The sequence below is a fragment of the Rutidosis leptorrhynchoides genome, chromosome 6, assembly GCF_046630445.1.
Source record: "Rutidosis leptorrhynchoides isolate AG116_Rl617_1_P2 chromosome 6, CSIRO_AGI_Rlap_v1, whole genome shotgun sequence".
NCBI lineage: Eukaryota > Viridiplantae > Streptophyta > Magnoliopsida > Asterales > Asteraceae > Rutidosis > Rutidosis leptorrhynchoides.
In genome coordinates, this window is record NC_092338.1 from 113,584,933 (window position 1) to 113,657,021 (window position 72,089).

General features: G+C 35.3%; 5 protein-coding genes across 5 annotated transcripts; all 5 read right to left on the reverse strand.

The window, feature by feature from the left end:
• Positions 1 to 9,013: 9,013 nt before the first annotated feature.
• LOC139851860 (F-box protein At5g03100-like) lies at positions 9,014 to 10,832 on the reverse strand. The gene is made up of 2 exons (XM_071841041.1): positions 9,843 to 10,832; positions 9,014 to 9,335 (listed from the first exon to the last, which is right to left on the reverse strand). Exons 1-2 carry the CDS (start codon positions 10,788 to 10,790, stop codon positions 9,198 to 9,200), a joined length of 1,086 nt encoding a protein of 361 aa, XP_071697142.1. The 5' UTR covers positions 10,791 to 10,832; the 3' UTR covers positions 9,014 to 9,197.
• Positions 10,833 to 13,663: 2,831 nt separating this feature from the next.
• LOC139851859 (F-box protein At5g03100-like) lies at positions 13,664 to 16,665 on the reverse strand. The gene is made up of 2 exons (XM_071841040.1): positions 15,688 to 16,665; positions 13,664 to 13,937 (listed from the first exon to the last, which is right to left on the reverse strand). Exons 1-2 carry the CDS (start codon positions 16,642 to 16,644, stop codon positions 13,788 to 13,790), a joined length of 1,107 nt encoding a protein of 368 aa, XP_071697141.1. The 5' UTR covers positions 16,645 to 16,665; the 3' UTR covers positions 13,664 to 13,787.
• Positions 16,666 to 18,076: 1,411 nt separating this feature from the next.
• Positions 18,077 to 20,087, reverse strand: LOC139851861 (F-box protein At5g03100-like). Its single transcript, XM_071841042.1, has 2 exons — positions 19,160 to 20,087; positions 18,077 to 18,389 (listed from the first exon to the last, which is right to left on the reverse strand). The coding sequence occupies exons 1-2, from the start codon at positions 19,979 to 19,981 to the stop codon at positions 18,246 to 18,248; spliced, it is 966 nt and encodes a 321-aa protein (XP_071697143.1). The 5' UTR covers positions 19,982 to 20,087; the 3' UTR covers positions 18,077 to 18,245.
• Positions 20,088 to 29,462: 9,375 nt separating this feature from the next.
• On the reverse strand, positions 29,463 to 43,275 carry LOC139853989 (putative F-box/LRR-repeat protein At3g18150). The gene is given in 8 exon segments (XM_071843323.1): positions 29,463 to 29,674; positions 29,728 to 29,784; positions 29,951 to 30,042; positions 30,278 to 30,417; positions 31,390 to 31,786; positions 41,645 to 41,826; positions 41,940 to 42,117; positions 43,142 to 43,275. Coding segments are annotated over 8 exon segments (1,392 nt in total).
• On the reverse strand, positions 32,346 to 34,494 carry LOC139852076 (uncharacterized). The gene is made up of 5 exons (XM_071841297.1): positions 34,281 to 34,494; positions 33,972 to 34,060; positions 33,498 to 33,821; positions 33,275 to 33,388; positions 32,346 to 32,789 (listed from the first exon to the last, which is right to left on the reverse strand). The coding sequence occupies exons 1-5, from the start codon at positions 34,492 to 34,494 to the stop codon at positions 32,403 to 32,405; spliced, it is 1,128 nt and encodes a 375-aa protein (XP_071697398.1). The 3' UTR covers positions 32,346 to 32,402.
• Positions 43,276 to 72,089: the final 28,814 nt, after the last annotated feature.

The following is a 72,089-nucleotide window of genomic DNA, read 5'->3' on the forward strand; positions in this document are numbered from 1 at the left end:
TTCACCATTAACAGTTTGTACAAAAGAATTTTTTAATTACAATCTTTATGAAAACATATATACATATATATTTTCTTCAGATGCAATCATGGATTTAATGAGTTAATATGATATTAATCTCATTTGATTTATCGTTAGAACTAGAATACATAATCTCTAAAACATTAGAGATTACTTAATCGCCATGAAGAACGAAGATAATTGATGTAGAACGATACGTAGTACGATGATTATACTCGAGGTACAGAATGAGATGTTGAGGCGTGTGATGTTGAAACTTGGGTTGTTGGTGGTACTGGTATTGATGTTGGTGCTGGTGATGTTGCTGAAGCTGGTACGTTTTGCACCATATTTTCCAGGGCTACAACTCGGGCGCGAAGCTCGTTGATTTCTTATATTATTCCGGGATGATTGTTGGTCGGAACGAGCGAATGAATAAGGTTTAGAATTTTAGATAGAATATAATCTTGGCGAGATATTCGGGAAATGAGGGAGAAAATAGTATTACAAACAGGTTCGCCGGTAAGTGTTTCAGGTTCATCGCCAAGAGGTAAATTCGGTTGGTGGAAGGGATCGCCTTCTTCGCGTCTCCATTGATTAAGTCGACTACGAACTCATCAGATGAATTGGGGATGGATGATTGGTTGATTCATTCTAGTGACTCTGCTTTCGGAGCTCGAGTGAAACTCTATGTTGGAATAGCTGTCAGAATAACTATCGGAAAAGCTATAGGAACCTTAAAGGACTCGAACTGGTTGAGGGATTCATCTCGTACGATCAGATGAAGGATTTTCGATAAGAAATAGAATAGGATGTAGATTAGTACCCTGTAATACATAATTTACATATGCATATATAATACTAAAATCCCATAAGTTACGGAGAAATCTACGAAAGCTGTCAGGCAAAGTCTACAGTAACAGATACGCTAAGATATGAATTATCAGATACGCTAAGATATGAATTTTTGTCTATACACTATTAATGCACTAAATGCAGTAAGACGTGTCTAGACTAAGAATGATAAGCAAGTGATTCTCTAAGAATGATAAGCAGGTAATTTTCGACACGAAATGATAAGCAAAACTTTTGACATGCAGACACGGTCGAAGTCCAGACTCACTAATGTATCCTAACGACTTATCGCTAAGACCACCGCTCTGATACCAACTGTAGTGACCCGTCCTAATCCATCTGTACGAAGTCTTCAACAGTTGGTCCCATTGAGAGGTTCTGACCTCTATATGCCATGAACGACTCCATGTAGTATGAGCAAATGCACAGCGGAAGATTTCTTTCATACCTGAGAATAAACATGTTTTAAAGTGTCAACCAAAAGGTTGGTGAGTTCATAAGTTTATCATAAAACAATAAAATTCATCATTTTGATAGACCGCAAGATCTAAATGCTGCATGGTACAAATGGGCCCGAATCCTATACCCACATGTAATGTACATGCGATATCTTTTAAATACAGTACACCTTTCTCGTGTACGAAATCATCTTTCATAAATCTTAGTAACCGTACACATATCTCATGCACAAAAACTAATACACATAACATGTGTATAAAAATCATTCTCTCGATACATAACATTCACATCAATTGGTGGAAATTATCATGTCCACATAATTCAATGGTGGCAATTATCATGTCTACATAATTCAATGGTGGCAATTATCATGTCCACATAATTCAATAATAATCCGCAGAACTTCTGTCTGCATAATAATTCATTCGAGGAATGTTTTGCTTGTGTCTATCTCGTCAAACATTTATAAAAGCATTTCATGTATTCGCAGTTCAAAATATATATTTCAAGAGCATTTAATAAAGCAGTTGTAAAAACAGCGCATGTATTCTCAGTCCAGAAATCAACCAAGAAACGACCGAGAAAATCATCCAAATTCAACAACGATTGAAAACCGCTCAGAATCGGCAAAAGAGCTACGCGGACATCAGAAGAAAAGACTTGGAATTTGAAATCGGTGACATGGTCATGCTTAAGGTATCACCTTGGAAAGGTGTTGTCCATTTTGGAAAATGGAGAAAATTAAACCCGAGATATATTGGGCCATTCAAGATTATTGATCGTGTCGGACCGGTAGCTTATCGACTTGATTTACCGCAACAATTAGCCAACGTACATAATACCTTTCACGTCTTGAATCTGAAACAATGCTTATCCAAATAAGATCTCACTATTCCTTTAGATGAAATCCAAATCAATGAAAAACTTCAATTCATCGAAGAACCCATCGAAATAATGGATTGTGAGGTTAAAAGACTTAAGCAAAACAAGATACCAATTGTTAAGGTTCGATGGAATGCTCGTAGAGGACCCAAGTTTACCTGGGAGTGGGAAGATTAGATGAAGCTGAAATACCCTCACATATTTCCAGAAGATTCGTCAACACCTCCAACTGCTTAAAATTTCGGGACAAAATTTATTTAACGGGTAGGTACTGTAGTTACCCGAACTTTTTCATGTTTATATATTAAATGAAAACTATATTTGCATGATTAAATGTTTCCAACATGTTAAGCAATCAAACTTGTTAAGACTTGATTTATTGAAATGTGTTATGTAGTCAATTGGTCACCCAAATTGTCCCATTTAATAAAGCAATTGTAAAAACAGCGCATGTATTCTCAGTCCCAAAAATGTAAAGAGTAAAAGGGAGCAAATGAACTCACGCATATAAATATTGTAAAACAGTTAATAAAGCATTTGCATGTATTCTCAGCCCAAAAATGTAATGAGTAAAAAGGGAGCAAATGAACTCACAATACTGTATTTTGTAGTAAAAATACATATGACGACATTGAACAAGTATAGGGTTGGCCTCGGATTCACGAACCTATATCATTAATGTATATTAACACATATATTTGTAATCGAACAAATTTACATATATTATATCTTAGTTTATATGTTATATGTATTTAATTTGTATATATTTAAAATGATTAATATTTATACATGTAGATATCTTAATATGTATATTAGTATTTTATCAAAAATTTGTTATTTGTAATATTTATAAAATAATGTTAATATGTTTAGTATATAATTATATGTAATATATGTATAACATTTATTTGTTATAAAAATAATAATAAAAATAATAATGATAATTAAAATAGTAATGGTAATAATAATGATAGTTTTTAATAATAATGTAAATTACTAATCATAATATTAAAAATAGTAATGTTTTTATATAAAAATCATTTCAATAATAATAATAATAATAATAATAATAATAATAATAATAATAATAATAATAATAATAATAATAATAATAATAATAATAATAATAATAATAATAATAATAATAATAATAATAATAATAATGATAAATAAGTAAACTACCTCAAAAATAAGCTTTCTAAAACAAATCTGCCATAGCCTAGGCTCGAACCCGCAACCCCGCAACACCCCTTAACCATTCCACCAATTATGTTTTTCTGTTATACTTCGACATCCATCCATATTTAAGCCATTTTCATCTCTGTTTCTATTTTCTTCAACAGACAACATTAATTGGATCTTGGCCCAATCTACAAATTAAAGGACTTCGGCCCAATATATTTGAATCATAATAGCCCAACCGAAACCTCATAAGCCCAAAATCTTGATTAGCCTAACTACCTAAGATAAGCCCAAGTAACCCTTTACCAAATCAAATGTTGATTATTTAATCCACTTATGGGATTGTGGTACGGTTTACAAATGCAGGAAAATCATCACCAATCTAGTAGCAACCTTGACTAATCCCTAATCGTATCATCATCATTATTTTACCATCAACTCATCATCTGTATCATTATCTATCTAGTTATCTATATTATCATCTATATTACAATCATACCCTTATCTCTCCATTACCATCATCTGCTAACAACATTGTTTATATCATCATCTATAACCTCATAGTATCACTAATTTTTTATTATAATCTGTTATTTCATGTAACATTTAGCAATTTATCAATCGATTTCCATATTGGATCATCATGTTTTTTGACTCAATACAAAAGCTAGCCTCGGTCCATGATTGAAAAAAGAAAAAAAAAATGACAGCCCATATGGTATGTTAAAAGAAAACGACCCAATACCAAATAAAGGTATGATCGACCAGCTTTCTTAAAAGTATTTGGTTTATTATTAATAATTATCATCATATATCAACATTAACATTAACATTATTATGCTGTCATTTTTGTGAGATGACCCCTTCCCCACTTCTTTTTATTTGTAAAAGCAAATATTAATCATTCAACTACTTTGCCTTATTCCCATTTGTTTCTTTTCGGTGAACAATAAAAAAATATAGTAATGAAAACAGTAGAGAACTGCAGCATGGTTATAGGTGGTGAATCATGGTGAGTTGTGGTTGTTTGTGTTGGGTCTCTTGGCTGCAAAAACGATGGTAATGTGAATGTATTATCCGTTGCTCAAAACAGAAAAATGAAAGAGAAGAGTAAGAAAAAAAAATGATGATGGTGGTTTATGATGAGGAACAGAAACAAAGATAACAACGATAGTAGCTCAGTTTGTTCGGTTCATTCTTTCTGCTATACCATTATGTTGAGGGGTACGTGGGACCGTCTTCTCATGTCGGATGCCATATGATCTGCAATAGGCATCGAACTGCCTGGAAGAGTATTCACCGTCGTTGTCGGATCGAAGACACTTTAACTTCTTTCCTGTCTCACGTTCTACCGTGACATGGAACTGTTTGAAGTAATCGAACACCTGGTCCTTCGTCCGTAAGAAATATACCCACACCTTTCGAGAAGTATCATCGATAAACGTCATAAAGTATCGATTGCAGCCAATTGATTCAACCTCTAAGGGACCGCAAACATCAGAGTGTACCAGACTGAGTAACTCTGATTTTCTCGTTGAAGATGAATTAAACGAGACTCTATGCTGCTTACCAAACAGACAATGATTGCAAGGATCTAGTGCAGCGTCCTTGTCTACATTGATAAGCTTCTTCATTATTAGGGTAGACAACCCTTTCTCACTCATGTGACCGAGTCTCTGGTGCCATAAATTTTGTGAAGCCTCCTTTTCTGCAACATTAATACTGTCTGTGCAGATCTTCACATGAGTCTTGTACAATGTGCCACAAATGTGTCCTCGAGCGACTATCATAGCGCCTCTTGACAACTTCCATGTGCCTCTACTGAAATGACTATCATAGCCCTGTTTATCGAGAGCTGCCCCAGAAAGTAAATTCAGCAGAAGATCTGGTACATGACGGACATCCTTCAGAGTGATTGTGCTCCCGGAACTTGTCTTTATCTTGACATCACCAATTCCGACAATATCAGCGGAACTGAAATTTCCCATCTTCACAGCTCCAAAGTCACCAGCTTTGTATGTTGTGAAGTATTCCTTGTGTGGAGTCACGTGGTAGGAAGCTGCAGTATCTACCACCCATTCTGTTTCTTCTCGTGAGACGTGAAGGCATGTCTCATCATGGGTTGAACAATAAGTGACATCACCAGAGATAGTCACTAATGTTTCTCCACCCTTATTCTTCGGCTGTGAACTGTTTTGACCTTGTTCCTCTTTCAATCTATAGCAGTTCTTCTTCATATGTCCCTCTAATCCACAATGATGGCATTTATATGTTGGTTTTCTGCCATCAGCTGACCTGCCCCTGCTCTTGCTTCTGCCTCTCCATTTATTTTTGCTACTCATTCGCTGTCTCCCCCGATTCTCTGTGACAAAGGCATGGGTATGATATGTGCCCATGTCTTTTCTCCTTGCCTCTTCACTGAATAGGGCATCCTTGACCATTGACATGGTAAGTTTGCCATTCGGGGCTGAGTTGCTGAGTGTTACTACCAGCGTTTCCCAACTATCGGGAAGGGAACTAAGTAGCAGTAGCGCCTGAACTTCATCACCAAGCGGCATCTCTACAGACGATAACTGGTTGACCAAGCTCTGGAACTCACTGGTATGCTCGGCAACTGAAGTTCCACTTTTGAGCTTCATGTTGACTAAACGCCTCATCAGCAGGGCTTTATTCCGAGCAGTCTTGGCCTGGTACATGTCCTCCAACTTTTTCCAGAGGACATATGCGTCTGTCTCTTGTGCAACATGGTGGAAGACACTATGATCAATCCATTGACGGATCTGACCAATAGTTTTTCGGTTTGATTTCTTCCACTCTTTCTCTTTGGCAGAATCAGGGTTTATACCCTTCAATTCAATAGGAACGAACAAATCCTTACAGCTGATGAGATCTTCCATCCTAGGTTTTCACAGCGTGTAGTTTGTGGCTGTGAGCATAATCATACCTCCGGAAGATGATGTTGACTCTTCTGTGGACATTATCACCTTACAAATAAATTTTCAACACAAACGGGGTTGAATTGTAGAAAACAGAGATCACCGTTACGTCCGGAACGGTTGAAAATGGTGGAATAGACACTTCGCGGCTTAAATTCCACTTATGGGGCAAAATTATAATTTTCTAAACTTTCAGGGACCAAGAATGAATTTCTGAAAATTTCAGGGACCAAATTGTAAAATTTCAGAATTGCTACACTACTGCTACAGTACTGCTACAGGAAGTGCCGCCAGCTGCTACAGTGAATTGCTACATGACTGCTACAGTGAATTGCTACAGGACTGCTACAGTGATCGTCTTCTCCGGCGAAAATTCCGGCACCAGTCGTCTTCTCCGGCGAGATTCCGGCGAGTTGACCAAACTTTGACCGCGTTTTCTGGGCTCGTTATAACTCCGTTTAAGTCGCCGTTTTTTGCGATGGACTCGGTTCGACGAGACGAATCCAATGGTTCACTCAAAATTGAATTTTGAGAAAACTTCAGAAGACTCAAAAACTCAACTAACGTCTCTAACCAAGCTCTGATACCACTTGTTAGGAAGAGAGGGTCGCCTGGACGTTGGGAGATACAAATTTGAGAGAAAATTACTCTATTACTCACAAGAATAGATTACAGAGTATTACAAAACTCTTACAAAAAAAAACTCTTAAACTCACACACACTCTTTAGGTTGTGATTACACTTCTCTGAGTGATTTTTGGGATGATTTACAATGAAAGTTTGCATCTCTATTTATAGCAAAAATTCTATGACGGTGAATGGTGTGAACGAAGAAGGTTGGTAGAAGTTGGCGGCCGTCATCGTGTTCAAGTTTGCCACTTCCATACGCGTTGTCAACGTCGGCAGCTTTGAACATCTAGATGACGGCTGGAACAGAGCCATCTAGATGATGGCTGGAAACCACTGGAAACCATCACCCTTTCATTTTCATTTTCAAACCACACTATCAACTATAATAAATGACCAAATCATCCACAAACTCGCAATTTCAAACATTACTATCAACTACCATACTCCATTTTCAGTGAAATTTTCACACGCCATCTTCGGCGAATTTTTAACACGCCATCTTCGGTGAAGACCTTGACGTCTACAACCATATAACATCCCTCGATTTTAACAGCTTACCCATTGTTCTTTATACCTATCGACATCCACCAAATTCATGTACCATCTTTGAGCTTGTGGCCTCCGAGACATGAACTAGAACCGTGTAAAACTCTATATTTAATAAGTTTGGTGCGGCCTCACGAGAGTTGATAACTTGGTAACTTCTTGTCAACTCATTAGATGGTATACTATGTGTAGGTATTTGCGCCCCTCAATCACTTACTGAGTATCACATCTCCTCATGAGGGTTTTAGAGTTAAAATTTCACGATATAAATTCAAAAAATCACCATTTAAGTATCCAACCTAACAGTGACGGAGTGACAGAGCTGAGCTTGAATTTTGTAAGGGGGCAGGACATGACATGTTTAATCATGAGGACCAAATAATTTTCACATAAAATATAACTTTTTAGTACATTGGTGATATCCCGAACATAATAGGACTTCTCCCAGAAGGGAGGATCTATACTAAGGTAACTATAAAACAAAGATTTGTAGCTCTTTTGAGTTACAGGCGTTTGAGTTTTTAAATCAACTAAATCCAAATCTGTATGAAGAAGATATAACCAAAACGGAGACAGCTCGTAGAATCTGCGAGACTTCACCACTTTGATCATATCTCTTTCATACGGATTCCGATTTAGTTGATTAAAAAGCTCAAACGTTCGTAACTAAAATGACTACAAGTTTCATTTTTATTGCGGAGGCCACGACCACACCTTGCCTCTGAAAAGCTCCGTACATGCAACCTAACACACAACTACCACCTTCTATTTAGCCAACAGCTTCAGTAGCTTACCCAACACCACCATTTTCATCCTCACAACCACAAACACAAACATTTATTCTCCGTCCAACCATAACCAAACAATCGTTTCCAAACAGCCTGCAACAGCACCATAATCTTATGCAGCTGATCTAAAGTCAAACATTAAGGATCTACTAACTTAGTCAGCTCAGACCCCATATATAAATGTTGTGTAGCATGAATTCTGCAATCTTATTAAGTACAAAGCTGCTGTTACTGGCTTGATCACCATCAGTGATACATTATTTATGCCAAGCATCCTAATTTTGACGAAACGTCCCCATCATCAGTTCATCACGCTACGCAGCCTAATCAAGACCATTATGTATATTGGTCTGCTATTGCCACCACCAGCTACACCTAACACATAACTAGCAGGTTGAGCCATTTCAAGAGACGTCGTCATCATGGTAGCCATTTTATTTAACATAATGTTTGATAATTTCCCAATTAACAAATTTCCTTAATGTTGTAATGACTTAATAATAATAACAATATTGGTCACTATGGCAGCATCCACAACGCCTCTATATTCAAAAAGTTTAGCATGAAGCTCGAGTTGATAAAGTTAAAATGATTTGATCAACGCAGAAGAGGCACAGACATAAAAAGGTTATGGTAGTGGAATTCGATTACCAATAGGTAAAACAAAATAACTAATAAACTTATAGGGGCCCAGCAGATTTTTTATACTAACAATTAGAAATTTTGAAAGCCAAAACCACACATTTTCAGGTAAATCAAAATCACTTGAGAGTAGCAAATACATATGTATTAGAATATCGGAACACACCATAAAAACTGTGTAGCGAAACATGAATGTAAAATGTTAAGTGACCTCAATCAATTAACCTTGTTACCTTCAAGACAATGATCAGATAAAGCCTTCACCCAATTTCTACTTTCAACTAATCCTAACAAAGCGAGTAATTAACTTCAACTCAAGCTCCAGTATATCATCAATAGAGTATAAAGGTGAAGCAACATCAACGTTTAAGTTTGATGGAAAAATGAAACCTTTAGCTTCCAACCTTGAAAGTGCCTACAATTGAAAAAACAACGATTAACAAGAAGAAAGCGTCCACATATGTTAGAATGAATGATGCTGATGTGGGATTGTAGTTGCCTGTTCCCAATCATTACAATTAGAGTTGTAAGTTAAAAGGAGTGTCTGAATGTGCGATTAACACACAATTATGGCTAGATATTGAAATAATCAGAGTTTTAAATGTGTTTGGTAAACTAATTCTGGTTTTCATTTTCTAGTTAAGTGGGGTCAATAAATCATATTCATATTTAATAATGTATGTAAGTGATATCTAATTTTAATTCTTTAAAGCACAATAATCACATTCAAACAATTTTATTAAAATGTTAAACCTCAGTAGCAGCATATCTTGGGGTGGCCAAGGGAAAAGATTCGGAAAAGATTACAGAAAAGAAAAAATGTAATCCGCTTACCCTGTTTTTTTATATTTAAACTACGCTAAAGTTAATGATCAAAATCTTTAGAGTGACACAGATTACAATTGTTTTTTAAAAAATTTACCTTTAAACAGTCATCTCCAAATTGAAGCTCCTTGACATGACAAAGCTTGAGTATCAATTTTTTAAGCATCTCTTCTTCTTCTTCTGCTTCTTCACGTGCCCTCTCGTAACGCCCACCAAATCTATAAGATAAGTGAGCTTTGACTAAAGAAGACACATCTAGCAACCTAAGCTTCCAAAAGGACAAACCAGATTTAATTTTTAGTGACAAAATATACGGAGCATTGATTTCAATAACATCATCATCATCATCATCTTCAAAATGATCACATAGAGGAACCCAGTATCCAGCAAACACCAAGTTCTTAACACTCTTTGAACTAATATTGAGCCGCCTATAACCATAACAGTCATCCAACTTCAAAGTTTCCAATAACGGACTCCCACATAATATATTTTCAATCAAATCTTCATCTAACTTCACCTTTGAAATACAAAGACTCCTAAGTTGTTTCCAACTAATCGCAGCCGTTGGATTAAACTCGCATCCTGACACTCTCAGATCCCTAAAACACGAATTTATGAAAAATAACTCATGTAGCGGAAACTGAACATTAGACTGAGGTAATAATGCTATATCGAGTTGTTCAACTTTACAATCAATAGCGTAATGAATCCAATTGTTGATTTGCGAATAAAACTGAGCATCGTAAACGGTAAGGAGTTTGAATTTGTTGAGTTTCAAGCAGCGAAATTGAGTTAGGGTTTTGTCAATGGATGAAATGAATTTGGAATTTTCAATTTTGTTTCCATGAGGATCAAGACAACTGAAATTAAGATTATAAACACAAGTCCAAATATGTTTCCATCGTTTGGAGAGTGTACCTGTTCTTATGGCGTATTTTGTGTAAGGTATACGAGACAGGATTTCAACAAGAATGCAATCTGGTAACCCACTTATTATATCTTTTTCTTCTTGAAATTGTGCTTCTTTTTCGATCATTTCCATGGCTGCAAGCCTAACCCTACATTTACATTTGGGAGGTGTACTAATGAAACATATTATCGATTCGTGGTTATTAATGAAACATATTATTGATTTTAAATATTTGCTTATCCGCATAAAAAAGTAATAATATAAGAAAAGCTGTGCAAGACACTTTGGTTGAATATAATTTAATCGATAATTTTTTTTGCAATTTCACTAGATAATGCGTCTATTAATGAAAGTGCCATTGAGATGTTAAAATTACGAATTAAACCGGTTTTAAGTGATGCATTTATTCACACAAGTGTTGTTCATAATATAAACTTGGGAGTTCAAGATTGTTTAAGTTTGTGTGGTCCAATTAAAATTAAATTTAGAAGATTATTAGTAACGATTTAGCGTACGAGCAATAAACGGCACCACAAGTATAAAGCTTTGGTTAAAAATTGTAATGGCACTTGGTTATGTCCTTATTTTGATAATAATACTAGATGAATTCTACTTGTAAAATGTTCGAAAATAGTTTACGACAAAAATATACGTTAATCGGTTTAAATAGAAGACTACCTCGAAATGGATTTTCCGAACCAATTGAACCAGAAGAATGGGATGACTTGGAATCATTAACAAGTTTTTTACAAGTTTTTAAAGAGGCAACGACAATGTTATCTGGTGTTTATTACCCAACTAGTCCACTAGTTTTACAACAATTTTTTATAATGACATAAAAATATGTAAATTTGCGAACTCAAATAATATTATTTTTAGACAAGCCGTTTTTCGTATAAGAAAAAAACTAAAAAAATATTTTGGAGCGATTCCCGAGGTTTATTTATGTGTGGCCGCACTTGTCCCACGATTAAATATCAATGGGGTGGAACTTATCAGGACAACAATATACCAAAATTTTGATTGTACGTATGGTCCGAAGAATACGAACCCAACTATATAATTAACCAAATACACGAATTTAATGACGTTTTTGAGCAATTATTTGGTATTTATGCAACAAAATATGGTCGACAAGCAAACCCAATTGTTAAGCAATTTGTGGCCGGATCATCTTCTCGAAGGCCCCGAGACCTCAATATAAGTCCTTTTAACCTAGTACGTGAAGACGCTCCAAGAGTGCACGAACATCGGCACCTACAAGCAAGTTAAGAAATTATAAGAGTGCAAACTTTGCAATACACATGGGTGAAGAAGCATTTCACAACCTTGACGTTTTAGCTTGGTGGTAATCAAAAGAAGATACATATCCAATATTATCCGTTATGGCTCGCCATTTATTTGTCGTTCAAGCTTCAACCGTAGCTTCTGAATTGGCATTTTCTTTTAGTGGTCGAGTTATCTCGGATAGAAGGTCAAGGCTTACCCCCAAGCCGTGCGAGTATGTGTATGTTTAAAGGATTATTTTGGACGGGGTAGATAGGATATAAAATCAAACGTCATTAGAAGGTGCATTATGTAATGATATTGAAGAAGCTATAGAGAGAAGAAAATGAAGCCGGATTATCACCTACATTAACCGAAGACAATATCGAGATCGAATTGGATGAAAGTGAATATGAATCAATTGTGTCGTCCAAATATGAAACAAATTATCAACAAACTTTTTTTGCTCAAGTTAAAGATCCTGAATTTGAAGAATACGAACGAAGGCAAGACGCTTCTCGACATCAAAGCTCATTTGACGACTAAAGTATAACAGGTAATGGCAATGCCGAAACCGAGTGATAGATCATGCCGAAGCTCGAAATGTAATAATTTTTGTATTATAATTGTATCGTTCGAATAAAATTGTTATTATTTATATTATTTACAGTGGTAATTGTTATAAATAAAAATGTTGTTATTTATATTACTTAAGCGTTATAACTTTTCTTTATATTGATTATATTATAGTTGTTCAAACGTTAGAAAAATCGAACAGTTAATATAACCAGTAAAATAGAATCCAAATCCGAAAAATACCGGTCAAGAACCGGAAAAAATCCGTGAAAAAAACTGACGCCGAGAACCTGAACCGGATCCGAAAATCCGATTATTTTTTGTCCGTATCCAGTTTTTTATCCGAAATGTGCACCTCTAATCACCATTATCAAGACATTTTTCAGCCAAGAATCATAATTCTGAGGAAACATCCCCATCATCACACTACGCAGCCTTATAAAGACACTTTTATGCAAATTAGTTTGATATTGCCACCACAAACTACACCTAAGACATGACTAACTAGCAACTGGAGACATTTTAAGGTCACTCCCTATCGTGACTATACTATTTATCCTCTTAACCTTCCACATCAGCGTCACATCCTATAACTAACCCATAACTAAACACTTCTATCATGGCTAAAACAATACTCTTCTTTATATACAATGTACAAGTAATAAAGCATCAAATACAAACAATTAAAACCAATGGATCCCACTATATCTAAGAGCTCTCACCAAATTCATGGTGAAAGCGTGTAACTAATGCAGGTAACTAAGCCGTGCCTATGGTCCATTACGGGTAACTAGCAGGTAATGATGGATAATGGGACCATAGGGAGTGGTCTAAGGCACGTTGTAATAATGGTAACCATTTTATTGAACATAATAATGTCCGACAATTTGCCACTTCACTTATTTCCTTAATTTCAAATAGCTGTAATGGTTGAATAAAATAGTCACCATGGCAGCATCTGCATCTATATTCAAAAAGTTTGGCTAAAGCTCGAGCTGATAAAGTTAGAAGGATTTGATCAATGCAAAAGGCAATGACATAGTGAAGGTTATTGTAGTGGAATTAAATGACCGATACTTAAAACAAAATAATCGATAAGCTTTAAGATTAAGAATTTTTGCAGCTAAAACAAACTTTTTCAGCTAATTCAAAATCACTTAAAGTAGTAAACTCATATGCATTAGGATTATGGAACGCATAATAAAAATGTGTACAAAAACATGAATGTAAACTGTTAAGTGATCTCAATCAATTAACCTTGTTACTTTCAAGACCATCTCCCAATTTCTACTTATTATTATACCTTATATGATAATACCGAGTAATTAGCTTCAAATATTTCTCCAGAAAATCATCAACTGAGTATGCAGGTGAAGTAACATCAACCTTCAAGTTTGATGGTAAAATGAAACCTTTAGCTTCCAACCTAGAAAGTGCCTTCAAACGAAAAAAAAAAATACGATTAACAAATGTGTTACAATGCGATTAAACTTATAATTACTGCTAGATATTGAAATAACCAGCGTTTAAGTGTGTCGTAAAAAAGTTCTGATTTGTTGGAATAGTGGATTTTCTAATGCATTTTCCCAAACTTTGGACCTAAATATAATATTTACGAGTGATATTTTATACGGTTACGTATCTCTTGACCAGGACGTCTCAATGATATATAATTTGTCCAGAGTTAGTTGTATTGAATGAGATGTTGTGCTCTGACGGGAGGTGGTTAAGTAGTTAAATGGGTCTGTTTTGACCCATGACCCTTTATAATTAATAGGCTGCTGTAACATCAGGAAAGCTGGCTGTTCAAAACAGGCGACCCATCAATGGGTCCATTAAGACTACATGGGCTGTCTTAACATAACCAATGATCCATAACCTGTCAATTCCAGATCATTTACAGTGGGTGGGATCAATAGGTTTAACTGATGCATCATTGACTGTTTGGTTAATGATTTTATTTTAATCATACTTGATATGATAAATAGATCAGTTATTTCTTGATATATATATATATATATATATATATATATATATATATATATATATATATATATAGGATCAATGGGGAAGTAACCAATCGGGGGGAAGCGGGGGAAGCAAAATTTTTTTTTTTTTTTTCGTTTTTTTTGAATTTTTTTTTTTCCGGCATCAAGATCACACGAAAATATGAACATTTAGAAGAGAAACTTCGTGATGAATGTTATTATTTAGGCGGGAAAATGATCGACAAAAATAACATTCAAAATAATATTGTTCGTGAAGAATATGAACGTTTTTTTTTCATGTTTTGTGAAGTAAAATTTAGCCCGATTTAGAGAATAAACCCAAAACACCAAACCCTAAACCCTAAACCCTAAACTCTAAACCGTTCGTGTTAAAAACTCAATCTAAATCCTAAATCTAAACCCTAAATCTAAACCCTAAACCCTAAATTTCTAAACCCTAATATCTAAACCCTATAAACCCTAATATCTAAACCCTAATATCTAAACCCCAATAGCTAAAACCTCAAAATACGCTCGAAAAACACGATAATTGTTATATATTACTTCTTCGAGCGTTTTCCCGCCAAAATAAAAACATTTATCACAAAGTGTCTCTACTAAATGTTCATATTTTCATCTCATCTATAATGTTCGTGAACAAAGTTTTTTCAAAAAACGAAAAAAAAAAAAAAGTTTTGCTTCCCCCCGAATGGTTACTTCCCTCTTGATCCTACCACTATATATATATATATATATATATATATATATATATATATATATATATATATATATATATATATATATATAGGACCTAACACCTCCATCATTTGATATTAATCTAATCGAAGTTCTAATATATATAAAAGAAACAGATCATTAACTTCCAATCCATCATTCGTTTATGTCATCATAGTAACTGTATTCATGTTGCTGTTAATAAACATCAGTTCTGTTCATGTTTCTGTTCATTTTAATAAACATCAGTGTATAATGGAAGACTTATTCCTATATAGTTTTCATTTTTTCTAGTTACTTTGGGTCAATTAATCGTATTTAGTGACATATGTAACAATTAGTAATACCTAACTTTAGTTCTTCAATACAATCACATTTAAACAAGGTTATTTATTAATACTACTCTAAAGTTAATCATCAAAATCTTTACAGTGACACAGATTATAAATTCTTTAAACTTTTACCTTTAAACAGTAATCTCCAATTTGAAGCTCCTTGACATGAAAAAGCTTGAGTATCAATCCTTTAAGCATCTCTTCTTCCGCTTCTTCTACTTCTTCACGTTTCGTCACATGACCCCCATCAAATGTAGTAGTATAAAATAAGTGAGCTTTGACTAAAGAAGACACATCTAGCAACCTAAGCTTCCAAAAGGACAAATAAGATTCGATTTTTAGTGACAATATATATGGAGCATTGATTTCAATAACATCATCATCATCATCCTCAAAATCATCATCATATCGAGGAACTCTGAATCCATTAAACACCAAGTTCTTAACACTCTTTGAACTAATATTGACCTGCCTATAACCATAGCAGTCTTCCAACTTCAAAGTTTCCAATAAGGGACTCCCACATAATATATTTTCAATCAAACCTTCATCTAATTTCCCCTCTGAAATACAGAGACTCTTAAGTTGTTTCCAACTAATCGCAGCCGTTGGATTGAACACGCATCCTGCCACTTTCAGATCCCTAAAACATGAATATGTGAAAAAGAGCTGAGGTAGGGGAAACTGAACGTTACGCTGAGTCACTAGTGTTAAATCGACTTGTTCAACTTTACAATTAAGAATGTAATGAACCCAATTGTTGAATTGCGAGACAAACGAAGCATCGTAAACGGTAAGGAGTTTGAATTTGTTGATTTTCAAGCAGCGAAATTGAGTTAGGGTTTTGTCAATGGATGAAATGAATTTGGAATTTTCAATTGGGTTTCCATGAGAATCAAGACAACTGAAATTAAGATTATAAACACAAGTCCAAATACGTTCCCATCGTTTGGATAGTGTACCTGTTCTTATGGCGAGTTTTATGTCACATAAGCGAGTCAGGATTTCAACAAGAATGAAATCTGGTAAACCACTTATTATATCTTTTTCTTCTAGAATTTGCGCTTCTTTTTCGATCATTTCCATGGCTGCAAGCCTCCTGCAATAGAACCCTACATTTTTTGCTAAAATAAAGTAGTGAGATACGGAGGAAAGTTTTTTTATCTGGACCTTGAACTTTAGAAAAGTACATTTCAGTCCTTTAAAGATTAAAGTATTTTTTTAGTAGACTAAAAATTTACGTAAATCTGGTGCTACTACATGTTAGACTGCTAGCAACGAAAGCGTGGTTGGAGTTCCATTGCAGCTTCCTTCCAAGGCTTCGTTGCTAGCAAAAGTGGTTGGCGCACCGTTGAATGGCCGTCCTTTAAAATTTCGATGTTAAAAAACCCTCAATCACGGAGCTGTGAGCTTCTATTTGTTGTACATATTGCATCATAAGTGGTACACTGTATTAATTAATTAATTTAGGTGGGTCGTCCAATGTGGTTGTGAAGAGGTATGTCATGGATACTAGTGTAAGTGGTGAGTTAGTGATAGGAAGAAGTTGTTGAAGTGGCGTTGATGTGGCATCATGTGGTTGTAGGACATGTGTCATGAATAAGAGTAGTCGTACAAGATGGTTGGATAAATCTTGAGCAACTTAACTAAAAATGTTAGGGTTTAACATTATTTACAATTTCAGAACAGATTTGAAAACAGTTTGATATTGCCATCACCAACTACACCTAGGACATGACTAAGACCACTTTTAACCGTGGCGGTGATATCACAAGCAGCGGGTACATTTTTTGAATGATATGGCAAGGTCATGGAATGAATGAAAATAAAGGGACGTCACTTTGTTTTAGTGTTAAATTTGTGGTTGGTGATGTGGTAGAACGTCATTGGAAGTTGAGGTTAAAATAAATAAATATATAATATATAAAACTATTTGGTGGAATTTGATTGGTCCAAACAAAAACTGAAGCCTATTTTTTCCATTGGAATCGTGACTGACACACCCGTGAAAACTGACGCCCCATTTTTGTGTCGGTGGGTGTCACTTTGTGCCACTTCGTCTTACACCCTAAAAGTGACGCACTGACGCCCCGTTGGAAATGGTTTAACTAGCAAGTGGAGACATTTTAAGGCACATTGTAATAATGGTAACCATTTTATTTTATTGAACATAATGTCTGATAATTTGCCACTTCACATATTCTTATTCTATACAAGTTCAAAGAGAAAAGTGTGATGAACAGTAAAATCCAGTTGGATTTTAATTTCCTTAATTCCAAATACTTGTAATGTCTGAATAAAATAGTCAACATGGCAGCATCAGCTGCATCTATATTCAAGAAGTTTGGCTAAAGCTAGAGCTGATAAAGTTACAAGGATTTGATCAATGCAAAAGGCACGGGCATAGTGAAGGTTATTGTAGTGGAATTAAGTGACCAATACTTGAACAAAATAGTAATCGATAAGCTTATAGGGACCAAGAAGAATTTTTATACTTAAAAAAGAATATTGGCAGCTAAAACAAGCTAATTCAAAATCACTTAATGTAGTAAACTCATATACATAAGAAGTTTGGAAAGCATAATAAAAAGTGTGTAACAAAACTTGAATGTAAAATGTTAAGTGATCGTAATCAATTAACCCTGTTAGCTTCAAGACCATGATCAAGTAATAGCATCTCCCAATTTCTACGTATTATTAAACCTATCAATCCGGGTAATTAGCTTCAAATTTTTCTCCAGAAACTCATCATATGAGTATGCAGGTGAAGTAACATCAAACTTCAAGTTTGATGGGACTACGAAACCCTTAGGTTCCAACCTAGAAAGTGCCTTCAAACAAACAAAAGAATACGATTAACAAGATTCAAGCATAGACATGTGTTAGAATGCGGTTAAACTTATAATTACTGCTAGATATTGAAATAATTAGCGTCTAACTCAGTAAATTAACAGCAAACACGCACTTGCTGCAATTATCAGAAAAATTACAACTCCGGCTGTATTCAACTTTAGGCCGTCGAACAGGCTCGTATCTGTTTTACGTGTATTGAGATCAACGCAAGCTCCGCCCATCCGTACGTTAATGTTTGAATTAGAGTTTATTAGCATTCGTTTATGTCATCATAGTAATTATATTCATGTTGCTGTTAATAAACATCAGTTCTGTTCATGTTGCTAAACATCAGTGTATAAATAATGGAAGACTTATTCCTATATGCAGGGGCGGAACATTTAAGGGACAAAAGGGGGTATCCGCCCCCCTCGATTTCGGGGGGGAAAAAAAATTTACACTAAAAAAAAAAAATTTTACGAAAAAATAAGGTTTTTTTTAGTGTTTACCCCCCTTCGATTAGTTTCTTACTCCCTTCAATTAGTTTCGCCCCCTCTCGAGTCGGGTCAAGTTCCGCCACTGCCTATATGGTTTTCATTTTTCTAGTTACTGTGGGTCAATTAATCGTATTTAATGACATATGTAACAAGTAGTAATACCTGACTTTAGTTCATTACAATCACATTCAAACAAGTTTATTAAAACTACTCTAAAGTTAATTATCAAAATCTTTACAGTGACACAGATTATAAATTGTTTAAACTTTTACCTTTAAACAGTAATCTCCAATTTGAAGCTCCTTGACATGACAAAGCTTGAGCATCAATCCTTTAAGCGTCTCTTCTTCTTTTTCTTCTTTTTCTTCTTCCTCTTCTTCTTCTTCACGTGTCCTCACATAACCCCCACCAAATATATAAAATAAGTAAGCTTTGACTAAAGAAGACACATCTAGCAACCTAAGCTTCCACAAGGACAAAACAGATTCAATTTTTAGTGACAAAATATAAGGAGCATTGATTTCAATAACCTCATTATCTTCAAAATGATCATATCGAGGAACCAGGTATCCATCAAACACCAAGTTCTTAATACTCTTTGAACTAATATTGAGCCGCCTATAACCATAGCAGTCTTCCAACTTCAAAGTTTCCAATAACGGACTCCCACATAATATATTTTCAATCAAACCTTCATCTAACTTCACCTCTGAAATACAAAGAGTCCTAAGTTGTTTCCAACTAATCGCAGCCGTTGGATTAAACACACATCCTGCCACTTTCAGATCCCTAAAACATGAATTTGTGAAAAAGAGCTGAGGTAGTGGAAACTGAGCGTTACGCTGAGGAAATAGTGTTAAATCGAGTTGTTCAACTTTACAATTCATAGCGTAATGAATCCAATTGTTGATTTGCGAAACAAACGGAGCATCGTAAACGGTAAGGAGTTTAAATTTGTTGAGCTTCAACCGGCGGAATTGAGTTAGGGTTTTGTCAATGGATGAAATGAAATAGGAAATTTCAAATATATTTCCATGAAAACCAACACATTTGAAATTGATATTATAAACACACAAGTCCAAATATGTTTCCATCGTTTGGAGAGTGTACCTGTTCTTATGGCGTATTTTGTGTAAGGTATACGAGACAGGATTTCAACAAGAATGCAATCTGGTAACCCACTTATTATATCTTTTTCTTCATAAATTCGCGCTTGTTTTTCTACCATTTCCATGTTGGAGTATGATACAAATTCAAAGCGAGCGGAAACATTTTTAAAACTTTACAAAATCATACTCTTCCACGGATCATTGTACAAAACTTTAGTAAACAAAACAAATTAACGAAACTGAACAAGAGAAGATTAGAATACAACCTTTGTAGCCCTTTTGAAGATCGAATTTAAAAACCCAAAGAAGAGTTCCTCTAAACGGTAGACACCCAAAGTTCCAACCTTGCTTCGATCTATACCTTCTACTTAACGAATCTTTTCTTTTCCTTATTTCCACCAAAACCCGAACCCAATTATAAAGTATTTTGGTTACTTGAAAATGAGAAAGAGAAATAGCATTTTGTATGTGTGTTTTTGTATCTCAAGTTACATATATATTTTCAATACCAAGACTTGGTATTATATAGAATAAAATTGATACATATAATACAAATATAAAGATTTGGAAAGATTTTAAAAGATTTGCAAAATCAAATCTTTATATAAAATAAGATTTACAAATCAAATCAAATCTTATTTATATCAAATCAAATCTTATATATTATATAAAATATGATTATAGTACAAATCTTTATATAAAATAAGATTTACAAATCAAATCAAATCTTATTTATATCAAATCAAATCTTATATATTTAGATTTGTAAGTATATGTACACACATAAAAAAAACTTACTTAATTTATTAAACCATTAACTAATGATTAATAAATTAATTTCCGATTAGAAGGTATATCAAACAATTTACGATTGGCCTTTGTGTGTGACCGAATAGGATAAATGGACTTTTATTATTTAATGTCATGGGCATATCTTCGGAATATATGTACCACGGTCAAACCACGATCGAACCGTAGCCAACCCGAGAACATATTTCTAACAAACTCCCACTTGCACTGACATTAATAATATTGGCCTGTCTTAAAAGACACACCGTGTGTAACAACTAGTCTACTACGTTACACTCCTATATTTTGATTTATATCAGTCATCCTTTTGTTCAAGATATCTATATGAACGTGTGATATGGTTAAGTGTCAATCATCATCATTCAAGATTATGTTTCCCGATAGAGATTTGTGGTGATCAAATAGACTGCTATTGCATCAATTCAGTCGTAGCATGGCCATGCATTTAATGCAGCACAAATCAACGAGGGGCCCAGAGATATCGCTTCAACTTGCTATGAGAAGAAGGAACAAATTGCTTCAACTGTATAGACATCCACCACATCCCATATTGTACCTGATCTGCACCCTTATGACTGGCATTTACGCACAGCGTTAAATACAGGTCAAAGTAGAATATAGTTTGTGTCAGGATTCCTCATACATATCCACTCTAGGATAAATGATATTGCCATCTTAGAGCTTACTTGTGACTTAAAACCATGAAGTAGCATCTAAGTGTGGTCATTCCAGAACCTTGAATCAACTATCAAGTTCCTCATGAATGTAGTTTCATATAAGCCTATATTACTACACTTCATAGCAGCCTTAATTTAATTCTCTCTTCCTTAGAGAATGACCGACTGTGGAAGTTTATGAAATAGTATTCATTGGAAGTTAAAACATGCAAAATGAAACATGGCAATATACAATGAAATGATCGCATCGTGCGTATAATATAATCTCAATATATTAATCATCAGATCAATTGCAACATATATTATTGCCCAATGTTTAAAGTTTCAAACTTAACATAATAAATACAATCAAACTTTATCATCAATGACACGAATGCCAATAGACATGCTATGAGCATCATGCTTAGTCTGTGGCAAAGGCTTGGTGAAAGGATCAGCCAAGTTCTTAGTCGTGTCTACTCTACTTAATAATATGTCATTTTCTGCTACAAGTTGACGGATGTAATGGTACTTTCTGAGTATATGCCGTGTGCGCTTTTGTGACCTCGGTTCTTGATCCAAGACAACCGTACTCACATTGTCGCAGAAAATCTCAACAGGATCATGGATTGTAGGAACCACTCCTAGATCCCCGATGAATTTCTTTATCCACATGGCCTCTTTAGCAGCTTCATTTACCGCTATATACTCGGCTTCTGTCGTAGAATCAGCAATAGTACTTTGCTTGCCACTTCTCCATGTGACGGCTCCACCGTTCAACATAAATACAAATCCTGATTGTGAAGAGCAATCATCTCTATCTGATTGGAAACTAGCGTCTGAGTATCCTTTGACGCTCAGCTCGTCATTCCCACCATAGACCAAGAACATCTCTTTGGTCCTCCTAAGATACTTTAGAATGTTCTTGACTGCTATCCAATGAGCTTCACCAGGATTGGCCTGATAACGACTAGTCATGCTTAGTGCATACGACACGTCAGGCCTAGTGCATATCATCGCATACATGATCGATCCTATAGCTGAAGCATATGGAGTACGACTCATGGTAGCTGACTCCAAGTCAGAATTAGGACATTGAGACTTGCTCAATATCATTCCAGGGTTCATAGGAACGCACCCTTTCTTAGAGTTATGCATACCGAATTTCTTCAGTATCTTATCTATATATGCACTTTGGTTTAGCCCAATTAATCTCCTTGACCTATCTCGATAGATCTTTATTCCCAAAATATATGATGCATCTCCTATGTCTTTCATGGAGAAACATTTCCCTAGCCAAGCTTTGACATCTTTCAGTGTCGGGATATCGTTTCCCATGAGTAATATGTCATCGACATATAGTACAAGGAAGACTACAACACTCCCACTAGACCTAACATAGACACATGGCTCATCTTCGCCTCTAATAAAACCAAATTCTTTGATCTTCTCATTAAAGCAAAGATTCCAGGTACGAGAAGCTTGTTTAAGTCCATAAATGGACCTTTGAAGCTTGCACACACTATTAGGATACTTAGGATGTACATAACCCTCAGGTTGTGTCATAAACACATCCTCTGTTAGTTTACCATTAAGGAAAGCTGTTTTTACATCCATTTGCCATATCTCATAGTCATAAAATGCAGCTATGGCAAGAAGTATTCTAATAGATTTCAACATAGCTACTGGTGAAAAAGTTTCATCATAGTCTACACCATATTGTTGCGTGTAACCCTTAGCCACCAGTCTGGCTTTGAATGTGTGTACATTTCCATCCATATCGGTCTTCTTCTTGAAGACCCACTTACAACCAATAGTTTTAATACCTGGTATATGACCAATCAAGATCCAGACTTGATTATCATGCATGGATTGGATCTCGTTGTCCATAGCCTCCTTCCATTTGGCAGAATCGGGGCCTGTCATCGCTTCCTGATAGGTAATAGGTTCATCAGAATCTATATTTTCGTCATCACCCTCAAATATGTGTAAACTATATTTCTTTGGTGTTCGACGCACTCTATCAGATCTACGTATGGGTGGTGGCTGTAGGTCAGTTTCTCTTTCAATTGCAGGCTCGTCGACCTCTTGAGGAGAATCGGTTCTAATATCGGTTTCCATGTCGGTTGATTCTTGAATTTCTTCAAGGTCAATTTTGCTCCCACTGGTTCCTTTCGATATGAGATCCTTTTCAAGGAAGACTCCCCTTTGAGACACAAAGACTTTGTTCTCAGTAGGGTTGTAAAACAAATATCCAAAAGAATCAGTCGGGTAACCAACAAATAAACACTTTTCAGATCTGGGTTCAAGTTTATCTTGAGCTTCACGACGAACGTAAGCCTCACAACCCCAGATTCTTAGATATGAGAGAGACACAGTTTTACCATGCCATATCTCATAAGGTGTTTTGGAAACTTTCTTGGTTGGGATGAGGTTAAGGATCCTTGCGGCAGTTTGTAGGGCGTAACCCCAAAAACTGATTGGAAGCATTGTGCGGCTCATCATGGATCGAACCATATCAAGTAATGTTCGATTCCTCCTTTCAGCCACACCATTATGTTGTGGTGTTCTAGGAGGAGCTAATTGTGAGATTATCCCACAACCCCGTAGATGATCACGAAATTCATCATTAAGATATTCACCACCTATATCAGATCGGAGAATCTTAATTCTTTTGTTCAGTTGATTTTCTACTTCGTTTTGGTATGCCTTGAACACTCCAAAAGTTTCAGAATTTTGTTTAATTAAATAAACATAGCCATATCTACTGAAGTCATCAGTAAATGTAACGAAGTATCGTTCCTGGTGTCTAGTAGGCGATCTGAACGGACCGCACACATCAGTGTGTACCAACCCCAACAGATCCTTTGCCCGTTCACAGTTTCCTGTGAAAGGTGCCTTTGTCATTTTTCCTGATAAGCAAGATTCGCATTCATCATACGATATTATATCAAATGATTCTATAATTCCATCTGACTGGAGTTTGGCTATGCGTTTCTTGTTTATGTGACCTAAACGACAATGCCATAGATACGTTTTATCCAAAACATCTTTGGATGAATCAACATTGTAGATTGAACTATCATTTAGCTTTGCTGTGGTTTCTAAGATGCCTTTACAAGGACTAGCCTTGAAATAAAACATCCCATTTTTGTGAACAAGTATTGATCCATTATCAAAACTAAAATTAAAACCATCATTAAATAAAGCATCAAAAGATATAATGTTTCTTGCCATTTCGGCACTGTAGCAAACATTAGATAAAGCAATACATAAACCAGAATCAAAAGAAAGCTTGTATTCTCCAATCATGTCAATAGAGGCAACATTCTTATTCCCCATGATTAGATTAAGCTCCCCGGTCTTCAGCTTCCTACTTCTTGTGAGTCCCTGCACATTTGTACAAATGTGAGTACCACATCCCGTGTCCAATACCCAGGAATTAGAAATAGTAGTATTGTTTAGCTCAATCATGAACAAACCTGAAGGTACGGCGACTCCCTTAGCCCGTAGTTCATTAAGTTCCTTTAAGTACTTAGTACAATTGCGCCTCCAATGTCCTTTATCCCCACAATGAAAGCATATTGCTTCTTCAGGAGACTTGGTTTGCGGGATCTTTAAAGTAGAAGAGTTAGCAATGCCCTTAGGTTTAGGTTTGAAGTTGGACGTGCCAACCTTACCCTTGCCCTTGTTCTTGCCCTTTGCTTTGTTTTTCTTCTTCTTAATCCCACCTTCACGAATGGCTAGAACGGTAGTTGCGGGTTTAGCTTTGGCCATGTTAGCCTCAGCGGTTTTCAACATGCCATGGAGCTCCATGATTGTTTTCTCCATATTGTTCATATTATAGTTCATAATGAATCCTTCATATGCACTAGTCAGCGAGTTCAGGATAAAATCCGTTGCAAGCTCCTGACTTATGGAAAAACCAAGGCGCTCCAACCGGTCTATGTACCCTTTCATTTGTAGTACATGGACACTAACACTACTTCCCGTTGCCATTTTGCAAGATACGAGAGCTTTCACGGTGTCAAACCTTTCTTGCTTTGCTTGTTGTTGGAACATGTCCTTGAGTTGGTTAAGCATGTCATACGACCCTAAGCTCTCCATGCCCTTTTGGAGCTCTGGAGACATGGTCGCCAACATCAAGCATGCTACCTCATTAGACTCGGAACGCCGTTTTTCAAACTCGTCCCTAGCCGCTTGAGTAGCTCTCGATCCGGGTTCTGCCGGTAAGGGTTCCTCAATTGCCCTGATCTTTCCTTCCATCCTAAGAGCAATTCTTAGGTTGCAAAGCCAGTCCATGTAGTTCAAGCCCGTAAGCTTGTCCTTTTCGAGGAGCCCTTTAAGGCAGAAATTAGTGATTGATGACGGAGTAGGATTTGTGTTTGTTGCAGACATCTGTCATATTTTATTTTTAAAGTAAGTTGTATTAGTTAGTTTGATATGTTTAAACCTTGTTAAAATAATTACCTAAGTGTGTTTAATATTCAAACAATTATAATTAACAAGGCTAAGATCCATATTTCACTTATGTTAACGACGAGTTCGCCGCGGATCGCCAACCATAAGCTATTTAGGTAGGTAACTATATTACCAATTTCATCCATTATGAAATTCTTAGGTTCTGCGGGATTTAGTGATAATCAATTATTTCACTTGGCATGTTTAATCCCTTCTACGCTAATCCTTCCTCGTGGCGGGTTTGCCGCAAACCACGATTTCAGATTGTAAACCGTCTGTGATAGATACACGTGAAATCCGGCCCAAGACTCTCGGGTATTGCGAAATTCACCTCACCCTTCCCAACACCCAATTAAAGTCCGGCCCAAGACTCTCGGGTATCGTGAACTCTAACAGGTAGAAGGTTCGGATGTGTGTACTACTCATGGATAGCGTAAAGTTTACATTTAAAACGGGTTTTTGTTTTCTTTTAGCAAAAGTAGTTTACACCATTTTAAAACATTTGCTAATTATGTATTGCGTGTTGCGTTTGTTAAACTAATTTTAACCAAACCGTTTTATATGATTATTGTCCCTTTTGTTTTTTTTTTAAAACATTTTCTAGCTAGCATGGCATAGACAAATAATAAAACAATAATAATCATGACACGCAATTATCGGTAGTATGCCTCGAGTCCTATGCGTTTTTCCGGTGAGCCAACACACGGAAAAACATGGTCAACTAGGGACATAACCTTGTGTGAGAATTGGCTCCCACTAAAACCGCCATCTCCATTATATGCTCGGATGGGCCGCCTTGTGAACATCGTCTTCTTGATTTCAATCTTGGTTGCATTATCTTACAAAATAACTATTCTATTTTCTATACTATTACAAATACAATATAAATAGAAAGACGACATGCAAGTCGTTTAATAAATTATTACATTCATCCCGAATAAATAATAAATTAAATCATACAACCAAACATCCACACAAGGGTCTTATTGAGGCAAATACTACCGATTTCATACAACAATCGCATACATAACAAATGGAGTGCCAACCGTCCATTTTCATATAACATGTTTCGATAAGGATTGATTTAAACAACACTTAATGGCACTTATAATATTCAATCCTTGTTTACATAACATATGTATGTAAACCCACTTCATATTTTGTAAGTATGGTTTTCATGCCAAAACCATCCAAATAAACATATTAAGTGAATCAAAACATGTTGGAGATTTATTCACTTTACCAAAGCATAAAGTCTAAAATTAATAATTTTAATTTTCTCATTTCATGTAAAACATGAAAAGAATTCATGTACTTTATTTTCCTAAACATTGAATCTTTAATAGTCAACATGCAAGTTACCATTAAAATTTTCGGATTTTGGCAGATTCATACATGTAACTTTAAATGGTCATATCTTACTCATTTCTAATCCGTTTTCGATGAATTTTTTTTTCAAATTTAAGTTCTTTCAGTTAGCTTTCAAATGCAATTGGTCTCATACAATAATATTGAGTTTAAAGCCCCGAAACAGTCCATCAAATACGGACTGTCCAGGCTAAAAAATTTTCTTAAATGAAAAAAAAATGAATTTAACCCATTTTACATTTTGTCAAAATCCAAGATTCAAATTAGTATTTAGGAAACATAAAACATAAATCATGATACTTGTTTTGCATGTTTGTTATGCATGATCATCTCCAAGAATCATGCACAACGCATCCATCAAAACTAAATATCATAAGAAAAGTTTGCTAAAACTTGTACAAGATGGCTCGGATACCACTGTTGGAGTATGATACAAATTCAAAGCGAGCGGAAGCATTTTTAAAACTTTACAAAATCATACTCTTCCACGGATCATTGTACAAAACTTTAGTAAACAAAACAAATTAACGAAACTGAACAAGAGAAGATTAGAATACAACCTTTGTAGCCCTTTTGAAGATCGAATTTGAAAACCCAAAGAAGAGTTCCTCTAAACGGTAGACACCCAAAGTTCCAACCTTGCTTCGATCTATACCTTCTACTTAACGGATCTTTTCTTTTCCTTATTTCCACCAAAACCCGAACCCAATTATAAAGTATTTTGGTTACTTGAAAATGAGAAAGAGAAATAGCATTTTATATGTGTATTTTTGTATCTCAAGTTACATATATATTTTCATTCAATACCAAGACTTGGTATTATATAGAATAAAATTGATACATATAATACAAATATAAAGATTTGGAAAGATTTTAAAAGATTTGCAAAATCAAATCTTTATATAAAATAAGATTTACAAATCAAATCAAATCTTATTTATATCAAATCAAATCTTATATATTATATAAAATATGATTATAGTACAAATCTTTATATAAAATAAGATTTACAAATCAAATCAAATCTTATTTATATCAAATCAAATCTTATATATTTAGATTTGTAAGTATATGTACACACATAAAAAAAACTTACTTAATTTATTAAACCATTAACTAATGATTAATAAATTAATTTCCGATTAGAAGGTATATCAAACAATTTACGATTGGCCTTTGTGTGTGACCGAATAGGATAAATGAACTTTTATTATTTAATGTCATGAGCATATCTTCGGAATATATGTACCACGGTCAAACCACGATCGAACCGTAGCCAACCCGAGAACATATTTCTAACATGGCTGCAACCCTGCAACAGAACCCTCTTTTTCCCAAGAGGAAAGAAAGTAGTGAAATACGGAGTAAAGTTTCATTAGTCATATGATAGGAACCTAAGCCAATGGAAGAGCCTACCCCAAAAGACATGTCTAATGGTTAGGAGAACCCCTTAGGCTTAAGTACCCTCATGTAGTTTCCTACATGACCAATGTGGGATTGTATCATTGCACACCCCATCAAGTGCCGACGTCCTCGTTGGCCCACTCTAGGTAGCTCTCACTCGGGTTTTTTATTTCGCTAGGTCGCCCCTCCCACAGCGCACGTTGGGTGCTCGTTGGCCCACTCTAGATGGCTTTCACTCTAGACTTTTTTCGCTAGGTAGCCCTTTTCTAGGTCGCCTCTTCCGCTACGCGTGGTGCCCACTCTAGATATTCCCGGTAGCCCTCTCCTAGGTCGCCCCCTCCGAAAACGCGGCCTCTCAATGAAAGCACCAAATGATAGGAACCTAAGCCCAATGGAAGAGCCTAGCCCAAAAGACATGTCTAATGGTTAGGAGAACCCCTTAGGCTTAAGTACCCTCATGTAGTTTCCTACATGACCAATGTGGGATTGTATCATCATACGACTTTAGAAACTTACGTTTTTAGTCCCTATAAAATTAGAGTTAATTATAATCGACAATTGACTATCTAATTAAAAGTATTAAAGCTACTAAACAGCTTTATACTTTCACTTTTGTTCCATTTTAGGCTAATATACCCATAAAAATACTATTGTAGGTTCTGTACTTCAAAAAAAATGTATTAATGTAAATCAACTTAACTTGTTAACCTGATAAATAAGGTATTTGTTATATATGCTAACGTTGTTAATTTTTTCCGTTTAAACAGTCATCTGCAAAGCATGTGAGTGCATTTTTGTGTCATCTTCTTAATCATCTTAATTTCACCTTCATCTTCACGAATTAACCAAAATTTTAGCGATTGAAAAAAAGAAAACTGACCATTATCTTTTTTAAGATCTTCACGACGTCGTTTTCGATTTCGAGCCCAATCAGCTAAGCAGGTACAACCTTCACCATCAATTGTAGACTCTGGAAGTTCTGAAATAATTTTAATATGAAAAACACGATCAGAGAAATTGTTAATGTTAAACCCAAAACCAAAGTCTCCGTTCGTGACCGTTTTCCGTCAAGTATGTAGAGTCCATAACCTGATTAAATAAAATAAAAATAAAGTATGAAGAAGAAGGTTATATAGAAATATTGGTTGAAGTTTAACGTTTTTAAATTTATTAAATACTGCGGAGTATTAATGTACATGACTTATATTGGTTGAAGTTTAACGTTTTTAAGATTTCATCAACGCAGAAGAGGCACATGCATAGAGAAGGTTTGGCAGTGGAATTCGATGACCAATAGTTAAAACAAAATAATCGATAAACATTTTGGGGCCGAGAAGATTTTTTATACTAAAAAAAAAAAAAAAAAAAAAAAAAAAAAAAAAAAAAAAAATTTGAAAGCCAAAACACATTGTCAGGTAAATCAAAATCACTTGAGAGTAGCAAGTTCATATGCATTAGGATATTGGAAAGCATAATAAAAAGTGTGTAGCAAAACATGAATGTAAACTGTTAAGTGATCTCAATCAATTAAGCTTGTTGCCTTCAAGACCATGATCAAGTAATAGCATCTCCCAATTTCTACTTATTACTAATCAAATCAAGCCGAGTAATTAGCTTCAATTTTGTCTCCATTAAATCTTCTAAAGAGTATGCAGATGAAGTAACATCATCCTTCAAGTTTGATGGAAAAATGAAACCTTTAGCTTCCAACCTAGAAAGTGCCTTCAAACAAAAAAAAACAACGATTAACAAGAAGCAAGCATACACATGTGGGATCATACTTGCTTGCTCACAGTCAATACAATTAGTGTTGTAAGTTAAAAGGAGTATTTGAATGTGCCATTAAAGTTATAATTACAACTAGATATTGAAATAATCAGTGTTTAAGTGTGTGTGGTAAACTAGTTCTGATTTGTTGGAAAAAGTGGATATTCTAATGCATTTTCCCAAACTTTGGACCTAAATATGTATAAATAGATATAATACTTACGAGTAATCTTTTATATGGTTACGTAGCTCTTGACACGAGCGTCACAATGATATATAATTTTTCCGGAGATATGTTGTAGTGAATGAGATATTGTGCTCTAAAGAGAGATGGTTAAGTGGGTCTGTGTTGACTCATGACCCTTTATGATTAATGGGCTGCTGTAACATCAGGATAGCGGGCAGTTCAAAACAGGTGACCCATCTATGGGCTGTTTCGCAGACTTGTGATCCACAAGTTAAATGGGTCCATTTTGAACCATGACCCATTAAGACTAAATGGGCTGTCTTAACATGACCCATGATCCGTGACCTGTCAATTCCACTTCATTTACAGCAGGTGTGTATCTGTTTTACGGGATCAACACAAGCGCGTCCATCCATATGTTAATATTTAAATTACTATTTATTAGCATTTGTTTATGTCATGTTACTGTTGATAAACATCAGTTCTGTTCATGTTAATAATCATCAGTTTTGTATGACGGATGACTTATTCGTACATGGTTTTCATTTTTTAAGTTACTTTGGGTCAATTAATCAAATTTAATGAAGTAAATCGAATTTAATGAAGTATGTAACAAGTAGTAATATCTAACATTAATTCTTCAATATAATCACATTCAAACAATTTCATTAAAACTACCCTAAAGCTAATGATAAATTTTTTTTACAGTGACACAGATTGTAAATAGTTAAAAATTTTACCTCTAAACAGTCATCTCCAATTTGAAGCTCCTTGACATGACGAAGCTTGAGTATCATTCCTTGAAGCATCTCTTCTTCTTCTTCTTCTTTTTCTTCATCATCATATGCCGTCTCATAACGTCGCCCAACATATTTATAATATAAGTCAGCTTTGACTAAAGAAGACACATCTAGCAACCAAAGCTTCCACAAGCGCAAATAAAGATTGATTTTCAGTGATAAAATATATGGAGCATTGATTGCAATAATATCATCATCTTCAAAATGATCATATGCAGGAGGAACCCAGTATCCAGCAAACACCAAGTTCTTAACACTCTTTGAACTAATATCGAGTCGCCTATAACCATAGCAGTCTTCCAACTTCAAAGTTTCCAATCACTACTAGAAACGAGGTCTTCCCGGACGAAAAGTCCAGACGATAAGTCGTCCCCGAAAGTGATCCCGGACGACTTTTCGTCCCTGAATGGTCGTCTGGGAAAGTCCGTCCTTGAAAGTATTCCCGGACGAAGATTTTTTTCCCAGACGCGTACGTGGGCCCCACTTTGACTTTCAACACTGCATTCGTGGACGGTTTTCCCGGACGACTTTTCCCGGACGACTTTTCCCGGACGAGAAGTCGTTTCTCCCTTTTAATATTAAACTAATATTTATTTTATTCAATCATTAAACAATGCTGGAATAATGACGCATAATGCTTTTCCCGGACGACTAATCCCAGACGACTTATCGTCTGGGAAAGCCAGTATCTGCTGTTTTAGCAGATTTGGTTTCTGCATTTCCAGACTAATAAAACAGCACAAATTCTGCAGTTTCCAGCACATTTACAAATTAAAAACCTACTATATAATAACGATTACGAATTCACAAAATACCATAATAACACTAAACAAAAGTCTTGAAACATACACTTATCCAAACATGCATTACAATATCCGAAAAACTACAAAATAAAATATCGTTTACAAAACGTACCAACCATTTCATAATTGTCTTGACGCACACCAAACAAATTACAAACCGTCAAATCCATCATTATACAAATCGTTATCAAAGTCATCGTTCGAGCTCGGGTTACCGGAAGTGGAAGTACCGGTATTGGAAGTACCGGTAGTGGAAGTACCGGGAGGATAGCCAAATCTTGGTCGAACATCGTCCGGGATTTGCATATTATTAAAAGCAATTATTCGTTCAATGTCGGCCGCCGTGTAGTATGGTTGTGGTGGTATTTCGGGTTGACGACTCCGACCGGTAGACGATGAAGATTCAGAATTAGTTACCGACTTTGGCATCTTCGGGCCCAATCCGCGTTGGTGTCCCGGTCGTTCGCCCAAAACTTGTTCCATGATAACTTCCTCGTCGGTGCCGGGAAATTGTTTTAACAACGTCTTCATTCGTTTCTACAAAGTTAAAAAAATATAAATATTACTAACATATCATTATTTATATATACATACATACGTATAAAAATGTATCACTTACAAGACCATTATATATATATATATATATATATATATATATATATATATATATATATATATATATATATATATATTTATATTTACATACATACATACATATACATATATATATATATATATATATATATATATATATATATATATATATATATATCTACAAAGTTAAAAAAATATAAATATTACTAACATATCATTATTTATATATACATACATACGTATAAAAATGTATCACTTACAAGACCATTATATATATATATATATATATATATATATATATATATATATATATATATATATATATATATATATATATATATATATATATATATATCCGGAGTATACCAATTGACTTATACTTATATTTATAAGAAGTACACCATAATCTATAAAAATGTATCACTTACGTAATTAATTTTCGGTATGAACGAATCATTCCACTTGGTACGATCCTTGGGTTTGTGCAAGATCTTGTAATTTTTTATAGGACCGATTTCCGCATTCTTGGCTTGACGTTCGTTCTACAAACGCACAAATAAATAACTTAAATGTATAAAATCAAATAACCCATTTTCTTACATTTTATCATTTATATAAAACATTAAAAACAAGTAGGTGTAAGTAATTTACCAAATGTTTAACTATCGATTTGGCACCATGCAAACTGTTGTATTTGACTTCAGCCCGGTTTTTTTTATTTTGAGCACAACGCTTTCGATATGCTTCGTCAAGCATCATGTCAACAAAAGGCTCCCACTCTCGGGCTTCACAATCCTCGGGTGGGTTCGCACGAATGAAATTTATATCATCCGGATGTTCTTCTTCGAGGAATTCGTAATAACCAATATACTCACTTTTTGCGTTTTTCCATCGTCCCGCCGCAATCTTGTTAATACCCGTTCGGATTTCAGCTGCATGCTCACCTTCTAGCCATGTATCAATTTGAAAGTAATTCTACGATAAAAAGTAATAAATATATTAAAAGATTATATATAAGAAACGCATATATATATATATATATATATATATATATATATATATATATATATATATATATATATATATATATATATATATATGTATGTAGTAATTAATTAAACTTACGCGTATATCAACCCAGACGTCGTCTTTGAAAGATGATGGCACATCCGCCCAACACTTGTAATATTTTGGGGTACTCTGTTTTAAATTGACTGTAAATGTTCAAAAAGAATTGTTAGTATGAGCAACGTTTACGTAGTTAAGTCATTATAAACTCATGTTTTAGTAAAATGACTTACTTTTTGTATTCGTCAATGTCAGAACAATTGTTGAGTACATACCAGTGAAGTTTATCCTGAATATCCCGGGCCAGAGATTTGAACACACCTTTACTGATAAAATTACATAACGATTTGAAGACACGAAACTCACATGACCTAGATGGCCCGTCAGCATATCTGTCAGGACGATTAAATCTCGTTTGTATACCTTCAAGGGACATTGAACATGCAGTTAATGCTTCATCGGCAACGTACCCCTCAGCTATACAACCTTCAGGCTTAGCTTTATTTCTAACATAATTTTTTAATTTTTTCATGTATCTCTCAATTGGATACATCCACCTCATGTAAACAGGCCCTCCCATTATAGCCTCTTCCGGTAAATGCATTACCAAATGAATCATTATGTCAAAAAAAAGCTGGAGGATAAATTAACTCGAAAGTACATAACAATTTAACCACTTGTTTTTGAGCTTTCAACATATCTGATACCATTAACTCTCGAGCACAAATTTGCTTAAAGAATGCACACAACTGCGTTATTGGTATAGAAATAGTAGGGTGCAAAAACGCGTTAACTCCGACCGGTAATAATCGTTGCATCATGATATGGCAATCATGAGATTTCATGTTCGTAATGTTGTTATTATCCTTGTTCACTTTATGCCTGAAGTTTGATCCAAACCCATCTGGAAGTTTAACTTCTTTAATGAATTTACAAAAACTTACCCTGTCTTCGGAATTTAAGAAGTATTGTGCATGAGGTTTCAAGAATTGCCCATCCTTTTTACCGGCGGTCTTAGGTTTGAGCCACAAATCTTCTCGAATTCCTAATTTTTCCAAGTCAACTCGTGCATTGTGAGTGTCTTTGGACTTGTCATTCATTAATAAGGTACCCAAAATAGCCTCCAACACATTCTTTTCAATATGCATGACATCTAAGTTGTGTTGTAGTGGAAGATATTTCCAATATTCAAGTTCCCGAAAAATAGAAATTTTAGTCCAGTTGTGAGGACACTTAGGGGGACGTTTTCTTTTTAGTCCATTTGTATGATTCTTTCCGGCATTACCAACTGGCAACAAATCTTCAACTTGCTTTTAATTCTCGTGCACTTTGAACTTTCTAGGTTTTGGGGTATGATCAACCTTACCATTGAATTGTAAGTTTTCTCTGTATGGGTGATTCGGTTTAAGTTTTTGTCTGTTACTGACATAAACAATTTTGTTTTCTACACGCATAGCAGGAGTATCCTCGTTACATGTAGGGCATGCTTTATAGCCTTGGCCACTCCAACCGGACAAACTACCACGGGCAGGATAATCATTTATGGTCCAAATAAGCATTGCTTTCATTTGAAAATACGTGTTTGTAACTGAGTCATGCGCAACAACTCCTTCGGACCATAAAATCTTCAGTTCATCAACTAAAGGCCTCAAGTAAACATCAATATCTTTTCCAGGTGATTTAGGACCAGGAATTAACAGAGTCAACATGAGAGAACTTTCTTTCATACATATCCACGGCGGTGTATTGTACGTTGTCAATATTACTGGCCACATGCTGTAAGCATTATTCATGTTGCCAAATGGATTGAAACCATCAGCAGCCAACCCTAATCGAACGTTTCTGGGTTCACGTGCAAAATCCGGATATCTTTTGTCAATTTCTCTCCAAGATCGACCATCTACCGGATGACGCATCTTACCATCTTCAGTGCACCGCCCAGTAGCATGCCAAATCATATCTTTTGCAGTGTATCTAGAACTGTACAAACGTTTTAGTCTTGGAGTTACTGGAAAATAACGCAAAACTTTATTAGGAACTTTCTCCCCCGATGTGCGTTCATCTTTCCATCTACTCGCGTTACATATTGGACAGTTTTCCAAATCTTTGTATTCTTTATAAAACAAACAACAATCATTCTTACAAGCATGTATCGCTTCATACCCTAAACCGATCTTTCTCATCCACTTCTTGGTTTCGTAAAATGATTTCGAAATTGTGTTATCTGGAGGATGTGATTGTACGAGTAATTATAACAATTGGTCGAATGAAGTATTCGTCCATCTATTCAAGACCTTAAGGTGTGTTAACTTGGCTAAAAACTCTAATGAGGACAACCTGCTACCAGCATATAGCTCGGTTTGGGTGGAGTCAATTAAATCCTCAAGAAGAGTTGCGGTCGTGTCATCCATAGTCTCATCGTCATTCGGATCTTCAGCCGCATAATTAGGTTCTCGCTCCAACTCAATATTGTGCAAGAAATTTCTTAGAGAGTTCGTTGTGTTGTGTATTTCGGGTGGTTGTGGTAGTTCACCGTGATACCGCCACATAGTATAAGAGGGTTCAAACCCATTTAAAATAATATGTTCTTTTATATGTTTAGGTTTAAGAAAAACTGTATTACCACAATGTTTACACGGGCAACTACACTTACCGAGCGAATTCAAATTGTTTTCACACCTCTCAATAAATGCATCAAGACCACTGGTAAAGTCAGGATCAAATGGATGTCGTATTTTAATCCAACTCTTATCAATCGTCATAACAATTACCTAATTAAAGCAAGTTTAAAGCAACAAAAAACTTTAAAATTAATAACACTTATTATATTTTTAATCAAGGCCGGGTAGTCCAACTATGGAAAGCAACCTAACCCACTCTCTGAATGTTTTGTCTCAACTATGGATGCGTACAACTAATTTACTAGTTAGAAAAAATTCGGCAGCATTTCCCCTAAACTCCCCAAATATGTCGTATTAAACGCATATTTGTAGGAGTAAAGGGAAAATGTTTACCAAATTTTTCGTAACTAGTAAATTTGTAATACGCATCCACATCCTAAAAGAGACAAAATACACAGAAAGCGGTCCCAAAAAGGGGACCTTCCAAAGTTAATTTCTAATAAATTAACCTTGGACGGGTATTCTATAGGATTGGTTAATTTCGAACCTAAGGTAGAACTATTTCGAAATTAACCACTAAACCTAACAATAAGCATACAACAATAAGCATAAGCATAAACATAAACATAAACATAAACATAAACATAAACATAAACATAAACATAAACATAAACATAAACATAAACATAAACAATAACATTTATAATTATATACTTATACTTGTATACTTATAATTATATACTTATACTAATTTTTCTAATTAAAAATGTACATAACATTTTCTTCATCAAACCTATCAATTTACTAATTAAAATTGGATTTTAGGACCAATTATAATCAAAACTTAAGCAACTTAACAAACTAAGCATGAAATTCATGAACCTAAACATAATGTCATACAACAATTTCATGTTCTTGACAATTTCATCACAAAACCCACCACTTTACTAACTAAATTCGGATTTAAAGCCTCAAAATATTCAAGGAATCATCAAACATAAGCATAGTAACAAACTAAACATGAAAATCATAAGCTAAAACATATATAACCACAACAATTATCAAATGTTAACCCTAATTTTCGGATTTGGGGTTTTAACAAACTAAACATGAAAAAGAATCAAAATTAAAAAAGAAAAAAGTGAAGAACATACATTGGTAGTGATTGGGATGAAAGATTGTTGGATTTGGTGTGGAAGAAGCGGGAAATCGCCGGAAATCGCTCGATATCACCGGAGTTTTGTGAGTTTTTTTGGTAGGTGAAAGTGAGAAAAAGGTAGCCAAGTTTCAGCTTTTCTACCGAAACTTTTCCCGGACGACCCATTCCGGACGATAAATTGTCCGGGAATCAAATGGAGGGAAACGAAATTTTAGGCGCGGCTGTGTGAGTTTTTTTATTTATTTTTCTTTATTAATTACTTATAAATTATAAAAAATTACTTAACAATAATTTTTAATTACTTAAATATTATTATTAATTACTTATAAATTATAAAATTATTTTAAATTTTAAATAAATTAATAATTTAAAAAACAATATAATTATGTAAGTAATTAATTAAAAATTACTTAATAATAATTTTTGCATAATTTAAAAAAATTATTTATAAACAAGACTTGCTAACCTTTCTTAAGGAAAAAGTTCCGTGTGAATTCACGGCTGTTTACTTTTATAAAGACGATTGTGATGCGGATTTAAGGTGAAATGACTGGTGAACTCTACTTTGCAGATGATTAATATTTTGTGTTGTATTTTAGTTTAATTTGTTTCGAGTTTAAAAAAATGTAACCGTTTGTGTGATGAATAAAAGTGTTGTTTCGCAATCTTTCCAACGGATAAAAAATAAATTTTATAAATATTAATAATTATTTAATAATATAAAATATTTAAAAATAATAATAAATAAATGAAAGGAGGGGTGCAGTAGCTGAGTGCACTGTAAAGTAATTAAACCTTTATTTAAAGCATTGTACAATTTCAGAATAATGGCAAAAAGGTGCAGTAAAAAGTTAATTATACATCACCTCAAACAGGAAAGTAGGTGAGTGTGATAAAAGAAATGACATGTCGTCACTAAATATTAAAACCTAATTAAATTCAACCTACCCCTAAACGATCCAGTCTGACGGGAAACTTTAGGTGGGAAATTTTGGGCTGGAAAACGATAGATGGCTTTTGGGCGGGAAATTCTTTCTATATAATAACCCACTAATAACAACAATATGTGACTGCACAATATGAATCACCATTACCAGTATGGTCCAGAAGAAACTTTTGTTGTGAAATTTTGTCGAACATTTGGTTCAAAGATGGTGGTCAAAACTTGCTTGTCGGATGAATACCAGTACGGTCGACGCTTTTATGGTTGTGGTGGTACGTCCCGGATCTTGATGATGTCTGAGCGTTGCAAAAGACTGCAAATTTGGATTGATCCGCCCTACACTGAAAGGGGGCGTGAAGTAGTAATAGAATTGTTAAGGTCTAAAAGAGCTCTAGAACGTTCACTCAAAATCGCAAATCGTCAAGCGAAAATGTTGAAACTGATGTTAATTTGTAGTTTTGTAGTATTTGTGTTGTGTTTCATTTTCAAGTAATTGATGTAGTTTATTTTATAAGTATTGCGTTGTAGTTTGGAATGTATTGTACGTGTTGTAGTTTGGAAGTAACTGATGTATTTTCTTTTAATAAGCGTGTTTAAAATGACTAATAAGCGTGTTTAATACTCCTTCAACTAATAAAAAATCAAGGCCACTGGAGAAAAGGATCCAGGTCATATGGGGAACACAACTGTTTCTTGAATTCATGAATTATCACTTGACTCAATTAATCTCAAATATTAAACCCTAAAGACTAATGTTTACACCCTAATTAAGTACCAACATAACCATGAGCTCGTTATCTTGATGCATGGCCTACCAGTTTTGATAACTGAGCAAAGATGCTATCAGAAAACTGAAATGATTTGACATAGCCTAGCAACTTTAATTAAAGAGCCATGCATCAGAGATGCTTTAATGTAAGCTGATGAAGACAGAGATTCTTTGACTAAAGTCATGAATCAGATATGCTTTATTTAAAGTAATATTCAATAGCCGTATTCAATAAATGTGTTTATTGACACAACAACCTACCACCTACTACCTCTATAAATATCACCTCTCAATTATGGAGGGAAATCACCTTCTACTTATACCGAGTTTTCTTTCTTCTATTTCCACATTCACACATCACCTTCTTCTCTCCCTCCCACTATCACACAATGAATCCACCAGGAATCGTTAGACCTATTAGTGAAGGTCGTGAGGTCAATGTAGAAGACCTTCCAGAAATTGTCCAAGAATTTGAAAGAATGGACTGGCTTCCTTTCGTTCAGGTTGATGAGTACTTTTTTCCTCCACTCGTGCGTGAATTCTATAGAAACTTTCAATTCATTAATGAAGATACAGTGAGGTTTCGACTCTATAACGCTCAACACAGTATACTCTCCCACAATTCGGTGCACTATTGGGCGTTCCATTTGATGGTAGAAAGATCTATCATAACAGTTTTGAACTTCAAGGTCTTCCTGATTTTATTCCAAAATATGAAATGACCACACTTCTATGCCGTACTGTTGTTCAATACCGGACCATAGTAAATACGTGCATCATTGACGTTTATCTTCGTCCTGAAGTTGTCACAAGAAATGCAATTATCACGAGTAACATGTACCACCGTGAACCAGATGTTGATAATTTATCAATGACTGAAGCTTGCATTCACTGGTGCATGACTCACAATATTAGAGTTAATATTGCTCATTTAGTCGCTTCCAGAATGAACGGGCTTTATAACTCAACAAGACCTCTTCCATATGGAGCGTTTCTGAATCGTTTATTTACTAATATTGGTGCAGTTAATGGTCGTTTAGGATCTCGTATGTTAAGTACGGTACCTATTATTGCTGAAACTACGACAACATCGAGCTCAGGTTCTGGAAATTCGTCCACTCGGTCGGATGCTCGTAGTCATCCTCGTCACCGTCGTTAGTAGTGTGATTTAATTTGTCATTCACAATCTTTGTATAATATTTAATTTCGTAGTGTGATTTAATTTCGTAGTGTGTTTTAATTTCGTTGTGTGATTTATTTTCGGTTTGTCTTCTGTAGTGATTAATTCACAGTCTTTGTATAATATTGAATTCATGTGTGTTTACATGTGTGATTTATTTAATTTCGTTTGTCCAGTGTTAATTATAGTAAATTGAAATAAAACGACAATTTTATTTGATATGTTATAAAACGATACATGGCCTACCAGAAAACTAGAAAATGACAATAAAACAAACGATACAACATAAAAACGATACTAATATTACCAAACTTAACTAAACTTAACAGTTTAGTTGACCGAAATTAAAATACATTTCTTCATCTTCAAAAATCAAATAGAGAGAAATGCGATTGGAACGCCAGTTCAGTGTCTCTTTTATACCGTTCCACTGCTCTTCGGTACGGAGATACATAGCGGACAATTCCGGAACATAGTCATCTTCATAATACAACACATCCGTGTATTCGAACGGAACCATTTCCTGCAAAAAGAAAAACAAGTCCTCTAAACTTGCGTGGCGAACGTCAATTTCTCTGAATATAGACTGAGAACTACGGGCATAATCGTAATCTCTCCTTTGATTACGGAATTCTCTTCCGTAATACACTTCCAACGAGATAATCATTGGCTCAAGGGTACGCATTTTCGATGTTAATTTCGTATTTATATGGATGAAAAATGATTTAGATATGTGTTTGTGTATAAAAATGGTGTGTATATATAGCAAAAATTGGACTGATGAAGCTTATCGTCCGGAAAGGTTTTCCCAGACGATTTATCGTCCGGAAAGAAAAAGGCGCCAAAATTGCCACATTTTGGAGCCAAATATTTTCCAGCCAAAAATAATAATAATTAAATAATATCTTCCGGGACGATTTGGAGTCGTCCGGGAAAGTGGGTCAAACATGCAGGTGCTAGTGGGTCCGTTTTTTGGCGTGTAGTAGCTCTTCCCGGACGATGGCCATCGTCCGGAAAAACCTCCGTCCATTAAAATCGATTTTCTAGTAGTGAATGACGGACTCCCACATAATATATTTTCAATCACACCTTCATCTAACTTCACCTCTGAAATACAAAGAGTCCTAAGTTGTTTCCAACTAATTGCAGCCGTTGGATTAAACTCGCATCCTGACACTTTCAGATCCCTAGAACACGAATTTATGGAAAATAACTCATGTAGTGGAAACTGAACATTAGACTGAGGTAATAATGCTATATCCAGTTGTTCAACTTTACAATCGATGAAATGAATTTGGAATTTTCAATTTTGTTTCCATGAGGATCAAGACAACTGAAATTAAGATTATAAACACAAGTCCAAATATGTTCCCATCGTTTGGAGAGTGTACCTGTTCTTATGGCGAGTTTTATGTCATATAAACGAGTCAGGATTTCAACAAGAATAAAATCTGGTAAACCACTTATTAAATCTTTTTCTTCTTGAACTTGCGCTTCTTTCTCGATCATTTCCATTTCCATGGCTGCAAACCTGCAACAGAAAGAAAATTAGAAAATTACGTTTCAGTCCCAATAAAAATTAAAGGTAATTTTTTAATGGACAATTGTTGATCTAATTAATAGATAACCATACATATGACGTAAATTCGCGGAAATCGTAGAATTTGACGTTTTTATTAAAGATATTAGATCTCAGAGTATCATTTTCATGTTTTCAAGTGTTATTTCGATTTTTGTGATTTATCTCTTGTTAGTTTGTATAGTGTTTGTTTCGGTATAATCAAGTTGAAGTTCGGTATAAATAGCTTTTATGTGTGTCGCTTTCTAGGTACGAGCCTCTTCGGTTTCTCTCTTCTATCTTTTGTTGAAGATGATTTCTTTTTGAAAAGGTATGAGCCTCTTCGGGTTCTGATGTGTGTAAAATGTGTGCTTATAGTGCTTAGCTTTATCACTACAAGAAACAGGCTCATTTGAGGCGACGAAGGTCGCCGCAAAAAGCCGTACGGCCCGCCGCAAAAGACCTATTGCGACGATGTCTCGTCACAATAAGAACGACTCCTATGATTCGCCGTAAAAAGTATTTGCGACGGTTAGTTGCGACGTGTTGCTGTGGGACCCACCTCGATTTAAAGAAAAGCAAAAAAAATGGAAATGCAATTGCGGCGACCCTTCTGCGGCGAGAAGTCGGAGGGGCCCACAACGTCGTTTTATGGCTGCACCAATTGCGACCACTATTTGCGACGACCGTTCGTCGCAACTAAACGATTAAGATATGGTGAATTTACAAGCAATTGCGGCGATGGGGTCGCCGCAAATACTCCAGTAGCTGAACTTGATTTTGCTGTTTTACAGTTTCCCACCCGATAAATCGGGCGTTTCTTCGCAACCTGATTTTAACCAATTTTCCAGCATACATAACAACAATAACATCACACTAACAACTAAAAATACGATTAGAATCAATATGTAAGCGTTAACAATTCAAGTTATTACGTAACATCCTACGAATTTAAGTTTTAGTTATTACACAAACGTTAACAAATTGTTTTGTTTACATCTCCATATCGTCACCCGAATCCCTAGTTTGATCCTCCTCCTCCTCACTACTTTGCAATTCCACCGGAACCTTTTCTTTTCCCTTTCCCCCCTTTCCGCGGCCAAAAACGTTGTTCATGAAGAAATCGCGCATAGTTCGTTTAAAATTTTTTGACACCGTTTTCGACACTTCCTTCGTCACCTCGTATTTTAACTTATTCCGGTCCGCGGCCCACCTTCAATTATACTTATCTTCCGTGAACAATCGTTGCCTTGTTTGGGTGGAACTACACGAATCAACTGACCTTCGTCCATAACTGTAGTGACCCGAACTTTTCCATGTTTATATATATTAATTGAGATTGATATTTACATGACTAAATGTTTCCAATATGTTAAGCAATCAAACTTGTTAAGACTTGATTAATTGAAATAGGTTTCATATAGACAATTGACCACCCAAGTTGACCGGTGATTCACGAACGTTAAAACTTGTAAAAACTATACGATGACATATATATGGTTATATATATAGTTAACATGATTTTATTATAAGTAAGTATCTCATTAGGTATTTTAACAATGAGTTATATACATAAAAATGAGTCTATTAAATTAAGAAACTCGAAAACGATATATATAACGATTATCGTTATAACAACGTCTTACTAGGTACATATGAATCATATTAAGATATTGATACACTTGGTTAATTATGCTAAATTATAAGTAAATATATCATTAAGTGTATTAACAATGAACTACATATGTAAAAATAAGACTACTAACTTAATGATTTCGAAACGAGTCATATATGTAACGATTATCGTTGTAACGACATTTAACTGTATATATATCATACTAAGATATATTATATATCATAATATCATGATAATGTAACAATTTAACATCTCATTTGATATAATAAACAATGGGTTAACAACATTTAACAAGATCGTTAACCTAAAGGTTTCAAAACAACATTTACATGTAACGACTAACGATGACTTAACGACTCAGTTAAAATGTATATACATGTAGTGTTTTAATATGTATTCATACACTTTTTAAAGACTTCAAGACACTTATCAAAATACTTCTACTTAACAAAAATGCTTACAATTACATCCTCGTTCAGTTTCATCAACAATTCTACTCGTATGCACCCGTATTCGTACTCGTACAATACACAGCTTTTAGATGTATGTACTATTGGTATATACACTCCAATGATCAGCTCTTAGCAGCCCATGTTGAAAGGACCCGTCCTAATCCATCCGGACAAAGTCCATATCGATTACAAACGATTCACAATAGTTGGTTACATCGCGAGGTACTTGACCTCTATATGATACATTTTACAAACATTGCATTCGTTTTTAAAAGACAAACCTGCTTTATATCGAAAATTGATGACATGCAATTCATTTCATAATATATTCAACTATAATTGTCTAAATAATAATCTTGATGAACCCGACGACTCGAATGCATCAACTTTTGAAATATGTCATGAATGACTCCAAGTAATATCTTTTAAATGAGCAATTGCACAGCGGAAGACTTCTTTTATACCTGAGAATAAACATGCTTTCAAGTGTCAACCAAAAGGTTGGTGAGTTCATTAGTTTATCATAAATAATCAATTCATAAATTTAATAGACCACAAGATTTCATATTTCCATTTCTCATAAACATACGTCCCATGCATAGAGACAAAATATCATTCATATGGATTGAACACCTGGTAACCGACATTCACAATATGCATATAAGAATATCCCCATCATTCCGGGATCCTCCTTCGGACATGATATAAATTTCGAAGTACTAAAGCATCCGGTACTTTGGATGGGGCTTGTTGGGCCCGATAGATCTATCTTTAGAGTTCGCGTCAATTAGGGTGTCTGTTCCCTAATTCTTAGATTACCAGACTTAATAAAAAGGGGCATATTCGATTTCGATCATTCAACCATATAATGTAGTTTCAATTACTTGTGTCTATTTTGTAAAACGGTTATAAAAACAGCGCATGTATTCTCAGTCCCAAAAATATATATTGCGAAAGCATTTAAAAAGGGATTAATGAAACTCACCACGATGTATTTTGTAGTAAAAATACATATGACGACATTGAACAGGTGTAGGTGTTGAGTCCCCAAAATAATTAAGGATTTAATTATGACAAAACAATATTTATTTGCACTAAAGTGTTATGTGCAGCCAGCACACGTTTGTTTATGTATAGTCAGCTAATATAGCTGTGTCGAGTGTTTAGTATGCTGCCTAGTCTATCAGCACAAGGTAGAAATGTATTCTTCGAATCAGCACAGGATGTGCACCCAGCAAATCAAGAATATCAAGTGACTCAGCATATGAAGGACCAGTAAGTCTGGATATTAGCATACAACACAAGACAGCCATGCTCCATTACAAGCATGGTAGTTTCCCAGTGTGGTCTACATCAACGCACTATTCAACAGAAGTCGAAGACAAAGTTGAACAGAAAAGGACAGGAGTCGGCGGCTGACAAGTGACCTTACAAGACCACGTGGGAATGCAGAAGTGGAACGCATGTGCAGACATGTGTTATACTTTATTCATTCCTAGGGAACACAACATTCCATTTGTTTAAATCAAATGGTAGTGCCAAACCGAATTGGTGTGTTCCAGCAAATAGCTACCTAAGAGGAAAGAAGGAGAGCACGCCTTCTGACACAATTGTCCCCACAAGTACAAGGCATCCAATGTACTAGTGGACAATAGATTAATTACACGGTTAATAGAACTACTATATATATTGTTGTATCCACTATTGTAAAAAAGTGTGGTGTGGGTTTATTTGTTAGAGTCCAAACCGTGTAATAGCTTTAGTTTGTCTCTTAGCTATAATCTAGGTAATCTGTATCAACCAACTATCATTTCCGCCAAGGATAGTTGTGATTCTTTCTGATTTAATCAATAAAGAATAACAGTTGAAAATTACCTGTGACTCTATATTATTTACTACAGAATACTAAACGTGATTAACTGACTAGTTAATTAAGAAAAGAATTGTATTCACCCCCCCTCTACAATACTCCTGTTGTTATTAAGGGACCAACAACTGGTATCAGAGCTTCAGTCTTGATAATTAATATCTTGGATCTGAATTCTCCTATGGCTTCGTATTCAAACTCAGCTTACCTTGAGAATGGCTCGTCTAACAGACCACCTAAGTTTGATGAAGATGAGTATGAAACCTGGAAGGCAAGGTTCATGCTACATCTTGAGTCTGTGGATTCACTCATGCCTGGAATTGCCAAAGATGGCCCTTTTGTTCCCACTGAGACAGTTGGTAGTGCACCAGCAACAGCTGACACTCCTGCCATCCCTGGCAGAGAGGTTATTCTCACTCCCTCTAGATGGGATGATGAGGATAAACGTCGAGTTGGTCTTGACCCTAAAATCAGAACCCTGTTAGCCATAACTTTGCCTAACCCACTGTTCAAACTGATCAAGGGAAAAGAAAATGCTAAGCTTATGCTTGACTACCTAGATGTCACCTATGAGGGTATGGGAGAAGTTAGGCAGAACAGGATGATTGCTCTTAAAAGAGAATATGAAATGTTCTTTGCCTATAAGAATGAAACCCTTAAGCAAACCTTCATTAGGTTTAACTCTTTGATAGCAGACCTGACCACTTTAAATGTAACCTACACTGAATTTGAACAAGTGAACAAATTCATTGATGCACTGCCATGTAAATGGAAACCTGTTACTGACCCATTAAGAACCACACAGACCCTAAAGAACTTTAACCTGTCTTCTCTCTACAGTTCCCTTTGGAATCATGAGAAGGCAGAAGCCAAGTTTGAACTTAACATGAAAGAAAACTTTAGGTCTGCCCCCACCACTTCAAAATCATCTAAAAATGATGATGCTGCTCTTATTGCTGCTGCTAAATGGAAGAAAGCTCAAAAAGCTTTACTGGTTCAAAAGTTACTGGCAGAACAAGAGTCAGCTGATAGTGTTGAGGAAAGTGGTACTGGGTCTGAAGAAAGCAGTACAGATGAAAGTGATGTAGAAGGGTTTGCTGAAGGTATGGCTCTGCTGGCTAGGCAATTCAAAAGGTTCAATCGTAGTAGAACCAGCAAGTCATACAAATGGAGCAAAAAGCCAAATGCTAGGTACAACAGCAAGTCAGTCAAGGGTCCTAAATCTGAGTGCTTTAATTGTGGGAAGGTTGGACATTTTGCTGCTGAATGCATGTCCAAGAAACCTTCCACGTCACATGCTAACTCTTTCTCAAAAGCTGATAAGTACAAAAACAAGTACAAAGCTATGAAAGCTCAGATGAAGGAAAGTGCAAAGACTGACAAGAAGGGTAAACAGCCAGAAAAGGTTCTAGTTGCTGAACATCATGACTGGGATGAAGCCAGCACGTCCTCATCTTCTGATAGTGAAGCTGATGATGATGGTGCTGGTTATGCTACTGGTAAAAAGCTGTGTTTGATGGCCAAAGAGGTCGAGGAGTCTGATGAGGATGATGGTGGTAGTACGTTTTTGGCTGATATGAGGGAAGCTGATCATAACAGAGATTCTCCTCAATGGAAAACTGAAATGATGTATAAGGTTGATAATTTTCGAACTTATACTGATGATGAAAAAGCTGAAATGTTTGACTACCTAAGAATTGATTTATGCAGAAGCTGCAAACGTGAAGAGAGTTTGAAATCTAATAACAAATCCTTAAATGAAAAACTCAAAGGCAAAAATGATGAAATTAAGATCTTAAAAGATACAATTTCCAAACTTGAAAAACAAAACTTTGCTTTAGAAACTCTTCACGTTGAGGCAGCAGAAGTCAAGACCCAGCTGGACAATCTCAAAAGAGTTGTTGCTTCATGGTGCACATCTGCTCAACGCACAGCTAAATGTGTTAACGAGCAGGTGCCTGCCCAAGTTCAAGCCTTCTTTGCTGGTGACTATGCTGCTGCTGCTGCTATTGCAGAAGTTACTTTCATGGACCCGATTCTTGAAACTGATCCTGAAGCTGTCTTGCCAAATACTTTTGCCAAGATAGTTGAAGGTAAAAAGGTTATGACAAACAAATTTGTTAGACCTACTGTGTCCCCACCACCTGCCATGAAAGAAATTTTGGAGGATGAAGTTAGAGCAAGAGAAGCCAGTAACTCAATTGATGAGTCTACTGACCCCTCAAGCATCCACTACCTGACTCCGAAAGAAAGACGTATTAAAAGGGAAATCACTGAAAACAATTTGAGAAAAGTTAAACCAACTGATTCCCCTTCGTGTTCGAGTTCTACCAGTGCTAAGCCAGCTGATGACCAATCTACTGGTTACCCAGTAGCTGCGGACAAGCCAGTGAAACGAAATACTGGCAAATCTAAAGCAGCAGTTAAGATACCTACTGGTTCATCAGCATCAGAAGACAAGCCAGCAACTTCCCACGCTAACTTGTCAAATGATAAAGGAAAGACAGTTCGCCATGGTCATGGTACTGGTTCCAAAAGGAAAGCTGCCCATAAGGGAAAAGCAAAAATTGACTCGACTGATGAGCTGTCTATCACTGAGATAATGACAGCCAAGCTTGACCAGTTAATTGAGGCAGTAACTAAAAGTCGAACCGATCCTACTGCCCTTATTAGATCTGTGCATGACCAGCCACAAAAGCCAAAAGTGAGAAAATGCTACAAATGTGGCAGCAAAGCTCACCTGGCTAACCAGTGTACTCAAACCCAAACCCCATCTGCTGCTCCTTCTAGCAAGCCAGTAGAAAAGAAGAAGTCATCAAAGGTGACTCCTTCAGAACCCATCCTTGGATGGGTTCCCAAAAAGAACTAATCTCTAAGTTATTGTGCAGGGCATTCAAAACAAGCAAATCTGGTATCTCGACAGTGGTTGTTCGAGACATATGACCGGAAGCAAGTCCCTGCTGATGGACTATCAGGAAAAGGATGGTCCAGTTGTTTCGTATGGAGATAATTCGTTGGGTTACACAAAGGGTTTTGGTACTTTGACAAATGGGAATGTCACGTTCTCAAATGTTGCATATGTAGTTGGGCTTAAACATAACTTACTCAGCATAAGCCAACTGACAAGCAAGAATAAGATAGTCCAATTCAGAAAGAAAATTGGTACTATTTTTGATAAGACAGGGAAGCCACTGCTGACTGCAAAACGTCATGAAAACATGTATCAAATTGACATGAACACAGCAGTCACAACAACTGATACTTGTTTCTATTCGAAGGCAGCAGACAACCTGAAGTGGTTATGGCACAAGAGACTCTCACATCTCAACTTCAAAGATATTCACAAATTATCCAGTAGAAGTTTGGTGTCTGGGCTACCCACAATGTCTTATGTGAAGGACAGATTGTGTCCTGGTTGTGAAAAGGGGAAACATCACCATGCCTCGTTCAAATCAAAGCAAATCTCATCTGTTGAGAAACCATTTCACTTACTTCATATGGATCTATTTGGTCCAGTGAATGTGGCCAGCTGTAGTGGGAAGAAGTATACACTGGTTATTGTTGATGAATACTCGAGATACACTTGGGTGTTCTTTCTAAGGCAAAAGAGTGAAGCTGCAGATGAAATCATCAATTTTATCAAAAGAATGGAGCTTTTGAATGGGCAACTGGTGAAGCAACTAAGAAGTGATCATGGTACAGAATTCAGAAATGCTACATTAGAAGAATTTTGTGCTGACAAAGGTCTTTCCCAAAATTTCTCTGCTGTGAGAACACCTCAGCAAAATGGTGTTGCAGAAAGAAGAAACAGAACTCTCATTGAAGCAGCAAGATCTATGTTGGCTGAGTCTGGGTTGAAGAATTCCTACTGGGCAGAAGCTGTGAATACTGCCTGTTTTACCCAGAATAGATCTCTTATTGTGAAAAGACATCAGAAAACTGCTTATGAAGTTCTCAAAGGAAGAAGACCCTCAATTTCATTTCTTCATGTATTTGGCACTCCCTGTTACATTCTAAATAATAGGGATCAGCTGGGCAAATTCGATGCTAAAGCTGATGAAGGTATATTCCTTGGATATTCCAACATGTCAAAGGCATATAGGGTCTACAACAAAAGAAGAGGTTGTTTTGAAGAATCCATTAATGTTACATTCGATGAAACTGCCTCTGCTTCATCTACTGATCGTGAAGATGAAGTGTTACTATTTGAAGAGCCTACTCAGCAAGCTCTTGATGATGAAGAGCCAGCAGCACAACCCTCACCAATCCATGCTGCTGGGTTCTCTGATGATGAAATGGAACATTCTGTTCCATCTGTGTCTAAACCAAGTGGACCTACTGGCTCTACTGAAGTGCTGCAACTTGAGCCTAGGTCTGTTGGTTCTGAGAGATCACAAGCTGGTACTGATTCTACTGATATTGATCAGCAACCTTCTGTTGCTGCTCGCTCATCTGAACCAGCTGATGATCAAGATGCTGTGTGTTCTACAACCAGCTCACCTGTTCATAACACCAAATGGACAAGGGAGCATCCAATTGAGCAGATTATTGGTAATCTTGCGAGTGGTGTTAAAACAAGGAGGCATGCTACCAGTAACTTTTGTATGCATGTTAATTTTGTGTCTACCATTGAGCCCACGTGTCCTGAGGAAGCACTTCTAGATCCTAGCTGGGTTGGTTCAATGCAAGAAGAAATTACTCAGTTTGATAGGAACAAAGTGTGGACATTGGTACCTGAACCTGAGGATAAGACAAAGAAGATCATTGGTACTAAGTGGGTGTTTAAAAACAAGATGGATGAAGATGGTGTCGTTATCAGAAACAAAGCAAGATTGGTTGCTCAAGGGTTTAGACAGGAAGAAGGATTGGATTATGGGGAAACTTATGCACCAGTGGCTAGGATGGAAGCTATCAGATTGTTCTTAGCATATGCTGCTAGGATGAACTTTAGAGTATTTCAGATGGATGTTAAATCTGCATTTCTGAATGGGAAGCTGCAAGAAGAAGTTTATGTCAAACAGCCTCCTGGTTTTGTAAGCAGTAAATATCCAGACCATGTCTACAAGTTAGACAAAGCTCTTTATGGCCTTAAACAGGCTCCAAGAGCATGGTATGAGACACTTCATGTGTATCTCACTGGTATAGGTTTTAAAGTTGGAACAATTGATACCACTCTATTCTCAAAAGAGATAGATGGTGATCTCTTGTTGGTACAGATATATGTGGATGATATTATTTATGGTTCTAAAAATGAAAAACATTGTCAAGATTTTTCAAAACGTATGTCAAAGGCATATGAAATGAGTTTACAAAGAGATCTGCAATACTTTTTAGGATTGCAGATCAAACAACTTGATGATGGAATATTCATAAGTCAAGATAAATATATCAAAGATATGTTAAAGAAATTTGGTCTGACCTGTTTAAAAGACATAGGGACTCCAATGGCAGCATCCATTAAAATAGATGCTGATCCAAATGGTGAACCAGTCAATATCACTGAATATAGAGGTATGATTGGATCCCTACTTTATCTCACAGCCAGCAGACCAGATATTATGTTCGCCACATGTCTCTGTGCCAGATATCAAGCTGATCCTAAAGAGTCACACTTGCTGGCAGTAAAAAGAATATTCAGATACCTAAAAGGTACTGCTAAACGTGGTCTTTGGTATCCCAAAGACCAGGATTTTGAACTAATTGGGTATTCAGATGCTGACTTTGCAGGGTGTAAAATAGACAGGAAAAGTACTACTGGTGGGTGCCAGTTACTGGGTAGTAGGCTAGTCAGCTGGACAAGCAAAAAGCAAAATACTGTGTCCACATCCACTGCTGAAGCAGAATATGTCTCTGCTGGTAGTTGTACTGCTCAAGTACTGTGGATGCAAAGCCAGCTAAAGGACTATGGTGTTCATGTTACAAAAACTCCAATATACTGTGACAACACCAGTGCAATTGCTATCACCAACAATCCTGTGATGCACTCAAGGACTAAGCACATCGATGTTCGGTATCATTTCATAAGGGATCATGTTCAAAAGGGTGATGTTGAGTTACATTTTATTTCTACAGACCAGCAATTAGCAGACCTATTTACAAAGCCATTAGATGAGAAACGTTTTAACTATCTCATCTCTGAGCTGGGTATGCTTGAGCTTTAAATAAAGGACAACTTTTGTTGGTGTGCTGGCTCTACAACGTGTAGGGCAAACCAGTAAGTCACATTTATTTACTTACTGCCTACATGTCAAACAACCAGCACAGCAAGGTCTTTTATATTTTGGTTACTTAAATGTTTTAAATGAAATAATAAATAGCTCTCCAAATTTAATGATTCCTTAAAACTGGAAACTCATTTACTTCCAATGATTTAAATTAAATTCATGACATATTAAATGTAACAAAAGTATTTTGTATTTAATACAAAAAATTATTTTTGAGGTTTTAAATCAATTTGTTTGAAATAAAATCTGATGCATTTAATGCTGTATGGGAGTAATGAGTGTTTAAGCCGTATAAATGTCATGTCAACCGTCTGTCTCCATTTGAAAACGTGCCAGTCTGTCACATCTGCCCACGCGCCTGCAGATGACAGTAATTTTCTCTCTCCTGCACTTTTTCACCCACTCACAACGGATAAAAGTGTGTTTCATCTTACAAAATAACCTTCGGTTATTCATTTTTCAAAATACACACACTTTTACTCTCAAAATCTTTTCAATCTTCAAATCTTCATCCTACACTCATCAATGGCAGAACAACAACAGCAATCACCACGTGCTGCAAGCCAGCAAGAGGAACAACAGCAACAACAACCTCAAACAGTCGAACCACAACAACAACCACAACCTGCCCCACAACCGGCACCGGCACCGGAGGAACCGGTGGTTCAAGAACACGTCGTTCAAGGACCACTGTTCAATCTTCACCCCAACCTGATTAGGGCTCCCAATGCACCTGATCACTCACTGATTCGCCTATCTAGAGGCAATGCTGCACATGCCCTCTCTATTCCCAAATCGAAGGTTAACAAAGGGTATGAGGCCCTCATCGAATACATCCGTCAATCACCTTTGGCAAGAGCCATCACCGGTGTACCTTCCCGATTCTATGCTGCCTGTTTGGCACGATTTTGGTATACTGCCACTGTTGCCACCACTCCCGGCAACGTTCCATGTATTCGTGGCATGGTGACTGAAACCCTAAATTGCTCTGTCACCGTCGAAGCTATTAGACGTGCTCTTCAATTGCCCGGTGGACCATTTGTTGCTTCATCTACTAGTGACGAATTAAGAAGGGAGGTGTTGGAGACCATTGGGTTTGCTGGACCAGTGGCACATACACCGTTGAGAAAGCATATGCCACCTCTGTGGTACTACTTCTTTGGGTTGATGACTCAGTGCATGAGTCAAAAGTCAGGAAGCTTTGACCAATGCTCAGATTTTGAGCTCAAGCTTGGTCATGGGTTGTTGTTCAACAGGAACATCGATTACGCCCTTGAAATTTATTTGAGGCTAAGGGAAATGGTGACTGCTAGAGTAAGAACCAACTTGATTCCATTTCCACGATTCTTAAGCCTGGTATTTGAAAGTGAACTGGGTGAAGCTTATCAGCAAATTGCTGATCAATCATTTGAGGTCCCAGTAAAACAAGGGGGTATGCCAAAGGATGTACCTGCTGCTCCATATGCTGAGTTGACACCAGCAATGAACGAGTATCTTGCTGCTCGTCGTGGAGCCACCCAATCGACTGCCTCTGGTTCTGCACCAGCTGAGGGGGAGGGTCCTCAGCGAAAGCCTGCAACGCGAAGGAAGCAGCCAGCTACCTCAACTAGTACAGCCACCGTCTCATATACTGGTAAAGCAGTAGTTGTATTAGAATCTAGTGCTCTCTAATCATAAAGAACAGCCCTAGTCTTATATACTGACTACCCAATTCTAGTGTTGGAATCCGTTGCTCATCTATTTCTTGGTAACAGGCAAACCTAAGCGTGCTAAAGCTGGCTCCAAGTGAACCACAGGGGAGATTGCACCAGTCTCAGCTGCTGCTCCTGCAAAGGATGTAGCTATGGAACCTGGTGCGTTTCTAGACCAAACAGCAGAACAATCTAACTTATTTGAAAATTTTTTAACTGCTGACTTGAAAAATGTTGAGGGAGTTAACGGTATAACCCTGGCTCCCAAGCTGACTGGTTTTAAAACTGGTGTCAAGAAGAGTAGCAACCCATACTCGTCTAACCAGGCACTTCCACATTTTTCTGAAATGAACTTATTGCAATACTCTCTGCTGACAGTACAACCAGCAGAGAACATAACTGACCCCCAAAGCAGGCTTGAGCTGGGTCTTCATCGTGTTGAACCAGCTCAGGTGACTGCACAGCCAGTATGTTACTCGGATACTGTTAAGAGTCGCACTCCTACATCTTTACCAGCCAGATCTCTTACACTATCTGGGTCAACATGTGTTGCCAATGAGTCAGCAGAGTCACCGCTGTACTTTCAGACACCTTTTTCTGTCTCATTCGAAGGGCTGACCAAATCAAAAGTCTGTCCCCAGAGACCAAAAACAGATGCAATTGTTGAGTCAAATTTATTTGGTTCTACAGTTGCTAACATAACTTGTTCTATTGTTTCAGTTCTTAGCAGGGTAGATGAACAGGCAGAGGGGGAGCACAATAAAGATGTTGTTATTCCTACTGGTGATATTGCTGCCTCTGCTACTGGTGTTGGCGCCACTGATTCTGTTACTGGTGGTGCTGATGCTAGTACTGTTGATTCTGCTGCTGCTGGTGTGGAAGATGTTATCATGGAAGAACCTCCTGTTCTTGAGAAGGTTATTGACAACATTGTCAAGGATGTTCTTCTTGATGAACCTGTCACCCAGCCAAGAGTGGACCCTGCATTAATGACTGATGAGCCTGCTGATTCTTCTGATTCTTCTTCTATGGAACGTCAAGTTCTTACAGAATCGGCAGTTCGTCATCCTATTGGTCCGATTTTGGTTGCTACTGAACCAACCGCTGAGGTTGCTGATGTTAAGGATGCTGGTACCTCTGCTGACACAACTACTGATTCGACTAAGGCTTCTGTTACTGAGGAAACAAAGCCATATGTTGTGCAGGTACCAGATCCAGATGAAGTTGTTCCTAACTTCATTTTCAAGGGAGCTTCAATCTCTCCCAAGATTGCTATGCTGGTCGATCAGCTGACCATTGATCCCGAATCTGCGATAGTCTCAGCCAGCAGATTACCTCGTGAAGAGATGGTTGAGCTATTATCTCAGCTTGATAGACCAGCTAGAGAAGAAATTTATGAGAGGATAGCCCTGCTGGAGCAAATCAATGAACAGCCTTACTATCATGTTTTTGGTATGGCTCCAGCTGCTTCGCCATTTCCTGGTACATGGAGGCCTCTCAAGTTTGTCATCGATCCTACTACTGGTAAGTGTGTTATGCAAAATGTCCCTGATTCGCCAGTACCTTCTTCTTCCTCAGCTTCTTCCTCCTCATCTTCTTCTGATGAGGATGCTGATGAAGGTACTGGTAAGGGCGAACCAGTCACTCATGATAACGTGACTGGTTCCAAAGACAAACCAGTGGATCTTACTGATGACAATGCTGATCGTAATGCTGACAAGGATATCAGTGGTTCTAAGCCTTCGGGCGAAGGTAAAAACGATGGTGATCATGATGATGAGTCAGCTCCTGACCTTCCATCTCCACCACCCCACGGTGATACTCCTCTGTTAGCTTGTGCTGACCAACCTTCAACCTCTGCATACTTAAAGTTCAATGCAGATGAGGTTGCTGATATTTCCACCTTTGCTGTCTATAAGACACTGCAAGGGATCACACCAAATTTGGAGGAAACTATTCGCAGAGCTATTGTTGATAGTGTCTCTGCTGCTGTCAGATCTGCTGGAGAGGCTGTTACAACTCCTATTGATCTTAAACTCCAGCAGGTGTGTGCTTTTGCTGATGTGGCAGTCGAAGCAATCACAAAGCACCACGAAGATGAAGAGGAGCTTCAAAGGCGAATTATCTCTCACAATGAGTACTGTGAAAATATCACCCGACTCCAAGCTGATTTGGATGCTGCTAACCGCAGAAATACTTTCTTAAATGAGGAGAACAGGGTGTTACATGAGAGATTGGAATCGCAGGAAGCTCAAATGGCTAACATGATTCCTGCTGCTGCCTATGTTCAGATGGTTGAAAACATGCAACGAATGGCTGCTTTGCAAGGTGATGTTCGGGCCATCGTTGAACAAATGGCTATGGGTGTAGCCAGGAATGAAGTTAGATCCTCCAATCTTCTGCTACGACAATTTGGTGTGGATCCTGGTGCCCATCTTACTCCAGAGGTTGCTGAGTGGAACAATTTTGCCTTCTCTGCTCCTCAGTCAGACAGTGATCTTGATGCTACTGTCTCCCCTTCCATTACTGCCCGTGCTGATGACAAAAAGGGGGAGAAAAAGTCTCAAAAGAAATCTAAAAAGAGAAAACAGTCTGAGGGGGAGCATGAACATGAAAAGGCTCCTAAACAACCCAGGAGAGATGGAGATGGTGATGGTGATGGTCAAAACACTGGCCCTAAGCCCAGCAACGCTCATACTGAAGCTGGTGGTGCACAGGCAACTGGTGGTACTCAACCCAGTGTGTCTGCCACACCAGTGGATGATATTGGTTCTGGCAGTAAGCCCAGTGATGTTTCTGATATGGCTGTAGCTGAAGCTTTTGTGCTGTCTCAATCTATTGAACGTAAAATGAAGAGGAAGTTAGAGAGACATCAAAAGCGACAGCAGGAACTAGATGATGCCTTCAATGCCAAGTTTGAGGCCTTTGCTGAACTTAAACGTCGTAAGATTATGCACAGAAGATGGCTGAGTCCAAAAGCAATGGAAGTCGATGATGACCTGACTGCCTTTGATAAACACAGAAAAGAGGCAAGAAAAAGAAATGCCAAGTTCATGGTCAAATACGACAAACAGAGGGCAAAGCTGTATGCACAGAGAGCAGAAAGAATCAGGAACATGACTCCTACTGAGATGAAGGATTACCTTGATTCTACTGAGTCAACTGGTGGAGTTAGAGCTGATATTTTCATGAAATGGGTTGATGCTATGTTAGAACCCAGCTCTACTCCTCAACCAGCATCTGCTGCTCAGCCAGCTACACAACAAAAACAGCCAGCAGAAACAATCATCCTTAATGATGATGATGTTATTAGACAGGGGGAGCATCTTGCTATTGTTCCTTACCTGCCTCCTATTCAACCAGTATCGACACAAGAACCATCAGCTGAACCCAGGCCTATTGACAAATACAGGGTGAAATCTGCTCCTAAGGACAATCAGCCCCTGAGGAAAGGACCCCTATTCGAGGCAGCTGATGAAGGTACTGATGTGGTTGAGCCAGCTGATACTAATCAGTCAGCTGGCATTGAAGACACAGCAAGGAGTGCTGTGATAGAAGACCCAGCCAGAAGTGTGCTGCTGGGTAGTACAAGTGTTGAAGACCCAGCAAAGTCGGTTGAGCTGGGTGCTAAACAAGTAGGTGATGAAACGGTTGATCCTGCTCACTTCACAGTCTGGGGAAGAGACGGCCAAACATTTGTTCTATCTCCTCTTCCTCCCCAGATTCAAGTTTACTTTGACAGAACACAGGATAACCGGGTCAATCAGCATCCAGTTAGTTCATCTGGCAGCTATGAATCATCTATGTATCCTCCATCTTCCCCAAGGGTTCATGACAAACATATCACTTGGGAAGATGACTCAGTAACCCATGGTGAGCCGAACATCAGAAAAATGAACCTAGATGAAAGAGATGCCTACAGACTTCAGATCACTGTTCCAGAGTTGCTTGAACAAAGACAAATTGAACTTAATGAAAGAATTCATCAAGTCAGGCTGCTGCATCACCCTCTTGATCAGCCACACTATATTGCTGCACTAACCTTTGGCGTTGACATTAGGGTGTACTTGAATAACAGTGGTCTCAGGCTCTCCACTACTGATGAAAGAATTCATTTTGAAGATGCTCTCCAGCTGGGTATGGATATAAGGGAGTATTGTGCTGCCCTTAGTACTGAAGAGGGTAGAAAGATGGTTGAAGCAGTAAGATCCCTGAACATTTCTTATGATGATTATCTGATGGGTTTAGCTGCTGAAAGGGAAGCCAGAGAAGCTGCTGATGCTGAACTTGCTGAACGTTCAAGGCTTCAGGATATTGAAGACAGATTGGCTGCTGACAGAAAGCAACAGGCTGAGTCCCTCAAACTAGCCAGAGCCATTGTCAAAGAACAGGATAAGGTTTTTGATAAGATAGAAACTGCTGAGAAAGTACCTACCACTGCTCCTGTAGTACCTGATCACAATATTGAGTTTCCTGATACTTACTATAAGAGCAGGTATGGTAATGTGATGAATAGAAGATCTAATCCCTGCAGAATTATCAAGGTAAACAGGGGGACAAAAAGGGCTTTCAATGTTGTCAGGGAGAACAATGTTCAAGAAAGGATCAGTTTTGATGACTTAAGAACTCTTGGATTCAGTGAATGGATAGAAATCTTGGAGTATTTCATTGGTAAAGGTGAGAGTGCTATCAAGAGTGCTCTTAAGACTGAACTCCAACAGCTGTTCAAGAAGGCAACTAAGTTTGGGAATGCACCAGTAGTTGATGTTGATGAATTTCTTGCTCAAAAGCCTAAAGGGAAGCAACCTACTGGTGAAGGACCAACTGGGAGAAGCCGAATTGTTCTACCTCCTTCCATCCCTGTTTTTGACCCTGCTGAATTACCTCTCCTGTTCCCTGAAGCCTGGAAGATTAAACAAGAGGAGCTATCTGATGAAGAAAGAGAAAGAGAAAGGGATACAGATAGATAGTCTCCTATGTGCTTAACTTGTATCTTTGTAATTTACCTTTTATTTTTGAATTATCTTGTAATTATTGTATATATCTGATGTAATGTAAGTAAAGTGAGTTTATCTTCAAAATCATATCAAATTATAAGATATAGATAACTCATCATAAGATCCCAAAACAAACTTAAAGGGACGAATTTACTGTCTACTCTCTCTAGGTCCCTAAGTGCTGGCTTTAGTATTTTCTCTTCAAGTCATAGGTTTTGTCATCATCAAATAGGGGGAGATTGTTGAGTCCCCAAAATAATTAAGGATTTAATTATGACAAAACAATATTTATTTGCACTAAAGTGTTATGTGCAGCCAGCACACGTTTGTTTATGTATAGTCAGCTAATATAGCTGTGTCGAGTGTTTAGTATGCTGCCTAGTCTATCAGCACAAGGTAGAAATGTATTCTTCGAATCAGCACAGGATGTGCACCCAGCAAATCAAGAATATCAAGTGACTCAGCATATGAAGGACCAGTAAGTCTGGATATTAGCATACAACACAAGACAGCCATGCTCCATTACAAGCATGGTAGTTTCCCAGTGTGGTCTACATCAACGCACTATTCAACAGAAGTCGAAGACAAAGTTGAACAGAAAAGGACAGGAGTCGGCGGCTGACAAGTGACCTTACAAGACCACGTGGGAATGCAGAAGTGGAACGCATGTGCAGACATGTGTTATACTTTATTCATTCCTAGGGAACACAACATTCCATTTGTTTAAATCAAATGGTAGTGCCAAACCGAATTGGTGTGTTCCAGCAAATAGCTACCTAAGAGGAAAGAAGGAGAGCACGCCTTCTGACACAATTGTCCCCACAAGTACAAGGCATCCAATGTACTAGTGGACAATAGATTAATTACACGGTTAATAGAACTACTATATATATTGTTGTATCCACTATTGTAAAAAAGTGTGGTGTGGGTTTATTTGTTAGAGTCCAAACCGTGTAATAGCTTTAGTTTGTCTCTTAGCTATAATCTAGGTAATCTGTATCAACCAACTATCATTTCCGCCAAGGATAGTTGTGATTCTTTCTGATTTAATCAATAAAGAATAACAGTTGAAAATTACCTGTGACTCTATATTATTTACTACAGAATACTAAACGTGATTAACTGACTAGTTAATTAAGAAAAGAATTGTATTCACCCCCCCTCTACAATACTCCTGTTGTTATTAAGGGACCAACAGTAGGGTTGACCTCGGATTCACGAACCTATATTATTCATATATTTATTAAAACATATACTTGTAATCGAACAAGTTTAGATATTATTATTAATTGTTATTTTAGTAACTTGTATGTTTCATTGGTAACTATATTAACTATATTTATTTTATATACTTTAGATAATAATTAGTATTTATTATGAAAATGTGAATGTTGTTATGCGATATGTTTTAAATATATTCTTATATAGCTATTTATTTGGTAAAATAATATCAATAATAATAAATAAAAATTTGTATCTTTTTATGTTAATAATAATAATACTAAAAGTAATTAGATTTAGTATTGATACTGCTATTAATAGTTTTGATAATAATACTAGTAATAAAAGTAATGTTTGGTAATAATAATAATTTTAATAAAAAATAATAATGATAAGATAAAATGTTAGTTTTCATAAAAATAATATTTTAAATATTAATGGTACTTTTAATAAAAGTAATGATTCTAATAGAAATTTTAATAGTAATATTAATTCTAATAATCCTTTTAAAACATACTTCAGTTAAGATTTTTAATAATTGTCATAATAATATTTATATCCAAAATTTTTATATTTTTAATCTTAACAACATTATTAAAACCTGTATATTCCTAGTTATAATAATCATAACTTTCGTGTTTAATCTATCAACTAATGACTATAGTTTCTTTTAATATTATTTTGTATTCATAATCATAATCTACATGTATTCATATAATTATAATCAATCTCTTAATCCTTATCATAATACCTTTTATTAATAATTAACCTGTTTAGTATTCTTGAAATCTAAATAACATTACTAGTAAAAATAACACGATTAGTAATATTATAAATAATAATATTAGTTATGATAATACTAAATGATGATACTAATATAGTTAATAGTAATAACTAATAATATTAATACTTGTAATTATAATAAATATATAATAATAATAATAATAATAATAATAATAATAATAATAATAATAATAATAATATCAAGATTAGAATATAAAAACTACCTTATGAATCCTTTAAAAAGAAAACTGCTCAAAGCCGAGATTGAACCCGAGACCACCTGATTAACCAACACATCCCCTAACCAGTTGGGCTATCGCCATTTTTCTGAAATAATCTAATCCCAAATTAATTTAATTCTTATTTCTGTTATCTCCTCTTCCTCCTTGAATTTTTCGAACGGCAAAACCATAACATAACAATTTCCATAACAGCAAAACAATTTACAACGTATTTTAAAGTTTCAAACGAGACAGAAAATCAGATGTGGATGTTTGGATTACCAAAGAAGAAAAAAATATATATATAAAAAAAAAGAGCAGCGACTAGCTGTTGCATACGAGGAAAAAAAAATAAATAAATAAATAAACTATAAATTGATTTCGCTATTTGATTGTTTTGACACTCAGATTCCTTCATGAAATATCCTCCAAATCACTCCTATAAACTTTCTCCATTCTCAATTTAACTTAAAACATAACAAAGAACCCAAATTTGCTTGAAGAACATCCTGTTGACTTTTGTTTCAAGAACTTTGACTTTGAAAATTCGATTTTAATCCGAAGAATTGGAAGTTGAAACTTTAAAGAAAGTTCGATTAGATGAATCCTAACATATCTACATTTATAGATTTTGAAATTAAAACTGAAATCGAGCTTTTTGAATTGGAGTTCAAGAACGGTTCGCGAGGAACATATATAGGTTTTAAAAATAAAATAAAAAATATGATACTGATAAAGAATAATTGATTATTTCATGTGATACAGATAGTGTCAACCAGCTCACGATTGAAATAGATATCAAGGAAAAAGAAACAGAAATTTTCGAGCAGGACAAAGATGGGGAAACAGCACTTTGGACAGAAACAATAAAGTAATACTCCGTGACCAAAAAAAAACAGATGGTGAGATAAATAAGTAAATAATACTCGTAATATATACTATTATATATCTATATTTATCTATTTTTATACTGATTATTTGTATTTATATTTATATATCTGTATTTGTTGTATTATAATTAATCTAATACCTAACAAATATAACAATAATAATATTATTCTTAATATTCTAAATGATAATAATACAATTTATAATATTAAAGTAGTAATAATAATAACATTGATAATAATACTTTCTATACGATTTATAACAATAATATTATTAATGATAATCCTAATATTAATTATAATAATACCAATATCATTAATGATAATAATACCGTTAATAATAATATTATTAGTAATAATAATATTATAACAATTTATATTTATCCCACTTTATATCTTTATATGTGTTGAAATCATAATAATTAATGATACTGATTTTAATGTTAATGAAAGTAGTCATAGTATTATTAGTATAATATTTATATTTTTAACTTGTAATTATATTTAATATATTCATATAATAATTTATCAATTATATCTTAGTTATTAATCATATAATATATAATTGAACATATATATATATATATATATATATATATATATATATATATATATATATATATATATATATATATATATATATATATATATATTACAATATATGTGTAATAATATTTATACATAGAAATTATGTATATTTATATATAAATTTATTTTAAATTATAACGTAGTTATCTTGTAACCTATTTTACATTTTTAGCTCTTATATTTATATTTTATTATTTCCAATTATTATTATATGTATACTTACATTTATATTTACATAGTTAATTACACACAATTGCTCGTGAATCATCGGGAATAGTCACAGGTTAAATGAATGAACACAGTTTTAAAATCTTTGAGATTTAACTTAACAACTTTGCTTATCGTGTCGAGATCATATAAAAATTAAGTTTAAATTTGGTCGGAAATTCTCGGGTCATCACAGTACCTACCCGTTAAAGAAATTTCGTCCCGAAATTTGAGTGAGGTCGTCATGGCTAACAATAAATATGTTTTCCTGACGAATATGAGCTGATAAATTGAGTTTTATCATTATTGAATAATACAGATAAAATAATTCGGTTATTTGAAGAGAACGAATGAAGCTATCACAAAAGAGTGAAATGAATAAATGAAGTTTTGTTTTAACTTTTGACGTTGTCTTGGTTGAATTCCGGAATTCAAGGGATATAAAGAAAATCTTCAAAATCTAAAAGATTTGATTCTTCGACAAATAAAGAAATTAAGATCTCTATAATTATCTACGGTGATCTGCCTCGATTACTTTATCTGATATTTCCATTATAAATTAAACTTTTTCCGTTCCATTATCCTCACAATTCCTATATTTTCTTTCTTAGTTCATGCATCCAAAAGATTGTGAAAATGCTTAATCCAGTTCTAATCCTTGTCCTCATCCTTACTATCGTAACAATCATTCTCCTTTTCTAACTTCCACCAGAGGAATCTGCTTTCTTCTACTTCGCCCTTGGGATTATAATTGATGTCGTGCGAGGTGTATATAAAATACTATTATATTTTAGCAGGAAATACTATTAAATACGATACAATTTTACACAAGATATTTATTTATTTAGAGAATGGATATACTTAAACCTTGCTACAACACTTATAGGCAGTGTACCTAATCGTACAGTAGTGTAGTTTTTAGTAAGTCCGGTTCGTTCCACAGGGAAAATCTTTAAACAAAGCTTAACGCTATATTAGTTTACTTTTTATAAAAATACAAATATATATATATATAAGTAATATTATTATTATAAAGGGGGGTTTTTACCGTTTAATGACCGGTTTGTCGATTTTAAAACTTTAGTCGCAGTTAAAACCAAATGTAAAATAATAAATAAATACAAGACTTAATTTAAAGCGTAAAGTAAATAACGATAATGAAATTGCGATTAATAAAAGTGCGATAAAATAAACTTGCGATAATTAAAAAGTACGATAATTAAAAGTGCAATTAAATACAATAACAATAAAAATGCGATAATTAGAAGTGCAATAAAATATAAAATAAAGGAAATTAAATATGAAATAAAAGAATTATGCTTATTTAAACTTCCGTAATCATGATGTTTGACGTGTTGATTTTTAGTTTATTTCCATGGGTTAATTGTCCTTTGTCCTGGATTATTTAATATGTCCGTCTGGTTTTTGTCCATAACAGTCCATCAGTCATAAATATAAAGTGCGAGTGTCCTCGTCAAATTATCCTTATACCCGAAGTTAAATATTCCAACTAATTGGGGACTTAAACTGTAACAAGATTTTAATACTTTGTTTAATAATTACACCAAGATGTCGACTGAGTGTAACCCAAGGTTTTAATATTTTGTTATCAATTATACCAAGTGTCCTTGTACATAATTTCACCCCTGTTTTAATTATTCTAGTGGCTATTAATCCATTCCCGTGTCCGGTTAAATGAACGATTATTCGTACATATAAATACCCTGCCCATCGTGTCCGATCGAGTGTATATGGTAATTTATAGGGGCGCCCAATTGTAAATCTTTATATTAACATTAACAAACTATCATTTAGTTAAACAAATATAAAGCTCATTAATAGCCCATAGTCTAATTTCCATAAGTGTCGTTCCTTTGTCCAAACCCCAATTATGGTACAAAGCCCAATTACCCAATTTTAGTAATTAGCCCAACATCATGATTACTTCGGATTAAATAAGCATAATAATAACTTAGCTACGAGACATTAAATTAAAAAGGTTGAACATAACTTACAATGATTAAAAATAGCGTAGCGTTACACGGACAGAATTTCGACTTACACCCTTACAACATTCGCTAACATACCCTTATTATTAGAATTAAAATTAAAATTAAAATTAAAATTAAAATTATAATATATATATATATATATATATATATATATATATATATATATATATATATATATATATATATATATATATATATATATATATATATATATATTACGATATAGATAGATAGAGAGATGGATGGATATATTGATGATTTTGCGATCAGAATTCGTTTGCTTTTATAGGGAGTTTCAGAAATTGGGGCTCCGCGACTCGCGGCATTTTTTGCCTTCAAACTCCGAGTGTCGTGGAGTTTGAAATTACAGCTCACAAACTTTGGAGTCTTTCTTGCCGACGGATTTTTATTATTTATTATAATATATAAATAATTATAAGAATTATTTAAATATTATATTATATTTATGTGCATAGTTGACTTGTAATTTTTAGTCCGTTGTGTCGAGCGTTGAGATTTGACTCATGTCCCGGTTCTGGATTTTCGAACGTCCTTGCGTACAATTTAATATCTTGTACTTTGCGTTTTAAATCTTGTACTCTTGTAATTTTGAGACGTTTCTTATCAATAATTGGAACCTATTTGATTGTATTTTGTACTTTTGAGCTTTTTGGTCGTTTGCGTCTTCAATTCGTCGAATCTGTCTTTTGTCTTCACCTTTTATTATTTAAACGAATATCACTTTTAAATAGAACAGTTGCAACTAAAAGCTTGTATTTCTTGAGGAATAATGCTATGAAATATATGTTCGTTTTTAGCATTATCAAATATTCCCACACTTAAGCGTTGCTTATCCTCAAGCAATATCGTCTTGAAATACTAGAATCACTTCTTTATTCTTCACACTTTGTACATCAGTGATTTCTATACGGTGGTATAAACAATGATAGTAACGATATGGTTTACAGTCCCACATGACTATAAAAATTTAGATCCATTAAGGAAATTGGATCTTTATGAAAACATTTGATCTTTTGAAAATTAAATCTAGTTTTTACCCTAGATAAGTTTTCCGGAATAACCCTTTACCGGTGTTTGCAAAATATTTTTGTGGGTTTGGTGGGTTTCAGATTTGAAAATTTTAGCTCAAAACTTGCGGTTTTGTGTCACCCACTTGCTAACCTTGTATTAGGAAAGCAACACGTCCAGTTTACTTATCCCGTATATTACCTTTCGGTAAACTACCGTCCGGTTGTAAAGGAAAGCGTTGAACAAGCAACTGTTAAGGCAATGTCCCCTGACATGCTTTTAATTATGGTCTATAATGTGTCGGACGTAATTACTATCCTTGGTAGGAGCAATAGTAAAGCTCACCCTTATGATTTTTTGGTCTGGCACAAGGTCCTGTCTTTGACCACTATGCAACCACCGTTCTTACGGTTGACACCCGATTTAGTTCAGGTGACCTAATGAATTCCAGGTGAATTCCTAGGATTTTACGTTCAATGGTAATGAACGCATTGAAAATAGGGTTTTCAGAAAACAAATCGGTTTGTAATTTTGATCAAAATATTTTCTCGTTCAAGCTCGAGTTTAGATATCATTGAATTCCATGAGTTTGTAATTCTCAATCTTTAAGGTCAATCTCAAGGATTGAGTAATATCAGGCTTAAAAGCTGATTTTTGATCTTTTAAGAAGATTATCCTTTCTGGGGATCTGATTCATTAGTCTTATCCAGCTAATTTGCATGGTGCCCCCCATTTTATGAGATAAATCCTTCTCATGGTTAGGATAAATCTGACCACTTGGCGACCCTGTTTGATGCTGATGTCCGTGGATTTCCTGCTGATTTTAGAGATGACTTTTCTAGATTTTTCGTCAACCTACAGCTGGTCTGGACGACAACTTCATGACCTAAATCAAGAAGCGCGTTTCTTTTTCGGAAGACTTTACTTCCTTTTAATGATGGAATTGATTCATCGTGTAGATCCATCTTTCTTACAGTAAATCAGGTAAAACTTTTTAGTTTAGTCCAAAGCAAAAGTATTTTCAGTTATTTGTACAAAAATATGTGATATATGTTTTGAATAACTTAGAGAATTTTCCCACACTTGGCTTTTATTTTCCTTTTTTATTGTCCTCTATTCCATTTTAAATGAATTTTAACATTTTGGTTTGTTTCTCAATTTATGTCCTTTCCGAGGTTACAATAATTTCGGTGTTAAAACCTAGTTTTATCGTTCATAAATATGTATAAACATGATTTTGAGTTCATTTAATTGAAAATTTTGAAAAATTTTACTAGAATTGGGTAGTCAGTATATAAGACTAGGGCTGTTCTTTATTATCAGAGAGCACTAGATTCTAATACAACTACTGCTTTACTAGTATTTTTAATGGTAACCAAGTGTTTAAGATAAAAATTATAAAATCCGAAAGAATTTAACCCCTTCCCACACTTAAGATCTTGCAATGCCCTCATTTGCAAGAAATTAGTAACAATTTAAATTATTGAGGGTGATTTGTGTGAAAATGATTAAATTTTTACCAAAGTTTCCAAATATATTGGCGTTTGTTTGCTAAATGATAAATGGTGCACATCATTTGTTCATTCCGTCTTGTTGTTATTTCACATATATTTTGCATCTTGTCGTCAAAATTAGTTGCTTTTGCTGAACTTAATGCCAGTCTTTGAAAATGCGTTGTTTTACCCTGTTGTGTACATAAGATAAACTGCAAACATATATACATATTTTTGAAGTTTGGTATATTACCCCACATTCAAAAATTATTAAAATCTAAGAATAAAAGTTAGAAGATTATAAAAACTATTACAATATTAACATAAGTATTAAACGTATCAACATTACAAATTACAAAATAAATAAAACTAAGTAGACTAGGGATGATACTGATACCAATAGGGGTTCCATGCATAACCATAGGTGCTATAGAATGCTTCGGCAGGGTTATACGTAGGATACGGTGGTTGCATCTCTATAGACCAGGGAGGGAATATGGGTTTTGGAGTAGGAATATAGTTTCTACCTATATGTTGGCAATGAGCTATGATTTGGTTTTGATGAACTTGCCAATCTTCAAATGCTCTCTGTCTAGCATTTTCGTACTCCTGTGAAGCTATAAACCTTTGCATTTCTTGCATTTCATTTCCCCCTCCTACATTACCTTGCTGTTGGTTTCTCTTAATCTGTGGATGTATACCATGGTATTGTACTGCAGCGTTATTTCGCCTCTTCAAAACTTTCGCACCATGGTATACATTTAAACCTATAGTATCGCGGGGTTCTGGTTCTTCGACTAATAATCCCCCCTGACTTATATCCACACCGAGATATTCAGCAATCAAAGTAATAAAAATACCACCTCCTATTATGCTATGCGGTCTCATCCCCCTAACCATAGCTGATAAATAATAACCCACACAATAAGGTATACTTACAGCGCTTTGTGGGTCTCGAATACACATATGGTAAAATAAATCCTGTTCATTTACCTTTTCCTTGTTCTTACCTCTTTGTGTAATCGAATTAGCTAAAAACCTATGAATCACTCTTAATTCAGCTCTATCTATATCCAAATAAGAGTAATTTCCCCCTTTGAATCGGTGATGGCTTGTCATTTGACTCCATACACCATGTGTATCAAAATTTTCATCTATCTTTCTACCATTTAGTATCAACCCTCTACAATCGGCAGATGCTAACTCCTCAGGCGTATATATACGTAAAGCCTGAGCCATGTCTAGTAAAGACATGTGGCGCATCGAACCTCCTAACAAAAATCTAATAAAAGATCGATCGGTTAAACTAGCTACCCGATCATTTAATTCTATACTACACAACAATTCTTCACACCATACTTTATATACAGGTCTACGCATGGTGAATAAACGTACCCAGTCATTAAAAGTAGAATTACCATACCTCTGTGCAAGTAATTCCCTAATTGGCCCGGCCAATTCTACAGCTTCTAATGGTCCCCATTCTATGACCCTCGGTACCTCAACAACTTTAGAATGAAGAGTATGCAAACCCCTTTGGTATTTTGGATAATCTATCTAAAGTCTGTCAAATCTCAGGTTCGGGTGCAAATCTTCCAAGTGCATATCAGAAAATGTCATGACTGGATGAGGTATATCTTGCTTGTAGTAGTTATCCACCTCCTGTTGTTCCGCATTCTCAGCAGGAGCATTGCGAGCTTGGGATGAAGATTCACCCCTTTCAGTCTGCAAAACACATCAAACACAATTTTTGTGCATCCAAATATGAATTAGTGTCAGCAAAATCATTAATCAAAATAATTACAATGACATGATCAATTTATATCAAACTTAAGCTTATTTTCATATTTTCATCAAATATACACTTTTTCAAATAAGCATATACGAAAATGTTCGCCAAGTTCATAAGCATTCAACTCAAATAACATGTCAAAATAATCATTACTAGCAATTAAACAAGTTTCAAATGACATTATCTCTCAAAAATCAAGTTCATGAATTTTAGACTTGAAAAAGTCCACTTTAATTCTCAAAATCATGTTTAGGCTCAAAGTTTGGATCATTTAACTACCTAAACATGTTACACTACTTAATTTAGCAACAATTCATGACAAAAATCGGCCATAACCTGTTTATATCAAAAAGCCCCAAATTTGCTCAAGAACACAAACCCTAGATTACTCTAAATTTGAAGTTTAAGGCTTCTAATCATGTTAAATAGCATCAATCTAGGTTATACAAGCATAATACATAAACAATTTAAGAATAATTACACTAAAAAGCATCAAAATCAAATTGGGGAAAAAATTGCTCAAGAACACTAATTTTCGGATTAAATGGTGTTTAGGTGTAGAAATTTACCGTTTTTCTTGAGTAATTCCTTGATAGCATCCTTATCAACATGATTTTAGTAAAAGATTTGATGATTAACGGTTAAAAATTGTGATTTTTGGGGTGTTTTGCGTGTTTTTTCGGAGTATTTTCGCAGTGTTTTTTTTTTCTGTGTTGGGACTGATCAGTTCGATCAGTATATATTTTTTTCTGGATTTTTCATTCTCCGCGAGTCGCGGTGGATTTCCCCTTCAAACTCCGCGACTCGCGGAGTTTGTATATATTTTTTTATTATATATCTTATACTAATTAAAACAATTAATTAATTAATTTTAAAATTTTGTTTCCCTTGTTATTTAGGACGAGGTCGTTTCGGATCGATGTCCTAGTCCGTCCCTCGACAAAATTTTAAAATTTGTCTTTTTGTAGCGATTGTTTTAAAAGCTAAGATTTTTGGGTTTTTTAATGTTTTTGACATACTTTAATTCAATAAGATTAAAAATAATGATAATAAAAGTTCTCGTCCCTCCCTTGGGTAAAGCAATTTCGGTTTAAAGACCTAGTCTTCAACTTACGACGAATTTTAAAAATCATATTTTTAACTTAATGAGATAAAGTAAATTTTTGTTTTTAAATTGACACAATTTAAATATAAAATTCAAAATTAATATTAAAAATTCACACCAAACTTACAATTTGAAATGCATAAAATTAAAAATTCATATTTTAAAAATTAAAAATTCACACCAAACTTAATTTAAAAATTCATATTATAAATTCACACCAAACTTATATAAATTTTTCAAATATTTATAATTTTAAATATATTGTTTTTACAAAGTTTACAATATTAATTTAAGATTTATATATTAATTTTAAAAACATGGTAAAAATAAAATTAAAAATCTTTTTGGCTTTTTATCCCACTTTAATCAATCAAATATTATCAAAAATATGCGCCCCTCTTTTTGGTAAAGTAATTTCGGTTCCAAGACCTAATTTAATTCATGACGAATTTTTGAAATATTTTGGGTTGATTGATTAAAGATATTTATACCTTAAGAATAAACGTTAAATTTCGCAGTGATGTAATAAATTTTTGAATGATATCAATAATTTCGGTCGCCAAACCTAATTTTATTCAATACCAATTTAATACTTTATAGCGAACAAATTAGCGTTTATTATCAAAAGGTTAAAAATAAAAATAAAAAAAATAAAAATTGTACAAACATACATGTGAAATAGATTTCTTAGTTATATGATCTATCCCATTCATAAGATAGTCGGTTTAATTGGTTTTTCATGGCTACATAGGCGTAACCTCGAGCATTCAGTGTTTTTTCTTCTAAACATATGAACGGTCCGTCTCTGCATAAAGTAACAAATTCGGTATTTGAATAGGTTTGATTATTTGAACATTTACCTCCATGTGACCATTTTCCGCATTTGTGACATCTTTCTAGGTGTCGTGCTCTTCTTTTCGCTGCGGATTTTGATTTTCCTTTACCAAATTGTAACTTATTATCTTCGCATCTGGATTCTTTTCTAACTCCGTCCATTCTTTCTCTGATTACTGATACTATTTCACTCGGTAGTGTGTCATTATTACGTTTAGTGATCAAAGCGTGTAACATTAGACCATGGTTTAGTTCACAGGCAGTTTTCATTTCCTAAAAAAAATAAAAATTCAGAATGGGGGGAGAAGACTAGTTCTTTAGGGTCTGCTAGGGAAAGACCATTCGGGTTCCATTTTCGAGAACTACATGAAAACAGACAATCTAACTCTAACAGAAATACATAAACCCCTTGATTCTCCCCACACTTAGTTAGCTGTGGTATCGAAATTGTGATTAACTTCGTTGTCAACTTCCATCGGACCATGTATGTAATGTTTAACTATGTGACCATTAACTTTAAATTCAATCCCATTTGAATTTATCAATTCTACTGTTCTGTATGGGAAAACTCTTTTGACTATGAATGGTCCAGACCATCTTGATTTCAATTTTCCAGGAAATAGCTTGAATCGTGAATTGAAAAGAAGAACTCTGTCTCCTTCTTTAAATTCTTTTGAACTTCTGATTCTTTTATCATGCCATTTCTTCGTTCTTTCTTTATAGATTAACGAATTTTCGTATGCTTCATGTCTTAATTCTTCTAATTCGTTTAGTTGACTTAATCGTAGACGTCCGGCTTCATGTAAATCAAGATTACATGTCTTCAAAGCCCAAAATGCTTTGTGTTCAATTTCTACTGGAAGATGACATGCTTTTCCATAAACAAGTCTAAAAGGTGTGGTTCCA

What these genes read in the sequence shown, in the direction of transcription:
- LOC139851860 (XM_071841041.1), bottom strand. Translation starts at nt 10,790, where the DNA reads ATGGAAATGATCGAAAAAGAAGCACAATTTCAAGAAGAAAAAGATATA. An exon ending in TTGGAGATGACTGTTTAAAG is followed by an intron (nt 9,336 to 9,842) that starts GTAAATTTTTTA and finishes TTTCAATTGTAG; the next exon opens with GCACTTTCAAGGTTGGAAGC.
- LOC139851859 (XM_071841040.1), bottom strand. Translation starts at nt 16,644, where the DNA reads ATGGAAATGATCGAAAAAGAAGCGCAAATTCTAGAAGAAAAAGATATA. An exon ending in TTGGAGATTACTGTTTAAAG is followed by an intron (nt 13,938 to 15,687) that starts GTAAAAGTTTAA and finishes TTTCGTTTGAAG; the next exon opens with GCACTTTCTAGGTTGGAAGC.
- LOC139851861 (XM_071841042.1), bottom strand. Translation starts at nt 19,981, where the DNA reads ATGGAAACATATTTGGACTTGTGTGTTTATAATATCAATTTCAAATGT. An exon ending in TTGGAGATTACTGTTTAAAG is followed by an intron (nt 18,390 to 19,159) that starts GTAAAAGTTTAA and finishes GTTTGTTTGAAG; the next exon opens with GCACTTTCTAGGTTGGAACC.
- LOC139852076 (XM_071841297.1), bottom strand. Translation starts at nt 34,494, where the DNA reads ATGGGAGGGCCTGTTTACATGAGGTGGATGTATCCAATTGAGAGATAC. An exon ending in ACGTCTGGGTTGATATACGC is followed by an intron (nt 33,822 to 33,971) that starts GTAAGTTTAATT and finishes TTTTTATCGTAG; the next exon opens with AATTACTTTCAAATTGATAC. An exon ending in TCATACCGAAAATTAATTAC is followed by an intron (nt 32,790 to 33,274) that starts GTAAGTGATACA and finishes TTAACTTTGTAG; the next exon opens with AAACGAATGAAGACGTTGTT.